This window comes from Crocuta crocuta, unplaced genomic scaffold (assembly GCF_008692635.1).
Source record: "Crocuta crocuta isolate KB4526 unplaced genomic scaffold, BGI_CrCroc_1.0 scaffold247, whole genome shotgun sequence".
NCBI classification, from domain to species: domain Eukaryota; kingdom Metazoa; phylum Chordata; class Mammalia; order Carnivora; family Hyaenidae; genus Crocuta; species Crocuta crocuta.
In genome coordinates, this window is record NW_027531910.1 from 2,803,947 (window position 1) to 2,876,035 (window position 72,089).

Genomic DNA, 72,089 nt, shown 5'->3' on the forward strand with positions numbered 1-72,089 from the left:
TCATGATTCCAGGGTCACATGGAACCTGCTTGAGATTTTCTTTCTCTCTCCCTGTCCATCTCACCCACATGTACTTTCCTTCTCTAAAATAAAAAATAAAAATAAATCTTATTCAGACTTCATTTATCCTAAGTTGTATTATTAAACTCAATATATACAAATTAGCAAGTGTAATAGCTGAATCCATGTAGGAACTTCAGATTTAGTCTCCATTTTTTAGTATAATATCTAACTTTGGTCTGTGACTTCTAAAAAGTAGCGTGCCAAGGGGCGCTGGGGTGGCTCAGTCATTAATAGTCAGACTCTAGATTTCAGCTTAGGTGATGATCTCACAGTTCTCACAGTTTCTGAGTTTGAGCTCCATGTCTGCCTCTGCACTGGCAGCGTGGAAGGTTCTCTCTGCCTATCCCTAGCTCTCACTCTCTCTCAAAATAAATAAACAAATAAACTTAAAAAAAAAAGTAGGCTTCCAAAATTAACAGTGACCATAAATTTGTAAAAAATGCTTTCAGTCTTTTGTTTTACTAAGATATTAGATAATTATGGTTGCATTTTGCATAACACCAGAAAGCAATTAAATGTTCTCTCAGCAAACTCAAGTGCCAAAGATTAAGTTATGAAACAGGAAGAATGATATGACTTACTGTTCTCACCTCCACCCACATGTTGAGTTTCTTTTAATGATTGCCTAACATGATTGTCACCAGATTTTTTTCTTTTTTGGCCTTCTAAAGTTTAGTGGGTCTGTTATAATTGACATCTATGTAACTGAAGGGAAAAGATTCCTTTCCTCAAGAGATTGTTTTTTTCTTCTATTTTTTTCAGCAGTTTTCTTACCCCAAGTCCTTTAAAATCTGGCAATCTAAAATAAGGAAATAAACAAACAGGCTTGTCAAATTATATACACACCAAAAAGGACAGAAGCTTAATAAAGAGGCATCATTTCTGGTATGTATTACAAGGTCTTTACAAACTAAATCTCTAATTATTCCCAGATACAATTAATAAACAGAATACAAGATAATATTTGAATTCCAATTTCTATTAACAGAATCTCTCTGGTCCATTCTACTATAAGTGCATTGTGTGAAAAGTAATTATTTCTTTTTGAATTTCTATTTATACGGAAAAATAACTAAACAAACTCCTCCTACAAATAAAAGGAAACAAATAACATTCATTTTAAAAGATTTTGACTAATTTTCATATGTATGTAATTTCAGTTCTAGGAATTAATAAGGATCACTCCTAATAATGCTTGTGTTTGATCACTAGAAAAGGAATAATTTACACTCAATTTGTCCTCCTCTGTTTGGCTTATTAACTATATTAAGTTAGCTTTAATTGCTGTTTCTAAAAGGTCAGTTACTACTGTGTAATCAAATATGCTATTCATTCTCAACGAATACAACATGAAACTATCTGTCGCTGGAAATGTGACTAGGTTCCAGTTGTTTTTCTGGATTTAAAATGTGCTTTACTGAAAATTTTACTTCAATAAAAATGAAACAAATGCCTAGAAATAAACATTAATTGCTAAGTTTTTTTTAAATTTAGCTGTGAGAAGAAAAACAGTGATATACAAGTATTTATTGTAATGATTTAAATCTAAGAAAATGACATTTTCTGTTACTGAAAATGAGAAGAAAATAAATATAATAAATAAAAAATAAAATAAATATTACTAAATAAATTAAAATAGTTTTAATTTTTAATTTTCAGCAAAAAGTAAATACTTCCATAATATGAATTTAAAGTTATTGATTTATTTACTACTTATGTAGGTATCCATGAATGAGTATGTGTGATTAACCTAAACTTATGTTTTAAGTTATAAAAAGATGGTGTGGTATCTACAGATTAAGGCATATGTGTTAAAATGCTTAAAAAGGAGTCAGCATTGCAATGTGATAAATGACATAAACTTTTGAGCAGAAAATCTCACTTCAAATTCCCCTTCACCACTAACCAGTGCTATGATCATTATCATTCATGTAACCTTGATGAAATTCAGTGTTTTTCATTATTAAAATAGGTATAACAATTATAATCTTGAAGAATGATAGGGTAAAAATATAAACTGCTTATAAAGTTTATATTTTAAACACCATATTTTTCTCATATTTGGAAATCAATTATGAATGGTAATAATCATTACAATTATTAATCCAAATGATGAAAAATAACACATGTAATAGAGAAATATAGATAGAGATTGTAGATAATTAACAGAGTCTGGGGTCTTCTCTTATTTAAATAGATTTAAGACATTCAGAAAATGAAGAGCCTGATGGCTTAGTAGATTAAACATCAGACTCTTGATTTTGTCTCAGGTCATGTTCTTGTGGTTGGTAAGTTTGAGCCCTGTGTCAAGCTACACGTTGATGTTGCAGAACCTACTTGGGATTCTCTCTCCCTCTCTCTCTCTACACCACCTGCTCTCTCTCTCTCACTCTTTCTCAAGATAAATAAATAAATAAATACTTAAGGAAAAAAGACATAAAGTAAAACAATTACAATGAGAACAGAAATAAAGGATAAAAGTTAACCATATTACTAAACTCAGTAATGAACTTTACTATCTGCAGTAAACAGAGAAGCAGTAAATAATAACGTCATGACTAATGTAAAGTTTATAAAACAATGTTACTAAAAAATGAAAGTGGAAGATCAAGATCAGACTCACTACTACTTCCAGAGCAAGGACTGGACTGCATAAGATACACACCAACCAATGTGAAGGTGCACATTTTCACCAAAGGCAACATATTTTCTGAAGTAACCAGGATGTGTTCCTTCTCTTCTCCTCTCAGTAAGAACCTTACTATGTCATTGTAAATATATATACATTCTATTTTTAGTCCCTTCTTTAAATGGAACAGAGAAGTTGTTTAACACCTAAATTCAGGGAAAAAAGTTTTAGCCATTCTTGGTATTGTTCTTATAATTTTCTTAAGGAGTGATATGGAAAGTAATCTCACAGATGAGGTGGGCAGTGATAGTTTCTGGTCTTGACTTTGCGTAAATTATGTGCTTGCTCTTGCCCACTCATTGAGCAATAAGAATAAGGCATTCAATCTGGTAGGCCCACCCAATTAGGATTTCAAAAAAATAACATCAACTCCAACTAAATCTCATAGCAAGAATTCTTTATAGTAAATAGAGGTTCTTTTGCCAGAAGAAGTAGCTGAAAGTTACTGAATAGATAAAAACTAGGTTTCACTATAAGAGTTAACGATTATCCATTATATATTTAGCAATGCAGAGGTTCCTGGTGACCCTACAGTTACTAGATTTGAGGAAATAAAGACATAATGGATAGTACAATAGAGACAAATTGACTGAGGAAAAATACCAGATACCAGCTAGAAGAAAAAAATGATGAGATTTTTCTAATAAACAAAAGTCACAAGCCAGTTTAAAAGATAACAAAAAAGATCTATTTGAGAATAAGTAGTTAAAGGATTAGATCTAAAGGAGAAACTGATCCCCAGTAGAAGAAGAGAGCTCCTCTTTTTCAGGAAGGGAGAACAGGATGGGTGCAGACATAGATAAGTTTGTATGTTGGTAGATCTAATGGCCTCTGTCTTCATTGAGAAGTATAAAGCAAGATGAGAGAAGATGCAAGGGGCTTCAGAAGTTTAAGGAAAATACAAATAGTTTGATGTGGTATAATAGATGGTAAATCTGTCAGTTATACAAGGAATCATAGTAAGATTGCTAAGGGTGAACTGAGACTGATAAGTGATACTACATAGGGTTACAGTATATACTACTTTGCTGTGTGACTGTCTTCAGTTGTGTCTGACTGTCCTTGATACAGGCTAAATAAAAACTAAAACAAGAGGGAGAATTACATTCATCCAGGCTTAGATCTTTGCCTGTTGAGGCAACAAAAGGAGAGTATCAATCAAGTCTGTATGTTACAGGAATGTTTCAATAATTAAGTAGGGTTTTAAGATGGAGGAGAAAGGAAAAAAAGAGAAAATGAATGGAAAGTATTCATAAAGTAATGAACTAGAGATCCCACTGTAGTATGATGACACTTGTATTAAAAATACCCAAAAAAAACACTGGAAAGAGGTAAAATCAGTTTCAGAAAAAAGTATTGCAAAATCTCAAATAGCAGTTCCATGTTATGAAATCTCTAAGTAGAAAGGGAATGCAGAGAATGAAGGCTTACTCTAATCCTCACCTTATATTATTAACACAGTCTATAATTCATGAAGTTAAATGAATATATGATTATAGAGAACATAAGGATAATCAGCAGCTAAGGGTGCAGCTAGAGTTGCATACCATTTTAATTGACGGAGGTTAAAAAACTGGAAAGATACTAGTCCAATTTGGCATAAGACCAGATATGAAAAAAATGAAATAAGCATAAAATCAAACTTGAAATAAAATGAGATACATTGATTAAGTTAAGTTAGACTATTTTAGCTATAATAATAAAGAGAAAAATTGAATAAAATAAACTAGAATGAAAAAGGAAAAGCCGAAATGCTCATGAAACATATTCAAAAATAGTTCAAATTTGTATATATCCAAATTAAATCAATGACATGCTATTTTTGCCCCATAAATTGGTAAAAGAGTGAAATATAATACCCACTGTTTGCAAATGAATACTTTATTTATTTATTTATTTATTTTTTTAGGAGAGGAGAGAGACACAGCGTGAGCAGGGGAGGGTCAGAGAGAGAGGGAGTCACAGACTGAAAAAGGCTCCAGGCTCTGAGCTGGCAGTCAGCACAGAGCCCGACGCGGGGCTCGAACCCACGAACCGCGAGATCATGACCTAAGCGAAAGCCGGACGCTTAACCGACTAAGCCACCCAAGCGCCCCTGCAAATGAATACTTTAAATGAGTCCTTTCATATATTTGAAGTGGAAATAAACTGCTACATTTCAAAAGAACATTTCACAATATGTTTAAGAACTTAGATATGATCTGACCTTGACCCAAATATCAAATATCTAAAGATATATACTGAAGATATGTGTTAGACTTTATTAATAAGGATATCAATCAAATTTTACTTATAAAATCCAATGTTGCCACATATTTTAGAAAATTATTCTATAAACTAGGAAAAAATGACAATAAGAAGCCACAAATTGTATATAAATGATAGTAATATTTATTATCATTCTTATAAGATTATTATTCTTTTTATATTTTTTCTTTGTTTTATTTTTTCCTTTTATATTTCAATATTGCTGATACATATTATAATATTATACTATAATATTATACTATAATATTCTGAGGGTCTGTGTCTCGCCTGTGTATTTTGTCCCATTTGTCTGTTTTCCTATAACATGTAATGATGTTCTCTGAGTATTATGACATGTTCATTTTACTCTTCTATATTTATGTATTAGTCTCTATTGAATCTTAAGTATTTTCATACATTATTTTGTGGATGCAGGCCATATATGTGTATATACACTTATGCATATACATATTCAATATTTATTACTTATAATACCAATATTATAAATTACCAACTTAATATTTTTAACAATTTACTTCGTTAAATTAATGAAGTAATGAATTAAATTGAGAATGTTTTACATATATATATTCTGTAATGAATGATCGTTTTGTTTACAGCTCATAACAAGTGCATATTATGCATTTGTCTTTCTGAAAAATCACCTAAAAAATTTGAGCAATTTAAATGTGTGATACCACCCAATGATTAGAATCAGATTATTTCTACTGTAAAGGAATGCTAAGTAAAGGAATCTGAAATCTCTTAGGATCGGAGATATGATAAAATGGGAATATTGCATTTGTGATAGTAATTCTGAAATCATTATTTAAGGAATGTTTTCACACCAGTTGCTAAATGGGTTATTGATTGTAAAATGACTTAAATGGTTTCAGAGCTAATCAATTGGTAATACATCCATATAATACTTAGACAAGGACCACTGTTTTCAGGCTTATGTTTTACTAATCTAAAGAGAAAGCAGGATCAAAGTTTCTGCTCAATAATTTTTTATAAGCATAAAGTGTATCAACTCCCACCCTATTAATATCATAGCCAATCGTTTATTAAATAAACTAAAGTACCTCTTTGACGCCAGAAAGTATGTTAGACGCTGAGTACACACTGTGAGCAAAAGAGCAAGTGCTGTGCCTGATGGAATTCAGTGTAAGAGAAATTTGGAACATAAAGGGGGATTATCCTGGGAACATCCTGGGCTCTAACTCTGGCTCTACATTGTGTTACATTGGCTCTCTCACTGTGCTACTTCAGGAAATTTATTTAACCTCTCTGTGTCTTTGTTTCCAGTAGGTAATCAAGATAAAATAATACTATTAACCAACTGACTTGTTATGAGGTTCAAAATACATAATACATAGAAATTACAGAATAGTGCATAGCATAAAGTGTGAGATAGTAATATGAGGTAGCCATTTTATTACATTGTTTTCATCATCATTTTTATCACAATGACTTGAATGGGATCTCATTTGGAAATGGGTCTTTGCAGATAGAGTAGACTTAAGATGAGTAAGATGAGGTCAGACTGTATTAAGTGATTGGGCCATAAATCCGATGACTGGTATCCTCATTGGATAGATTGGAGGAGAGAGAGATTGGAGAGACAGAGAGACACAAGTGAGAAGCCCATCTGACAATAGGGCAAAGATTAGGGTGATGTGACTAGAAGCCAAAGAATGCTAAAGGTTGAAGGCAGCCAGCAAAAGTATGGGAGAGGCGTGAGATAAAATATCTCCCACATCCTGGAGAGAGAGCACGGCCGTGCCTGCTGGACTGTGAAAGAATCCACTTTGTTGTTTTAAGCCAAGCAGGTAATCTGTTACAGCAGCCCTCTGAAACTAATGTCAGTGGCAGATATTGTTATTCCATTTAAAGACAGAGAATCCAAAGCCCAATGGATGGACTTAATGACTTGCTCAAAGTTACACAATTACAGTGATGAAGCCAGGCTTCTAGTCTCAGGCAATTTGACTTAAAAACATACATTTTAACTAATTTGTATTCTTGGTCTACTGATACATAGTCCTAATACTTTTTTGTAATCAATATTTACTGAAAAGCCATTATATGCCAAGCACCATTCTAAGCATTTGAAATCCAATAGTAAACAAAACAGAAAAACAATCTGCATTTTGATCTAAGGAGGGTAGTCAAAATAATTAAGAAACATATGTATGTATATACATATATGTTATTTTAGACATAAATGCTGTTAAAGAGAAAATTATACTGGTGAGGGATCAAATAGGGAGTTCTGGTTGGGTAACCAGGGAATATTTCTTCACATGACTTTTGAGAAAAGTATATGGCTTACCCCATATGTGGGGTAAGAGACCAAGAGAAAACCAAATGCAAATGTCCTAAGGTACACGTATACCTGAGTATTTGAAGAATTATAAGGAGGCCACTATAGGTGGAGTAGAATATAATGAATAATAGGAGTTGTGTTTAAGGAGGAATTAAAGGCAAACATTTAACTTGGATGAATATATAAGTAGATTGATACATGGGGGTTAATATGTAGACAGGGTATAAACCTGTGAGATTGGATATGTTTATGCAAGTAGAGGTTGACAAAAAGTAGAAGCCACCCACAGGCTGAGCTGTGAACTCCTCTAACGTCCAAAGGCCAGGCAGATGAGGAGGAACTAGCAAAGACTGGAAAGTAGGTGCCATTCAATAAGTAGAACATCTTTCATGTGCTGATCTGGAAGTCAAGTTTATTCTTTCACAGCAAGTCTTATATGTCAAGGGAAATGGCAACTCAACATATGTATGAATAATCTTTGTATAAAAATTTCTAGTTAGACTTTGTATTCATAACCTATGCATATAAAATTTTATTCAGAATTATTATAAGGAGAAAATGGCTGCTTCTTATAATACTTATTACTTCTGTTTTCAAAAACCTTTGGTTTATAAAATTATTGTATCATCTCCTTAAAAGATTCAAGAAAAATATTTAACATAGCTTTATAAAGATCACTCTATGTATGGTGAGAATCATAAGAATAAAATGAATAAGTTATTGTGTCATCTCTACCTTCTCACTATTCAACCCATCTTGTTGTAATTCTCTTACTTAGGTATGGTTGTCTATAATTAGACTGAATTGCTGGCCTTGGTTGTCTACATTTTGTCTTCATATTTAGTTTGTATCTTGATACTGGTAAGCATATCAACTTCTTATAATAGGCTATATCCTTTAAATAACAATCTGATATTTAATGTTCTTTGACATTCAATTTATCTTTCAAATGGTGACTATGTATGTCTTTGTGTCACTTGTGACAAAGGCCAGAAGTATCATTTCTGACTATGAAGTATAGGAAAGCCAACGGGTTGGTGTAAGATTAAAGTTATATAACCTTGGCATTCTTTACCTAATTGGCTACTACACAGACAGGTTTTCAATTAACACTGTATTATTAATACCTTCTATACAGAAGTCGTAAAGGCTATTTTATAGGTTCTGAGTTGAGTATTTTTATATATTTTATCAGTGACCTAGAAGAGTAAATGTGTATGTTGGCTAGCCCTTAAGAGGAGAAGATTATAATTCAAATTGACCTTGACAATTTGGAAGAGTAGTTGGAAATAATGAAAATCCTGAGGTCAAGATATAAAGCAGTAACTACTGGAAGGAAGAACATGATACATGCAAGACAGGGAATGACTAATTAGGCATACACATAGCAGAAAAGAACCTAGAGATCACAGGGGACATGAATTGAACATAATTCAGCTCAGCAGCATTATTTTAGAGCCTTGAACACATAACAGTAAAATGTACTATAAAAAACAGGGTTATTCTGATAAAAAAAATTATAAGATAAAACTTCATCTACATTTTACACTGATCAGTTGAAAGCTAAAACAGTATGTCAAACTTTGGACAGCTTAAATCTGGAGAATTTGTAGAAGGCCCAAAAGACAGAAGTAGATTAAGTGATTAGAAAATTGGAGTTTCAAAGAAGCAATGACATTATTTGAAATGTGTGATTGTAAAAGAAGCATGAGGAGTGATTTAATAACTGCCTTGAAGTATACAAGTGGTGATTTTATGAATTGCTGACCAAATGCTCTTGAGCTTCTTTGCAGTCAAATTCTTGTTAAAATTTCAACAGGGATGACATTAATTTGTTTAAACACACACACACACACACACACACACACACACACAGCCTGAAAAAAATATGATAATGTGGTATGGACTAGAAAGGCTTATTTTTAAATCTTACTCCATGGGAGTTGAGTGTGGATTTAGGCTTCTAGATAATCAAGTCTGAATAATATAACCCCATTTCGTCCTTTAACTCAACCATAGTTGAGTTTCAATTTCAACTGTATAGGAACATGTTTTGTTGGGTGTCAAGTAACTTTTTTACTCTGAGTTTTTACAGTAATAGTTGATAAGAGTAAACCGTATATTAAAAGTATTACTATTAGTTTACAAAAAATAACCAGTTGCGTGTGTGTGTGTGTGTGCATGCGCACACACACACACACACACACAAGATAAGTTGAAATTTATCTCCCAAATGTAAACTTTATTTTGATGTATGAGTTATCTGGTTACTACTTTTCATGTTCTCTTCCACTGCTCAATTCTGACCTCATGGGAAGGTCTAACTGTATGTGGAGATGGAATATATCATTTCATTGATATGATTTAAGTGACACCAAAAATGTACCTAAAAGTATCTCGGCTACATTACTCTACTGGCTTGCCCTTATGCTGAAATTCTTCACCATTAATAGCATACCTCTAGGCACTTATTTCTCAATAAGATTTTATATTTTAAGTGAGCCAGAGGAGGGGGTTATCTAAAGGGTTAAAGTATGTTGTTAGCTAGCTATGAGTTTGATATATGTCATTCTCTTCATCATTAAAAAATGCACCTTCCAAGGTTCCCTCTGGCACCTAACAGTCACAAGGTTCAATGTGAATGGTCTGATGGAGAGATAAGATCTGCAAAATAGGAGAGGAAAGAGACCTATCTTGAGAGGATTGCATACTGCCCATGTTAAGGGCACAGAGTCCTCAAAGCACAGGCAAACGGATCACAGCAAGGCAACAGGGATAGTGCACTGCAAGCAGAGGTATAACACCTCTGAAAAGATGAATCAGAAAACACTTAAGCTGTCATCCATTTTAATATTTTGCTAAGGGCCAGCCACATAGATATGGAATAAGCATATCATGGCTTATATATACAATGTTTTGTCTTATCAAAAGAGGCTCTTAGAAAATTAGCTTTCTCAAATATTAAAAAAATTCTATGCTTTGGGGATCTCCTGTTTGTCACCCCTCCTATGAATTCTAAGCAAAGAAGTGAGAAGGCAAGGTGAAAATATGGTTTTAACATGCTACTTTGTTCTGAAATTATGTTGGTCAAAGCCTAAAAATTACTGATGTTTTCTTCTTTTTTAAAATGTTTATTCATTTATTTTGAGAGAGAGAGAGAGAGAAAGAGAGAGAGAGAGAATCCCAAACACAGAGCTTGGGATCTGTACCACCAGCCCAGAGCTCCATGTGGGACTTAAACCCATGAACCATGAAATCATGACCTCAGTTGAAACCAAGAGTTGGACACAACTGACTGAGCCACCCAGGTGCCCTTGATGTTTTCTAAATAAGTTGTAGCTATACTAGTGTTGAGACTGAAAGCATTCTGCCTTTTCATTCCAAATAAATTATATTTCTTTGCTTTAAGACTTTTTAAAAGCGTAATCAAGTAAAATTAACCTTAGGGAAGTTTTGCCTAAATTACTATAAATAGCACTTTATGATAATTTCCAAGTCCTCTAAATAATCCTCAGGAATATCAGCATCTTGAGAACTGAATAAGTCAAAAACACCATATACTCAATTTGTCCTCACTGATGGTTAATTTTCCTTGTACTGGATTTATTGATCACTGATTCATTCTTCAAATACTTTACAGACCAAAAAAGCATGAGTGAGGAAGAAAATATTTTAAGTATTAAGGCAACAAAATTTAATGTAAGTCTGTGTGTGTATTCATTCTTAATTTTTGGCAAGTACTTTGCTGCCATTTAGGAGCTGAATGCCTATAGGAAAAATAGACGCATGAAGCAAAATAATTCTAGAGAATAGTAGATGTTTGTGGTAGAAAAGAAGAGTGGCATGAAATCAAACTGAATTCTCATGGAAAACTTCACAGTCGAGTGCTCACACACTAGCAACTGTGAAGCTGGTCATGCCATGCCATCCATTCCCATCATGACTTTGCTTCTGTTATCCCTTTTCCCTTAAAAGTTGTCCTTCTTTCCATTTACTTATTGGCTTATTTTCACCCAAATAACTGCTCTTTTTTCCATTAAAATCGAGTTCAAGTAGTGTTTCTATAATACTTCAGGTCCCAAATGTGCACATTTCTCTCACTACATGTCTACATCAAGTTTTAATTATGCGTTTAAATTTCTGCCTATTAGACTAGACCTTTTCATAACTCAAGATCTGTTTTACTCATTTTTATATCTATATAGAAAAATAGGCTCAGCATATTGATGCTCAGCAATTGAAATACCATAATTATTTTCCAATTATCTTTCTCAATTTCTAATAGATTAACAGCAAATCACTTCCTTATTATATAATTATCTAAGAAGGCCCAAAATAAACACATTACTGAAAAATAATGAAATGAAATGTTAATATCCTATTCCCCCCCCCCAGAATTTAGCTGAAAATATAGCTCTCAAGTAAGGCTGTGATGAACCTGAGAATATTTGGGGTGACTTGAGTTGCAGAAACCCCACTCACATGAGCCCAAACAAGAGTGCATGAGCCCAAACAAGAATGTAATGGTTCTTGAAACTGAAAGGCATAAAACTTACAGTCTATTTTTCTTTCAGCTTGATGGTTTCCTCTTCATTTAATGTGCCTTTCACCTTCCCCCCACCCAATTTCAGTCTATTCCACCTACCTCCAAAAAATAAGGTAGTGAAAGGAAGGAAATGGTGGGGTTCTAAGCCCCTTGGGCATTTAGAGAGGGACAAAAACCACAACAGTAACTGGATGAGACAGAGATTGACAATCAAGAGGTCTAAAGCAGAGTGTGAAAGGTGGTGAAGAGCAAGGGGAGAAAGGAAAAATCCTAGAGGCCAGGTGCCCCATTATTCCTCCTGTTAAGAAGGGCTTGAGGAGAGCCCCAGACATAAGGAAGCCCAGGGCCTGAAGAAGGGAGGTGATGGTGGGCCTGAAGAAGGTATGGGTCAGGGGAAGGGAGACCATCTCTCTCTCCGTCAAAGCTTAAATTATTGCTTAATCCAGGAGTAAAACTATATCACTCACATCCACTTTCTTTTTCACTACTTTCCTGCATTTTCTTTCCTCCCACCCCCACTCTCTCCCACCCTCTTCAAAATCTTTGCAAATATTGCAGTCAGAAGTTACAGGTGGGTTATTATGTGTCTCTCTAATGCTAGGATAAAAGTGGTAGGATGAACATTGTTTTAAAACGTTTTTGGTGTTTTTTTTAAATTTTTTTTTTTACTATACACTCATCCTTATAATTAGGGGCTTTGTCAATCTACCTAACTGGAAAACTATTAAAACTATTTTTTCAGAGGAAAATAGTAATTCTGTCACCAGATTTTTAAAAAACTTCTGGCTGTCAAAAAATAATTGTTAAATATGCTACATTTTTCTCTTCTTCATGCTCTATTCAGTTTATTAAGTCACAAAACAGGTAATTGTAGCTACCGAGATTCTGTTGCTATTGGCCAATGAGTTCCAATGTATAAGTAGATACATAAATAAATATAAACAAAACAAACAAAAACAAACAAACAGGCATTAACTTTGAGGTATAAATGGGCAAAAGGAAACAATTTAAAAAAGGAAACAATTTTTAAAATAAAATAGTTTTCAGTTGAAAGTTACCCAAAGACTTTGTGTTCTTCTTTTATTAAATTATTATTAAAACTTTGTTGGCCATTTTTTACATGCTACTGTGAGAAATTTAAGGCACCAAAAGTTAAGAGAAATGAAACTCACCTGTGGTAAAGGAAACAATTATTTTGTTAATGGATACACTAAGTTTGAGAGGAGTACTTATTGGCAAAATATTTATCCAATGGCTATTATGGGCCACATACCCTTATGGGTCAAGAAATGGACATGAATCAGTGAACAAGACAGTCAAAGTCCCCAGTTTCATAGAATTTACATTTTAATGGCATGAATAGACACTTAAGCTTATATTCCCAAAACAGTGAGGCATGGGAGTCTATGTCTTAGTGGAGATGTTAGTGCTGGAGCTATGTATTTGAGTTATTCTTATCCTTTACTCCCTTCTCAGTAAGAACTTATGAAGTGACACAATCCATTTCCAAATCCTACTACTTCCAATACCATGTCTCTGAGATGACCTCTTTAGGTTTCTATTTTTAGTTCTTCTAGCAGTTATTTCTGCAACTACATAGTATGGTTTTTCCTCTTTTCATGACTCTTCTACTCAAGATGGTATGTATTGATTCTCTAATACGAAAGATAAAAATTTCAACTCACTTGTATCATTTCCTCTTATGTATAATCACCTATTTCTACATTTAAAAAAGTAAAATCATTGTGTAATTAAAAAAAATTTTTTTTAGCATTTATTCAGTTGAGAGACAGAGAATGAGTGGGGAAGGGGCAGAGAGAGAGGGAGACACAGAATCTGAAACAGGTTCTGAGCCATCATCACAGAGCCTGATGTGGGGCTCGAACCCACAAACTGTGAGATCATGACCTGAGCTGAAGTCGGATGCTTAATCGCCTGAACCACCCAGGCGCCCCTGTGTAATTTTTTTAAAAAAGTAAACTCATTTTCAAAGATAGAAGGATCTAATTTTTACCCATTGCTCACTGAACTATGTAGAGACATGTGGTTTTGGGTTTTTAATAGCTAAGTCAATCTTTTTAGCTAAAATTCACCGCTTTTTCATGTAGGATATTTCTCTGGCCTAGAGTTTTGTTGCTGAACAAATGTTTCCACTGCTTTTCCTTTGTACATAGTATCCTCCTTTTATTAGCCTTCCCCTGTTGAGCTCCTTCACATTCTTCTGTTTGTACCTCATATGTTATTTCACACGTTATTTCCTTTGAGAAATCTAATTGTCAACTCTGCCTCTTTAGTCTCATAGACTTTCTTGAACTTCATTTATAACAGTATTATCTACTTTCATTCATAGTTATTTTGGAATTTATTTTTTTTCTTAAGTGTAAGCTTCTTGGAACCAGGGACCACATTATCTACATAATTTTATCACCTAAAGTATCTTGGTGCAATGTACCTCATATATTGTTAGGTTAATTAATACTCTTTTACTATCGAATGAAAGCATGTATGAATATTATGGCCTTCCTGACATTAAAAGATGTTCCCAATTATTTGACTACAACATGTCATGGTGCAGGATACCTAAAAAAATGAATATTGTCAGAAAAATGTTAGTGAGAAAGTAAGAATACTGGTAATATTTAATAAACAACAACGAATTAATTATCACTGTTTACATTTGATAGTTTCAAATAATAAAAAAAATTTATTAAATCTTGAATGTTTGGGACTCTAATCATCTGAATAGTTTCACTTCTGAGTGTCTTAAAAGAAAGATAGAAATTTTCAGAATAGCCCCATTTATGTCTTCACTCTAAGCTCCAGGGAGAGGCAAACTTTCTCATTTGGCTCATGAGCCTTATTACTAAACTAGATTTGTTTCACAGGAAGAAAAATAAAAAATGAGTATACATACATGTTTGTTCTTCTTGATAAGAAAATATAGAATGGCATGGCTCATATTATTCCTTCCTCTTAATTTTAGGAAATTATATATATAAGGTGCATGTTATAAAACACAAACTTTGGAAACCTTTAGAACTGTATTGATATTCAAAGGACACAGAATAAGCATAATGAGGGGCACCTGGGAGCCTCAGTTGGTGGAGTGTCTGACTCCTGATTTCAGCTCAGGTCATGATCTCACAGTTTGTGAGTTCAGGCCTTGCACTAGGCTCTGCACTGACAGTGTGGAGCCTACTTGGGATTCTGTCTCCTCCCTCTCTCTCCCCCTTGCTGGCTCTCTATCTCACTCTCTCTCAAAAATAAATAAATAAACACTTTTTAAAAAGATACCTTCTCTCTCCCTCTGCCTCCCTCTCCCCAATCTCTTTCTCTCTGTTTCTTAAAAAAAAAAAAAAAAAAAAAAAAGGAAGCATAAGGAAAGAGAAAGTTTAAAGGGAGAGAAAACCTGAATGGGGCACAGAGTCAATAGGAGGAGCATGGGTTGCTCTATGTCCTGGCCCTGGAATACATGTTTTCCTTCAAGTCTTCTGGAATGTTCCGACCATCTGAACATTAAGCTTTACAGGATACCTACCAAAAGGTTTCAAAGCTACAGGGAGTGCTGCAGGAAGGAGGATGGTGATATTTATAAAGAACCGTAGTGTATAAGTTTCAAAATTTCAAACATTTTCCAGATGAAAAATGTTTCATCAAACTTCATCAATGGATAAGTTATGTATGAAAGACCACTGGACAGTGTGCTAAACATCAGCGAAGCCTGCTACTTTCCCATAAAACCCAGCATTGACCAACTCTTTCAATCCAAAAGAGGAGTATGCTATTGTTATGCCCGAATCGCGAGACCCCACAGACCTCCAAGGAGCCGACAACAGCACCGATGCAAGAACAAAAGGGTCTTTATTACAAGCTCGAGCAGGGGCTCACCCATCTCCCAGCGCAGCGGCAGCAAGGTGAAGCCCCAAACAGTGGCAAGCAGGGTTTTTATGGGGGGAAAGGGCGGGGGTGTTACCGTGCACACGTTGTACGTTTTGCATCATTACATAAGTACCAATCATAATTATACAATACCCATAGTAACAGCATAGTAACAGTTTTGACCATTCAGTATCTGCAAGGAGTCCGTTACTTTTGGCGGGACCCAAGCATGACCTTTGAGAGTCTCTTAAAATGACCAATTATGAAGTGGGCTCAGAGAATCTACCTGGGGCTTCTGCAAGTGGTGATTGATTGGCAAGTTTGTACAAAGTAACTACCTGCAGTTCCCAGCCCTGACTGTCTCCAAGACTACAGGAATGTTACACATTTCTTTTGATTGGCAGATCCGAGGGCGGTCCGAGGGTGGCTTCAGCTGAGGCTTTTCCTGGACTGGGACTACGTGCAGCCTGAGGTTGTTTCTAACGGAGGACTTAATTTCAGGCTCCTCACTATCATGGTAAACTCACTCTTCTCCAGGGCGCCCTTTTGAAAGACAAGACATAAGGAAGCCAATTAGCTTATGAAGCTAGGCAGTGAGGGTTCTATCTCCTCATGCCACCACACATTGTTGTACAGCTTCAATTTAGCACAAATATTAAATTAGTTTAATATTAATATTATCCCTAATCTACCTATTTAGAAAACCAAAAACAGGGTACCTCTGTGGCGGCTAAGCGTCCAACTTCGGCTCAGGTCATAATTTCGCGGTTCGTGGGTTTGAGCCCCACGTCGGGCTCTGTGCTGACAGCTGGCTCAGACCCTGGAGCCTGTTTCAGTCTGTGACTCCCTCTCTCTCTGACTCTCCCCTGCTCATGCTGTCTCTCTCTCTCAGAAATAAATAAAACATTTAAAAAATTAAAAAAAAAACAAAACAAAACATTGTAATACCACATGTAGTAATTCCAAACTTTCTGAAGTGACTTTTCAAGTTAGGGCTATATGTTACAGCAGTCAAGAACAGGTTTAAAACACTAGGCCTTGAGGAAACCACTCTGCGACACATTGTTTTTATTGTTTAACTTAAAATGTGATTTGTTAATTTTACTCATAGGTTTTTATTTAAAAGGCTAAATCCAGTTTCTAAATCAGAGTATATAAGAACATGTTTTGTTTGTGTGTGTGTTTGTTTAATGTTTATTTTGGGAAACAGAGAGAGAGAGACAGAGCGTGAGGGAGGGGCAGAGAGAGGAGGACACAGAATCTGAAGCAGGCTCTAGGCTCTGAGATGTCAGCACAGAGCCCAATGTGGCGCTTGAACCCACAAACTGCAAGATCATGGCATGAGCCAAATTCAGGCACTTAACTGACTGAGCCACCAGGCGCCTCTCCCTTTTTTTAAAGGTTATAAGAACATGTTTTAAAGCAATTTTTAAAAATAACGAATTGCCACAAAATGTGACTTTGTTATACAAGATTTGTTCCAATCAATACCCACAGTCCATAGGATTGGTACTCTAAGGATATATAAAAAGAAATACGGTGTTAAATCACAAGCAAAATATCAATATTTTATTCAATTTGAATGAGTTAATGAATCGATGAATACTTCCTGTTTTATGTAGCATTTACTATCATTTTCTCCCAGATGATGCCTAATCATTTAACCCTGAAACATGGGGGTCTTTCTCAATTTATCTTTTTCTTTCAGCTTTCATACTAAACAAGCCTCAAGTTTTATTGTTCTCTTAATTTTTTAACTTTTTTTTTTATTTTTGAGAGAGCGAGAGAGAGAGATTGGAAGAGAGAGAGAGAGAGATTGAGAGAGAAAGAGTGGGGGAGGGGCAGAGAGAAAGGGAGTCAGAGAATCTGAAGACGGCTCTGTGATGTCAGCTCAAAGCCTGATGTGGGTCTCAAATTCAAGGAACAGAGATCATGACTTGAGCCTAAATTGGCCTCTCAACTGACTGAGGCATCCAGGTGCCCCAGTTCTACTGGTTTTCTTAATATCTCTGAGATTTGTATTTTTCCATCTCTATTGCTAGTGCTTACTCCAATCCCTGATGTTTTTAATCAAACTTATTACAGAAGTACATTTTTTGATCTTGCCATTTCTAATATCTGCCCACATCCATCCTGGACCAGTAATCAAACTGCTATGTCTGTACATGTGTGTATAGAACAAAATAAATAAAAATTTAAAAAACACTGGAATGATATACATCAAAGTACTATATAAATGATAGAATTCATGTTTATGTTATCTTCCTCTTTTTTTATACATTTCAAGTTTTCAAAAATAATTGCAAATTGTTTTGAGAAATGCACTACTATTACAAGTGAATTATCTATCACATACATTTCATCAGTCATTTGCTTGTCATGATCTGCTTGTCCATGATTATTTATACATGCAGTAAAAATTCCCTAAGACAAAGTGGAAGATACTTTTAGATCTGACTTCTTGTTATATTTTGATTACATTTTGGGAAGGTTAAACAGTATACTTCATTGTCCAAATTTAAACACTTCTAATAATAAAAATGAGGCCTATAATACGTGCACCTAAACAACTGGTCTAAACTCAAACAGTCTGGCCAAATAGATAAAAGATACTCCTTGCTTTTTGTGAGATTTTTCCCCTCTTTTTTGTGTATGTGAAATATGCAGGTAGTATTGTTGCTTTTGGTTTTTCTTCACCATATTTTGCCATAAATTCATTGTTTATAACTTGAAATAATCTGCTGCTTCCTCATTAGAGGGTCATTACTTTGAAATTCATAGTCTTCAAATCCTAACTATATGATATGAACAGGTATGAACTTATTTAGAGTTAATGGGTATAATTCTAATTTATTCTAGTGAAATATAAATTCCATTAGTGCAGAATTTTAGGCTTATTTTATTAATAGCTTTATTCATGGTACTTTGAAAATACTTGGAGTATAGCAATAACTCAATAGATTTTTGTTAAATGAGATAATTTATTTAAAGACTGTGGAGTTCCTTTCCATCTTTCTTTCTCTCTTTTTTCCTTTCTTTCTTCCTTCCTTCTTCCTTTCTTCCTTCTTTCCTTCCTTCCTTTCTTCTGAGAGAGCACATGCAAGGGGCAGAGAGAGAGAGAGAGAGGGAGAATCTTAAGCAGGCTCCACGTCCCAAGCATGGATCCCAACATGAGGCTAGGTCTTAGAACTTTGAGATAATGACCTGTGTCAAAATCAAGAGTGGGATGCTTAATCAACTGAGCCATACAGGCTCCCTGAGAGAGATATTTTGATTAAAGTTAAGTGTGTTGGCAAAAAGCTTCAATGAGGTCCTTTCTAATACTCCTACTTCTGAAAAACAAGCAAAGCTTTATCTATTGTGCTTATTGAGTAGTATATTATTGAATGTCTATTGTGTAGATTTGTCATAAGTAATATAATCCAATAATTTAGGATGAGGAAACAGATTGTAGTTTATAGTATTCAACCTGTCATTTTGAGATGGAGAATTTCAGGCCAGGAAGTGACCAAGGACACAAAACATTCTAGTAACTGAATACTAATCATAGCTCAGGCCTATAATCCGACAGGTTTCTCCACTCTCCATAAAACCTCCAATATTTATCCACTAGAAATAGCATTTGTATCTGAATACAACATGGATTTTGGGTATAATAATACTGTATGAATACTGGCTAGTGTATTTTAACACATCTACCATATTAATGTAAGATAAAAAATATAGGGGAAATTATACATTGGATAAGTGGGAACTCTATAGTATCTTTGTAACTTTTTGTAAATCTAAAACCATTTTAAAATATAGAGAATATTTTTTAAAATATCACTTATATTAAAAATAAACATAGATAAAATGGATCATTCACATAGTCTACAAATAATGTTCTTGTTAAAGAGATAAAAACAAAATTAACAGAATTAGTTGGAAACCAAATATATTATTTCCACTCCAGTCACTGAGATTCCTAAACAACTCTTCTATATATGTCTGCCGTGTGTAACATATTTTTCATAGGTATTTTTATATTCATGGGTTTCAACTGTGGCATTTACTTACTTTGTTTTAATTAATTATTAATATCTTCACTTCTAGAAGATTCTGGTTTCCATATTATGAACCAAATAACCATATAATAAACACCAACTACTGCCCCTTTAACTTGTGCTCCCATGAAATTCTACTTACCTCAAAGGGTAGTACTATTCTTGATATTAGAGATCACTCAAAATGAAGTTTTTCCCCTATTACCATCTTCAGACCATCAAAGTAGGCAAAGAAAATATATTAAAATATGTGTATTTTGATTTTAAGTTACTGATGGTAGTTTACGTGGATATTTGTGGAAACATTTTAAAAGTTATAATAAAGAAATTGAATAACGGCAACTTCTCACTCAGGTAATTAGCTTTCCCTTTGTAACTATTTTCATAGGATTTTACAGGGTAAAGTTTTGGAATGTGTCTCCTTATTTCGTAGCCTAACTCAACCAAATGTTTTTACAACTTCGTGTACAAGTCAAAGGTCCTCTGCGGGAATTCTGTGGGAAATATGCAGACTGACCTGCACATAAGGAACAAGGAAAACATCACAGCATGGGACGGTATGGAAGTTAAAATGAAATATTTGAAGCTCTGTGCATGGTTCTTTTAAAATCTTCCATAGGAGGTCTATGTTGTGCTGACAGAGGAGTCACATTTTCATGGTTATGATGCTATTTAGAATTAGACACTGTCTGAGTATGATTCTCTCCACAGATTTAGAATCCATTAAATATTGTGTGAAAAGAACAGTGGTAATTGAGACTTTGTCACTTAAATCAATTTACTTCTGCTGTAACACACCAAACTAGAGGTGGGAAGGGCAGACTGTCCCTTCCGATCTTTGTTAGCTGATGTCTTAGTAATAAATGGAAGCTAAAATGTGCTGTCAGAGGTCGATGTCAAATCTTCACTATTATGCTATTAACTGCCAACATTATCACTGATTGTTGCCTTTAACAACAAAAAGAATGTTGATGTGAAGCTATGGGCAGTTCTATTTGCTTAAGTTCTCTGAGATCTATTAAAAAGTTCTACCCTTTAGAAAATCCTAGTATAGTTTTGAAAATGTACTTATTTTTTAAATAATTGAATGATTTCTGATGATTAGGAAGAAAACTCATGATGTCGATGAGAATATTTTTTAAAGTCTTCCTGTGAGATCACTGTTGTGGTATGTTCATTGGTTTTTGTCTGACATAATGACTTCCAATAATTTTGTTTCTGTTATCAGTTTCACTAATGTCTTGAGAATGTATTTCAAAAGAATAGGAGACATGAATGAAGCAAAATGAAGGGGCAAAAAGTCAACACTGCCATTTCAAAATTAAAGAGAAATGTTAAGAACACAAAACTACCTTAGTATTAATAGAACTTCTTGATTTTTTTCCCTCTGTTAACAATAGGTGTGTGTTTATTATTAATATTAGGCGACAACAACCAGATCACAGGTTGGCATTTTATGTTGGAGTTGCACTGAATGATGTGAATTAAGCATAAGCATGGCTCATTTGTCAACATAACAGAGAATCTTGCAAATGCACATTCTAAGACTTATCAGTCCACGGAATGAACACAGAGAAATGAAATTATCTGTTGCTAAGTTTTTCAATTTATCATAAGATTACGATTACATCCTCCAAGTTTTGAAGTTTTCTCTGAAATAGCTGTAATTATGGTTCCTCTTATTCCAAGCATCTTAACTAAATGATTAATACATGTAAAATCTGTAAATTATAAGGTGCTTTCAAAATTAGGGCAGATTTTTTTTTTTTTAGTTTTTTGGTTTGATAAGCATCTCCTGACCAGTAGGAATATTTCCTCAAAGTATTTGACATGGGATAATAAAGTTTACTAATAAGTTGATAGTATCATTAACTTTCTGAATATGAATAAGTTATCAGAAAAAGGAGAAATGGATAGACAAAGCAAATCAAAGCAAAAAGTTTGGGAAATGACAGTATTCACAAAAAGAAACTGTATTCCTTGCTCTTATACCCCGGTGATACTGTGATACCTTGTAATTCACACTCCCGTCTCTCTGTTCCCATTTCCCCCATTTCACTTTCTTGTTGTATTGAGCACTACTTTCTCCTAAGCTATTAGGTGTATTCTGTTCTTTCTCAAAATTCATGCTTGAGAATAATTTTAACCCTACAAAGATTCAAACTGACCATTTCGGAAGATATTTTAAACACTCAAACAATTTAATAATTATAGACTATAGTCTTTAGTACAGCAGAAATAGTTATTCTAAAGATCAACTATCTCAAAAAAGTTAACAAGAGTTAGAGAACTGTAGTTAAGGTACTAGGAAGCTTCAATTATCTTTTTCACACAAAGATTCATGGAATACTCTACTATGATATAATGCTGAATTAAGGTTTTAAGGTAGAATAAGGGTGCTTCCTTAAACAGATTTATTTAGACCCACAAAGCAAGCCAGGACATTGAATTTGACGTTAAGTAAAGAGCAAAAATGACTACAGCAAATTTAGTTTTAAAAAAATTTGAAACAACTAAAGCCAACATTCAGAAGAATAAATGACAATTAAAAAACACACACACGTATGCTTACCAGTTTTTGAAAAGAGAAACTACAGTAAATTACAAGCAATAAGAAAATATTAAATATAGTGTTATTTTTTAATGAAAACTATTGGGTATATTATTTTAAGAAACATTTTTTAGTATGTTATTTGTTCCAAAAGGTAAAATGTTGAAACAGAAAATCCACTGTTTATAGATCACACTGTCAACTATCAAGATAAATTGTCATTATTTTTAAGTCATACTTTTTATTTATTTTTAATTAAAAAAGTTTTTAATGTTTATTTTTGACACATAGAGAGACAGAGCACAAGTGAGGGAGGGGTAAAGAGAGAGACACACACACACACAAAATCTGAAGCAGGCTCCATGGTCTGACCTGTAAGCCCAGAGCCTGACGTGGGGCTCGAACTCATCAACAGTAAAATCGTGACCTGAGCCGAAGTTGGACGCCCAACCAACTGAGCCGCCCAGGTGTCCCTAAAGTCATACCTTTTATAAAGTGGGAAAGTGAATACAATAAGATAATAAGCTGTCATGGGCTAAATGCTATACAAAATTGAGGAAATATATTGGCAAAAGGCAAATAACTGCTTTAATATAGCCATTCAAGTTCTAAAGCAAGCTTTTTAAATTGTTTTTTAAAAATATTAATTGGGACCACTTGTTGAACTTTGTGCAAAATGAATGATATGATATAAGAACAAAACCCAATAAATTAATTTCGTTCATCAGATCTTTTGGTGATTTCCTTTTGGTAATTCTTTTGAAAATGGCAATAAATGACAAAAGATAATAAACTCATGTAAAAGTTTATGCTATTCCATTACTCTTAATAGGGAAACTAAATATCAACATAACAGATATAAATAAATCAAGACCAGGATACTTTGAGAAATATCAATATAAAGTTTCAAAAAGTTGTATAGAATTTGGAATTTTCTGAAACCGCCATTATACTTGAAGAATGACAGCTTGTCAACATGTTTCTTAAAACTACAAGAAATGCTTCCGGAATTTTTCTAGGCAGGTAATTTTCTAGACCTGCACTGTTTAAGTGATACACATTAGTCACATGTGGTTGTTTAAATTTAAATTATGTAATTAATTAAATAAATAAAATTAAAGATTAGTTCTTCAGTTGTACCAGTCACATTTCAAATGATCAATAGCTATATGTGGTGGCCATTGCCACCTTCAAAGTCATTTGTATAAGATGACATATTCAGAGTAATTTAACCAATCTGAAAAGATGATGAGTTCTGAAGTATTAAACACTTACTTGAAGCTTTGTATTCCCTGAAGGTAGAGGTTTAATATTCCTCCACAGAACCCAGAAGGATAACTAGTATCAGACTCCTTCAATGACAATAATGAGATCAAAATCTGAAAAGTACCTTAACAAATAAGGGGTGTTTCTGCAACTCATACATAGCCTGAAAAGTCATAAAAGCCATAGCCCCTCCTGCAGTTCTCTTTTGCTTGGGGCTGGGGAAATCAAAATTCCTTTGATTCTGCAATACACTTTTATCTGGGATACTGAAAGTGGAGGTGTAATTAAGGCTTTGATACATTCTTCTCCTAATCACTTCCCCCCAAGTATAAATAGATAATTTTGCAGAAATGTGCCAGGGCTCAGAACACCAGAAAGCCATTCTCAGGATTCCCTCACATTCCATGATTGAGAAGTTAATAAGCACAATTTTAAAAGATATTCCAGAAACTTATAATGTTTGTATCTTTAAGAAGGAAATGGCATTTTTTAGCATCAGTCTAGAAACAGCTTAGATCTGCCTTTCATTTGTTTATTTTCTGGATGTAGTGGAGTCCATGGTTTTTTTTGTTTGTTTGTTTTTGTTTTGTTTTTTTCGCAGTGGTCTTCTGTGTTTAAGTCAAATGTTAAATAGGAATCATATCCTAAAATATAAATTCAATATTTTTATTAGTATATGTTGATTTTAAGTTAAAATTTACTCCATTTATTTATTATTAACTTGATCCATGATAATGTCTTAATGAGGCAAAAATTCCATAATTGAAATGTTTAGATCCTCACTATATCAAATAGCAATATTTTATTTTTAAACATCTTTCTTATAATCTAAGATATCCAAAATATATAAAGAATACCTTGTACCATAAAGAAAAGATAAAGAATCCAGTAGGGTCTGGACAAAACACTTAAGCGTTTCACCAAATAGCCTAATTTTACATGGCCAATAAATATATAAAATGATGTTCAATATTAGCAGAAAAATGTCAATTAAAACTAAAATGAATCATTTTTATGTACCCATTAAAATAGCAACATTAAAAACTTAGAAAATTCCAAAAAGTGAAGAAGATGTAGAGTAATGGAAAATCTCAGACACTACTGGTTGGAATATAAATTGATATAATCCTTTGGAGAACTTTTGGCATTGGCTGCTAAAGCTTTTACTTTTACCCGATGATCTATTAAGTCTACACATAGGAATACATCCAAAAGAATAATGTAATCATGTGCATGAAAGGATATGAATATGAATACTTAGAGCAGCAATTTTCATGTTAATCAATATTAGCGAATAACTTAAATGTCCAAAATACTAGAATGAGCACTTAAATGATGAAATATTCACACAATGGATAAGTAATCAACAAATCCCGCAAACAAGAATAAATGCCACATAAAACAATTCATGAAAGAAGCTAAATAAAAATACATGCCGTGTGTTTCCTTTGAAATAAAGTTTAAAAATCTGGGAAACTTAATTCTAATACAGAAGAATGCGTAATTACATAGCAATACCATAAGAGTATCAGACAAGGATCATCATTAAACCAAGGTATTTGTTGTCTTTGGAAGAATGTACAATGGGACGAAGACCAAAAAGGAGCTTCAAGGCTGCCAGGAGCCTCTAGACCTTCATCTTAGTGAGTAAATTTGTTCACTTTACAATAGCTCATAAGCTTACATTTTTTGTTTTGTGTACTTTTCTGTATGCGTGTTGCATTTCTACAGTAAAATGGGTTTTAAAACACAACAGGATTTAGGTCATTCTGCAAAGGGTGCCCACTCTGTGTCCATCTGGGCCATTTACCAAGGGAGTTGCAGCCCAGAGATCTGGCAGTGGTTACCTAGAAGGTCAAACTTTTAATCACATTGTAGCTTTTGTTTGTTTATAAGACTAAATGAATAAATGAAACTTATACCCTAGGGTGTGTATCAAAGATCAAAGCTAAGGAAGACAAATTCAGTCATTGAGACAAACACAACATTAGAGAAGCTAAAGATGGAAAGAAACAGAAAGTGAGAGTTAATGCTGAAAGTAACTCAATGTGTATTTTTACTAATCACTGATCAACCATACTGTTTGAGGACTGGCCAGCCTAGCTTAGAGACATAGAGTAAAAAATAACAAACAATAAACCAAATGCTCTATCATATGGACTCTATTAAATATTGGACCATGGATTTTCATAAGTCATATAAAAACATAGTCTTGTTCGATTACTGTCAAGTCCTTTTTAAGGTCCCCCAAAGAAATACATATTCAGAGTTCAAGTCAAAATCTACACATCTTTCTTACTATTATACTTTGTCACCAAAGCCCGATTTGATTCTTTTTTTGAGCTAAACTTTTTTTTGAGCTAGCACAAAAGGTGCTCTTTTGTCTAGGTGAAAGACAAAATCAAGGACCCTCTTTCCACTTTTTTGTAGTCTATGTCTATCCTAAAACTTTGATTGTAGGAGAAAGTTAATCCGAAACAACAACAGCAACAACAACATAACCACATGTACGAGAACAGAAGAGCTTTCCCTAATAGTTAGTAAAATGTTGGTCTTTCTAAGCCTAGTCATCTTCCAACTAATCAGTTACTCTATATTCTTAAGTAGAGGAGATAGAAATAGTCCCAGAAATGGATTTCCAGGAATAGAGAGCATTCATCTAAGATCTTGGCCTTGGCTCTTACATCAGCATTTCTCCTTGGGAGCCAAGTAAAAGATGAACAGAAGAAAAACAAAATACAATATTGCATGCCCCCGAGGGCAGGTGATACAGCTTTGTCCTTGATTAGTTCTTTTTTTTTTTTNGAATGGCAGGAAAGGGTGTCAGCATTTAGATTCTAGTCAAGAAAGTTGCTTGGTAGTGGTAGAAAAGGCTGTGAGTGGACAGCTGGATTCCTAGGAAGATGTGGAAGGCATAAAGCCAAATGTGAGTTTAGCCAGACTAAAGATTTTAGTCGTCCAAAAAGACTGAAGATTATGAATACAGCAGAGTGGCTGTCACTTGAATTTAGATCTTTGAAATGAAAATCACTGTAAGGAAAAAAAATGGGAAGCACATTTTGTAAAATCTTGGATCACAAGCAGCACAGCTTTGGGATCCTCTAGTGAAATGTGATATTAAGGGGAAAAAAGCTTTCTTCTTTTCCTTGCTACACTCTCTTTGATACAGTTGTCATACTATTTTGGTACCACGAGTACATGGCAGCAGGGTCAAGTGAGAGACAGAATCAAGGGCACGGGACACAGATGGATTTACCTGGAGGAGCAGTGAAAGTACCCGTGCACCTGGTGAAGAAGTCCCAGCTGTTTGGTGAAGAAGCTGATCTTCCTGGCTGTGCATCAGGGATTTCCAAATGCTTGTGAATACCCTGGAGAGCAGAAAACAGCAGGCATGATCAAGGCAACCCTGAAGACCATAAAAAAGCAGTAGAAACTGCCACCTCCATGGAATAAAAGTGGTCTCAGGAAGAAAAATAAATCACTTAAATCAAAAGCAACCGTGGTAAAACCACGACGATCCCAATGTAGATGGCTAGATTGGTGACTATCGACCAACACACACAAATATCACCTCTTAGAAAATGGCTTCAGCAGAGAAGTTGCAATCCCAAGAAAAGTGGGCTTGGTTGTAAGCTGGTGTACAAACTAGAGGACTCCAAACTTCTTGAAACCTTGGCAGTGGGTTGTGTAATGGTGTGGTCAGCAGAAACTGAGTTACTACATTTGTAGGGAGCAGCACAACCCAAGAGATTTTGAGTTATGTTAATATCAGCACTTTACATGCACAGGCTGGTAGGAACTAGGGAATATAGACATATCAACATTTAAACAACCAAAAACATAATCACTTAAAGTTTTCTATCAATTTCATTGATTAAAAAGTGCAACCCATCTTTCTAGTAAAACTCCAAATTAAAATAGACTAAGATTATTTTGCATTGCACTTGATTTTTTAAAATTTTAGGGGAAAACTGCATGAAAATCAAGATGATAGTACTAGTTTTTAAACATATCATTATAAGAACTGGGTAATAGTGAATGAATATTCTACAGTATCTACATATTCCTAATTGTTAGATATCAAACTTATTTCCAAATTTTTACATTAATAGTAATGCCTCACTAAACATATATTTGCTTAATGTTTTCCCATCCTGCCCCAGGATAATTTCTTTACACTAGAACCCAAGAAATGGAATTATGGATTTCCTTAACAAATACTATAAAATTATTTTTAAGATTGTTTATACAAATCACACTTCCAACACCAAAGAATATAAACATTTTACTTCTCTTTTATCAACCTAAAGTGTTTTTTAATATTTCCTAAATTGAAAGGAAAAATACATGTTTCACTGATGGTTTAGTTAGTTTTCTTTACTTGCTAATACGTGTTATGATTTTTCAAGTTAGTTATTTGTTAGTTATGATGACTTTATATTTTTCCCCACTTACATTTTGAGGTTTTGGATCTGACTATAGATTTTATTGATTTATTTTTAATTATCAACTTCATTTTTTACCAAAAACTTTCATATATATTAGTTTATTGCATATTAAATATACAAATGTTTTCTATTGCAAGGTGCTTAAATTTATCGATCTTTGTTTTATGTTTTTTCCACATTATTTCTGAACTTAGAACATCTGCTTCCCACTACTTCTACCCAGACTTAATATATGTTCATCTTTATTTTCCCCTAGTTTTATAAATAAGTAAATATTCAATATACTGGAAGTTTGCTTTGAGGTAAGGTGTGAATAATGGGTGTATTGATTTTTCTTTATAATTTCCAAAGCCGTCATTTGATTGTGATTTATCGAATAATAGATTCTTTCCCTGTGACCTGTTAGTAGGTCTCAATACATTTAGTTTTAACAGTTATTACTGATTAAACTGGATAAGATTATAATCCAATATATTTTTTGATTAATTACTGCCTATGAAATAAATAGTAAAAGGTAGGCTTTGCTCACTATCACTGAGAACAAACATAGACTTTATTTGCCCTACAGTTTTCTTATATTAATTTTTTATCTTTATTTGAGGCCTATATCTGTGGAACAGTAGGAGAGCCAATGTATAATTCCATATTATCTGATATACCAACCATTATATACTGCATGGTTTTCAAAATTCTTTCTAATTCTAACAAAACTTAATGTTTTGGGACACAAAAGAATGTGTTCCTAATTTACCTTATAGGGTAGGGAATGGCATTTATTATTTTGTGCCACAGTGTATAGATAATTAGGTGATTATAGGATTAGGTAAAAAGAAATTATAATTTGGAATCAATTTGGATTTAAATTCTAGCCTGAGAAATTTATTAGGTTTTAAGAAATTATTTAACCCAAGATCCAATTATGAATTTTGTTTTATGTCTTTGAAAATAATGCTACATTTTTTAATGAAAAATAACTGCCTAACATTGGTCATGGCATATAGTAGGCTCAAAGTTATATGTTTTATGGTTTCTGGTAATTGAATTCATTTTTAATATTTTCATACCATACTTTAATCACCTAGCAACTACATGTAGTAAAAAATTCAAAACTGAGACTAGCATTTTCTTCAGAAGAAAGGTTAGATTGGTTATCAGCTGTACTAGACCATTCTAATTATGGCTGTGCAAAGCTAAGGGATAGAAATGATGTTATATCTTATAAGATATCCTGTATCTTATTCCAAAAAGAGAACTGCATAAAAGTAGTTAAGAAAAGCTGGTCGAATACAAACTTTAAAGGAAGGTTTGAGTAGAAAGCTCAACTAGATTCAAGGCAGATTCCATTTCACTAAATCAATAGTAAATCCTTAAGTTCCCAAGTTCAAATGGAAGCATCCTGCAGTCTCTGCTAATTTCTCTGGGAAATTTTGATTAAGATGAGCATTTCTCAAGGCACATAAGACTTAAGCATACACATGAACATACTAGTGAAAACTTACAAAATATGTGTATGTGTGTGTGGGGGGGTGCAATTCCCACCAAAACAGAGGAGCCATCATTTATCAAGAAAAATTCCAGTGGAACAAAACACAAACATAAGAATAAGAATTTGAATAAGTTCCCAAACCTCTGATGTGTAGAATTCATCCTGTATAGATAGGAATATAACAACAGGTGACATCAAAGACCAGAGGAGAAATGGAGGCACGTTATGATAAATGGTTTTAGGGCAATTTTTCAATCTTATAACAAATACCAAATAATTCAATATAAACTCATTAATTTTATATAAAATTTAAACAAAAATCAGATGTAAATAGAAATGTATATTTATAAAATATCTAGATAAATAAAGACCTCCGAGGTTGAAATCTATGGAATATGTCACATTGAAAATGTTTCATAGATAATCACTATGTAGCAAGAAGTCAAAAATAAAGTGGAAGAAGTTTTCAAAACAAATAGGTCAGAGAAACGTTATTAGAGTCAGTGCCATCTTTCATTTATTCAAACTAATAACAAGCATTTATTGAGTGCCTAGAAGTGTCAGATGCTGGCCTAGAAATACTGAATATATAGAGTGAAAAAAAAATGCACTCCTGAACTCATGGATCCTAGAATTTTTCAGGATTTTCTTAAATATTTTTCAGACACAAGGTAAATAAATATTACACAAGGAGTTATAGAAGTTAAATTTTGATGAAGTTAAATAGAAGTTAAATTCTGCTAAGCAGAAGTACAAGAAAGAGTCTACGAATACACAAGAGGAAAGATTTTAGTGAACAAGTGACATGTTTCAGGTAAGACCTTGAGAATATTAACAAAGTCTTATTAACAAAGGGACAAAGGGAGACACTCCAGACAGAAGGAGCAAATTATGAGATGTCCAGAGAGTGTAAGGGAGTTTCAAATATCTGAATTAGTGGAAGAAGACCAAGTGGAAAAGATGAGGCTGAACAGATATATGAACCAGATCACAAGGGCCTATGTTAAGGAATTTACTAAGAGCAAGCCAACATCATTGAAATGTTTTAAAAAGAGCAGTAGCAAGACCATATTTCAATTTTGAAAAACTCCTGACTCCTGTGTGAAAATGACATTGGCGGGGGCAAGAGCATCTCTGCCAAGCCAAGAGTACCATAGAGGGAGAGGCAGTGCAAAGGATGGCTCCCAAGTGTCTGTCATAAGCAACAGAATGAACGGGCAGTGTCACTCATGTGATGGGAAGAACCAGGAGTGGGTTGGGTTTAAAAGATAAGTGATACATTGATTTTTTTTAATGTCCTGTTTGAGGTACATGAAAATAGTTAAGTGTATGTTAAATGAAAAAAGAAATACAAGTGGTAATATATACTAGGATTTCAACTTAGTTAAAAAAAAAATGCGTGGATAAAATGTTGTAAGAAATCACACCAAAGTAGAAATGTCACCAGTTCTAAGTTGTGAGATTTGGGATAATTGTTACACATAAAAAACTTTTGTTGTAAATTTAAAACATATTTTACAGAGAGTGATTTGTTTTGAATCTTAAAGACCCTTCATATTTAGTGCTTTAAAATTTCTTCATATGTATTAGGCCTTTTACCTAATGTAAGGACAGATCAGAAATTTTTCTCTGTATAAGTTCATAAGACAAATATGCTAATGCTGGTATTGTTGCATACATTAAGTAGGACATACTGGATCACTATGATGAACTAAATTTCATGGAGATTAGTTAGCCTCTTTCTGAGTCATCATTCAACATCTTTTTTGCCGTTGCCCGCATTAATCATGTCAGACTCAACAGAACATGTATGCCATGCTATTTAAAATAATAAACTGCACAATGTTAAATACATTTCTAGTCTATTTTAAGAGTAAAGCCTCATGTGCCTGGATGGCTTAGATGGTTATGTGTATGACTTCTGCTTAGGTCATGATCTCATGGTTTTTGAGTTCAAGCCTTGCGTCAAGTCTGTGCTGACAGCTCAGAGCCTGAAACCTGCTTCGAATTCTGTGTATCCTTGCTCTCTGCCCTTCCCCCATTTGCATTCTGTCTCTCTCTCCCTCTCAAAATTAAATAAACATTACAAAATTTAAAAAAGAAGAGTGAAGCCTCATGAAATAATTCACTGTCTTTCTCAGTGGGCTTGATAAAATTTTGGGAGTACTTTGTAACTAATTCTATTTGAATTTCAAGTATACTTTCTTAATGTTCCATTGTTTTCTTAAGGCTAGGCTTTATACTTTTTTATTTTTAAACAAAGCAGTTCACCAAAAAGATCCTATCATATACCAAGCTTTTGTTTTTTCCCTAAGAGAAATTTTCTAAATAACTCAACTAGGTTTGTGGGTTTTGAGTTATGGGCCCTTCACACTTATGATAAAAAGCAAAGCATTCAGACTTATTCAGTGAAGTATATTAACAGTATATTCAACTTGACGTTATGACCAATACGGCCCTCAGGAGTTTGCCTGTAAATTCAGGAGTTGTCAAAGAGCTAAAGGCTTTGTTTCTTACAGGCTATATATAGTAGCCAGATCTTTATCCTCTTACTGGTTATGTTTCAAATGCAAACCCTGAATATACATTTATTGTATACATATAGCTTAAAGTCAAAGTGCTCAATAGTAGCCTAGTTCCTGCCTTTGAGGATCTTATATATTAATTGTAAAATAAGGCATACAGAAAATGACTGTAACATATGATTCTACATGTTTTACATGCTAAGGAAATAATACAGAAAGTTTCAGAAGGCATTTGTTACCAAATTATCATATGACTTCATACAAAGAAAATAAAACAATATAGTTATACATATATATATTAGAGAGAGTGCGGAGGGGGGAAAAGAAGATAGAAAGAATCTCAAGCAGGCTCCACACTGTCAGCCGAGAGCCCGATGTGGGGCTGGAACTCACAAATCGTGAGAGCATGATTTGAGCTAAAACAAACTGTCAGACCCTTAACTGACTAAGTCCGCCAGGCTCCTCTTTTTTTTTTTTTTTTTTATTCATAAACATGAAACATGAGAGTCCAGAATCCTGGAAGAATTAAACAAGGATTGATTGCCTGAACAAAATCCCTGAAGGAAGTTTTCAAACTACATTAAACCTAGAAATCTGTGTCTGTAATGTCTTTGCTCTCTGCTGCTTTCCCACTGTAGTGAGCCTGGGCAAATGTGAACCAGTGAGAGACTCTCAGCACTGACTGCCATGGTTCTGGTCCCTCAGTGACAAGAACCAGAGCATGAACCTTTTCCCGGTCTTGATCCCCTGAAATTTCTTTCTTGACATGTTACTAGTGTCAAGAAATAGAACATGAGATTACTTGAATATGTAACTGCATTTACTTGACCAGATTCAGTAGGATGAAACCAAGTTCTGTTGTATCCAAAAGTACTCTCAAAGTTGCACACTAAATTCAACCCTCTAAGCATTACTCAGGTTCTATTCTTTTTAACTTATGCTTTGATCATCTCACAGAGTCACATTCTTTCACCTTCCTACCATCAGAGTAGAACTTGCTGGACCAGCTATAACTTAGCATCTAGCTTCTGCTTACTTCATTTGCATGTGATGTTTGTCATTATAGGGTGGATAACCCATTCACAGGGTCTTTGGATGTTATCAAATACTCCTGGTTAAACTCCTATTATGTTCTTGTCTCTTCTGAAATTATTTGGTTACAAAAATGTAAATATTGATCTTTTACTCCCTTGATATTGCGTATATTTGGTCAACAGTTTAACTCCCCAATATCATATCCTTAACTTTAAGCATCTGACCTTACTTTGTTCTATTTCTAACATCTTAGCATCACCTTGTTTCATAAAATAAATTTTCCCCATTTAATTCCTCTGTTGTTAATGGAGTCCATTTAATATTCCTTCACTTTTCTATGTTTACCTAAATTTTTGTTTCCCTATAAAAAGATCCCTACATTTTATCCTGCCCTTTTAGCAATTTTTTTTTTTAATTGAGGTATTGTGGTAGGGTCCCCTCCCTAAGGAAAAAAGAAACAAACAAACAAAAAACCCTCAAGGCAATCTGGCTATATGTGTATGTGACAACATCCCTCATACCTTGTAACATGAGACCACTTAATCAGACTGCATGTTTGTGTTACCATATATGGGGGACAAAGAAATAGAAAGTGTATAAAAGACTACGCCACGTGGCATTTGGGGCTCAGTTCTTTAGGTAGAATCCAAGTGAGTAGGGCCGGCAACTAATAAAGTTGCTTCCTGGAAAGAAAAGCCTCGATGTCATGACGCTGTGTGCGATAATCCTGCTACAACACAATGTTATATAGGAACCAGGTATACAACATAGTGATTCCACAACTTTATGCATTATGCACTGCTCATCATACATGTGATTAACTGTCACCATACAATGCTATTAAAAACATTGACATTCCATATGCTGTAATTTTTATCCCTGTGAGTTATGCATTGCATAGCTGGAAGACTGAATCTCCCACTCCTCTTCACCTATGTGGCCCATCCCCCCAACATCCCTCCTAAATGTGTGTGTGTGTGTGTGTGTGTGTGTGTGTATAACTATATATCATCTTTATCCATTCAAGTACTCATGGACGCTTGAGTTGCTTCCACGACTCAAGTTGCACATAGAGAATGCTACAATAAACATAGAGGTGTGTAAATCTTTTCAAATTAATGTTTTCGTTTTCTTTGGATAAATACCCAATAGTAGAATTACTGGATCATATGATATTTCTATTTTTTTAAAGCCTCCATACTGTTGTTCACAGTGGCTCCAATAATTTATATTCCCATCAGTGGTGCATAAGAGTTTCCTTTAAAATTTTTTTTAATTTTATATTTTATTTATTTCTGAGAGACAAAGAAAGAGTGCATGAGCAAGCAGGGGAGGGTCAGAGAGAGAGAGGGAGACACAGAATCTGAAACAGGCTCCAGGCTGGCTGTCAGGACAGAGCCCGACGCAGGGCTCGAACCCACAAACTGTGAGATCATGACCTGAGCCGAAGCCAGATGCTTATCCAACTGAGCCACCCAGGTGCCCCTAAAATTTTTTAATGTTTACTTTTGAGAGGGGTGCAGAGAAAGAGGAGGAAGAAAATCTGGAGCAGGCTCTGTACTGACAGCAGAAAGTCTGATGCCGGGCTTGAACTCAAGAACCGTGAGACCATGACCTGGGCCAAAGTCCGACTCTTAATCGACTGAGCCACGCAGGCACCCCGAGAGTTCCCTTTTTTCACATCCTCAGCAACGCTTGTTATTTCTTGTCTTTTTGATTCTAGCAATTCAGACAGGTGTAGGGTGATATCTCATTGGGGTTTAGATGTGCATTTCCCTAATGATGGATGAGTGATGTTGAGCATGTTTTCATGTGTTTGTTGACCATCTGTGTGCTTCCTTTGAAAATGTCTATTCAGATCCTTTGCCCATTTTTTTATGTTTTTAATTTATTTTTGAGAGTCAGAGAGAGACAGCTTGAGCAGGGGAGGGTCAGAGAGAGAAAGAGAGAGAGAGAGAGAGAGAGAGATACAGAATCCTAAGACAGTCTCCAGGTTCTGAGCTAGCTGTCAGCACAGAACCTGATATGGGGCTCAAACCCATGAACTGTGAGATCATGACCTGAGCCAAAGGTGGATGCTTAGCCGACTGAGCCACCCAGGTGCCCCTCGTTTGCCCATTTTTAAATGGATTATTTGGGGAGGGGGTTGAGTTGTATAAGCTCTTCATAAATTTGGGATCTTAACCTCTTATTGGATGTATAATTTGCAGATATCGTCTCCCAATCATAGATTACCTTTTTATATGTTGGTAGTTTGCTTTGTTGTGCAAGAGTCTTTAATTTGGTGTAGTCCCAAAAGTTAATTTTTGCTTCTGTTTCTCTTGTCTGAGTAGACACATTTAGAAAAATCTTGCTAAGGCTGATGTCGAAGAAATCACTGCCTTGTTTTCTTCTAGGAGTTTTATGGTTTCAGGTATCACATTTAGCTCTTCAATCCATTTTGAGTAAATTTTTGTGTATCATGTAAGGAAATTGTCCAGTTTTATTCTTTTTCATGTAGCTGACCAGTTTTCACAGCAACATTTATTGAAGAGACTGCATTTTCCCCATTATATATTCTTGCCTCCTTTTTCATATAGATTAATTGACCATATAAGTATGGGTTTATTTTTAGACTCTCTATTCTGTTGTGTTGATTTTTGTGTGTATTTTTGTGCCAGTACTATACCATTTGATTACTACCAATTTATAGCATACCTTGAAATGTGGCATTAGGACATCTCCAGCTTTGTTCTTCTTTCTCAAGATTACTTTGACTATTAGGGGTCTTTTATAGTTTCACACATATTTTAGTATTATTCATTCTAGTTCTGTGAAAACGCTGTTGGTATTTTGCTAAGGATTGTATTAAAATGTAGATTGCTTCGGATGGTATGGACATTTTAAAAGTATGAATTCTTCTAATCCATGGGCATAGAATATCTTTCCATTCGTTTATGTCATTTTTAATTTCTTTCATCTGTGGCTTATAGTTTTGAGAATACGAGTCTTACCTTCTTAATTTATTTTAGGTATTTTATTCTTTTTGGTGTCCTTTTTACTATTTTTCTACAATTTTGCCTCCACAATAAAATTATTTAAAAAAATATACTTACCATTATTAAATCCCATAAAATAACAAAAGTATTATCTTTTCTTCTGAGATTATTATTCAGTCAGTCGTGCATCTGGAAGCGTAGTTCAACAATTGCAGGTGGCTTTCACTTCTTCCTTGTTCCATTGTGTAAAAATGGCCACACTTTTCTACCATGTCTTCATGTTGTAGATTATTGACACCTGTATTTATAATTTTATGCTTTTCTTATATTATGCACCAATAAACTAACTAGTTATCAACTTACTATAAACACTGTTATTTCCATCAACTTTCACTCTACTTTCCTAATGCACAAATGAGGAACCTGTCCATCTCAAAGGACACTTTCTAGGCACTTCACTACACAAGAGCATCCATATTACATGTTGCATGTGTGCACATCATGGCTCTCTCTATCAGAATCACTACTCCAAGTATGAAGACCCAGCTAACTGGGTCTGATAACTGCCATCAAAACTGAGTTGCATTTTGCCCATATCCATTATAAGCCTATATGTCTATATAACACTGAACAGTACCTGACAACTTGACATATTAGCTACAGTACTTTTATTCTAGACAGAATTTCCCTAAATTGGATACTTGGGTAACTGAAAAATAAGTTGCAAAAGTAATTTACCATATAGACCTACCAGCAGTTTGGTAGTGCAGTTAAAGAAAACATGTCAAATATCAAGTACACTACTCAACATCATCACCTTGTACTTCTACTTCAAAGCTAGCAAAACCTGAAGCTTTAATTAACTGAAGATGAGTTCTTTGTTTGCATTTCCATTATCATCACAAAAAATTAGCAATATACATTTACTAAGTGATCTAATAAGAAGAAAATACTTCACTAATCCATACTGTTGATATTAAGGGATCATAACTATCATAGGAGAAGAGATATTCAGTTACTTACCTCATAAGGTATCAAATCGGGGCACAGAATTATAATTCATTCTACCAGCAGGCTTCCTGCTGGAGTGCATTGGGTTTATCTGATAACAAAGTGCATGACGGACATGAAAGAAAGAAGTAGTATACAACATACAATATTCAATACAATATGTTGCACATTATAATATAATTATAATATAAAGTATGCAAAATACCATCTAGGTTTCTGCAAAATATAATCCTAGTAAAGTGGACAAAGAGCAAAGAAAGATGACTTCTGAAACTTAAGCTATTTAAATAAGCAACAGAATTAGAAATCACCTAATAAAATTTGTTTGCACACACACACAAATATATAATATATCATCACCGGTTGACTTCCCTAGAAAGAAGATGAGGCAGATTTTAGCTTGTAAAATTGATTAGTGAGTGCTCACAGACAAATACAAAAGGAAGAAAAGGGAAGGAAGATTAGGCAGAGGAAAGTGGATTATGTGGTGCCTCTCCATGGATTCCCCCTTCAGAACCAGGAATTAATTCCCACAGCTGCCTAGAGTACTGGCTGCCAACAGTTTAGAGTAATTTTCTGAGAATCATCCTTGGTTTAAGAGAGATTTTTCACTCCTTAGCCAAACCCACCAGTAACTCTTGAGCTGGGATGGTTTTTCAGAGCTGCTTTTAACTTCACTTTAATATGCCATTGGATGCAGTCTGCCCCTGAAGGAGGCATGGCCTTGGGGTAAGGCAGTTTTTATCATCCAAGGAAATCCATGAAGATGGCTGAAAGCTAAAGATAATCTTAGAACAATGCTCCTGAGAACTTGGAAAATAGTCCTTACATTCCTGTAAGACAATCTAAAAATGTATTGCAGCATCACCCACAAATGTGTAAAACGTGATAGTGAGTTACCCTTAATTAATGGCACCATTTCCAGGTGACTTTTCATAAATTCTTATTTGATATGTATCAAATGTCTCCCTAAGTGACTTTTTATATGAAATAAGTTTTCATATAAGAAATTGAAAAATTGACAGTTGAAATGAAGATTTGGTTAGTATATGGAAAATGCTGGTGCTGATGCACCCATCAGAGTCATCAGCTCACCCCAGAGGGGACCTGGAACTGAAATGGCTCCTCAGAAATGTCACCAATTAAAGCAGGGGAGCAAGCCTTTGTCCATCATTGTATGTGGACCGTCCTTTGGGAGGGGAAAGACTTCAGGTGAGGCAATTCCCTTCAGCCAAAGGTAATGCTCAGCAATCAGTGAGGTGATTTCTGTTAGCAACAAGCATTCCAGGCAGCTGTAGGAATGAGTTCCTTGGTTCCTAAAGGAGATTCTGCACATCATCCACAATAATAAATTTAATTAAGGGTATTATTTGAAAATATTTTCAAAAACACTCACCAGATTTCTTTCGTGGAAAACTAATAATACACTCTTACATATGGCACTGTTATTTACCTTAACTTTTTTACTTATATAGATTATTGCTTCTTCTTTTCTTTTCCTATTTTAATTTAAATTCTAGTTAGTTAACATACAGTGCAGTATTGGTTTCAGGAATAGAATTTAGTGATTCATCACTTACATACAACACCCAGTGTTCATCATACATAACAAGTGCTCTCCTTAATACTCATCACCTGTCTAGCCCATTCCCCAATCACCTACCTCCATCAACCCTCAGTTTAGTCTATCTTTAAGAGTCTCTTATATTTTGTTTCCCTCTTTTCTCTTTTTTCTCCCCCCCAACCCATATGTTCATATGTTTTGTTTCTTAATTCCACATATGGGTGAAATCATATTGTATTTGCATTCTCTGATTGACTTATTTCACTTAGCATAATACATTCTAACTCCATCCACATCATTGCAAATGGCAAGATTTCATTATTTTGATGGCTGAGTAATATTCCTGTGTGTGTGTGTGTGTGTGTGTGTGTGTGTGTGTGTGTGTTTTGTCTATGCTTTATTCATTCATTGGCCAATGGACATTTGGATTCTCTCCATATTTTGACTAATGCTGCTATGAACATTGGGTGCATGTGTCCTTTCAAATCCGCATTTTTGTATCCTTTGGGTAAATATCTAGTAATTCAATTGTTGGATTGTAGGGTAGTTCTATTTTTAAGTTTTTGAGAAAACTCCATACTGTTTTCTAGAGTGCCGCACCAGTTTGCATTCTCACCAACAGTACAAGAGGGTTTCTTTTTCTCCGAATCCTTGACAACACCAGCAGTTCTTGTGTTTTTAATTTCAGCCATTCTTATAGGTGTGAGGTGGTATCTCATCATGGATTTGATTTGTATTTCCCTGATGGTCAGTGATATTGATCATCTTTTAATGTGTCTGTTAGCCACCTCGATGTCTTCTTTGGAAAAGTGTCTATTCATATCTTCTGCCTATTTCTTAACAAAATTATTTGGGACTTTATTAAGATAAAAACTTCTGTGCAAAGAAGGAAATAATCAACAAACCTAAATGGAAGTCTACAGAATGGAAGAAGATATTTGCAAATGACATACCTGATAAAGCATTAGTATCCAAAATATATTAAGGACTTATTAAACTCAACCAAAAAACAAATAATCCAGTTAAATAATTAAGAAATGCTTATTCTTTTTATACATTATGATTATATATGCACATACTATACAATGTGATAATATGTATGTAATATACGTATATGGAGGAATAAGAAAAACAATTATCAAAACAATTAGCTGCAAAAACACAGTCTCAAAAAATGTCCTTCCCAATAAGAATTATCATATAACTGAGAATTTTAATGTACAAATATGTTCATCTTATTTTTCAGTTATGTGAAAGTAGGATTGGGAAAGATAGAGGAAGATGGTGGTAAAAAATCATATCTCAGGACAGTTGATATTGAAATACTAATGAAAATTTCTAGTTGTGAAGCTTTACATTTCTGTTCTATGCCCAATAATGAAATTAGCATCTTTGATTAAGTATGCAATGGGTAATATTTATAGTTTTCATGATGTAAAAGTTATTCTGACATAAATGAGTAATTTTTATATTGTGCTTCTGCATTGGTCACCTTGGCCACCATGACAAAATAACACAGACTGGGTGAATCAAACAGCAGAAAAGTATTTTCTCACAGTTGTGGAGGTTAGAAGTCTGAGATCAGGATGCCTGGAGGGTCAGGTTATGGCAAGAGTTATCTTCCTGACTGGCAGATGCCCGTCTTCTCACTGTGTTCTCAGGTGGCCTTTCCTCCGTGCTTATGCAGGGAGAGAGAGTTCTCTCTCCAGTCCTCTTCTCTGAAGGTTATCAATCTTATTTCATTAGGACTGCAGCATCAGGACTTGATTTAACCTTTATTACCTCCTAAAAGCCCTATACGGTCAGATTGTGGTTTAGGGCTTTAACGTATGAATTTGGGGAGCATACAATTTAATCCTTAGAGTCTTCTATTTGAGGTTACCTTTCTCCTTTTTTAAAAAAATTTTTTGATGTGTACTTCCAAGTGTTTAGTTCTAAAGGTATTATATTGTAGCATAGCCCTCTCCCTAAGTATCTGTAAGGCATAATTCTCAATTAACATCAAACTATTAGAAAGAGTGTAGGGATTTTAAATACTATATATAGTGCAGAGTAAATTAAGATAAAACTGATCTTACCTCTATAGCAAATCTTATGGCACTTTAGACCAAAAGATGAAAAATTATGACTTATTTTATGGTTTATGATTTCTGACCCAACATATTGAATAAATTTATTTTACATGTTCATGCTTTTAGTTACAATTTTAGAACATGTATTTTTCTATCTGACTTCAGTTAAGTTTGACTCTATCTGGTATCTGGTTCTGTTGTTATGATTATTTTCTTTGTAGCTATAATGATGTTTTATGGTTTAAATACCTCAACTGCTATCTGCTGCTAACCTTACAAACATACAATTTTGTACTTAAAAACACTTCAGACATAATTTGTTTCATGACTACTTCATAACTCAGACATAATATTAACCTTACTTTTAGAGATATTGAAGTTGCCAACTACCTAAGCAAAAATCATGATGTGAAATCATAGTGTGAACTTTCTTCCTATCATTTAAGAATTTTAAATCTATCACTACTGTTTCTAGTACTAACAAATATGTACGTATACGCATTTGAAAAGCATGAAGATTAATAAAAGTTCATCTTTTTTATTCCAAGTATTCTAAAATTAGGTCATAAAAATGGTTATGAATTATGCCTCTGAAATGGAAGAAATCACTCGAGTATGTTAAGGTAATTACCACCTGTAACTCAGGGTAGTGTTTCCTGAATGCACTGTGCATGTCTTTTACTGCTTCTGAGCATAACTAAGTCATTTTAAACATAAAATTTAATAAATCACATCATTGAGAATGTACTAAAAACTCTGTAACATGGAAACAATTACACATGATTAATGGGTGAAGTAAATCTTCCAACTAGAAAGAAGTTTGCGCTGCTTGAAAAGACATCTGGGTGAGAGGAAAGTCTAAAGGTTGTCTTCTACTAGAGCTCAGGGAGGGTTTTGGAAATGGTAAATAGCTCCTCTGATAAGATTTGTAAGAGAGCTGTGGGGTTTCCAGGTCATTCACTAAGAGACAAATTAAATGCAATAATCCTGTGAAGAATTTGGTAAACTAGAGATAGGGGAGGGTTATAATGTTATAATTAGTGGATTCCATTGTGTGTAAGACTTCTCAGTGACAGGGTAGTCATGGTTACAACTGACCATGGTTTCACACCGCACAGATCAGGACACTGCTTTCACCAAGAATTTTGAATATCGCCTAATGATAAAGAAAACGGTACATAGTATGGCACCGGTAACTGAATACAAGCATCCTTTCTACACAATCTTTGCCAGATTAGCATAGGTCCAATTTAGCTGTCAGTAAAATTTCTTATCCTTCCTGTGGTCATGGGCCAGTCTCTGTCTTATGCTAATTACTTAGCGATGGTCACTGCATCTCAAATGTACACAAACATTTTCTTCACACCTCTCTTTCTTTTGTTGGATGGCAGACTGCAGCAATGACCTACTGTCTTCTCACATAGTTTAGCAGGGAAGGGAGTCGCGATGCTGTCTGGAGTTAGTGGCTACACAAAGGACGGATGCATTAGACTCACAAACACATTGCAGCTCATAGCTCCACCAGGACCTAAATGAGTCCTTTATTTTTTTCAAGACAAAAAGAAGCTCAGGCCCCGCAGCTGCTCCATAAAATATGGTAAAAAAAAGATCACTGGAATTTAAATAAAAAGGATATGAAACAGACTGAGTCATTCATGGTCCAATTTAGGGATGTGCTATGTGGTTTGGGTTAAAAGTGATTTGAGAGCAGTTAATCTACCGCCTGAAATTATCAAAAAGTTTTTTGTTTATGGAAAGTGCATATAGAATTTTTAATTATACTGAATGTACCTGTGTGTCTATGGTAATTGTATTGCATATAAGTGGGCATTGATATGTAGCTTTGCTAAAGCTTGCATATAAATACCTTCCATACATAAGAAGTTTAAAGAAACACCCTGTGGTAACTGAGTACACCTATGGGCATTCATTTTTTTTAAAGGCAGTACATGTAAATCTGGAATAAAAATGTCAGTAGTCTAAGTCTTTAACTTAGATTCTTATGTGATATTGATCTAGTACATATAGTAAATGCATAATTATGTAATTTTTGCTAACTCAAAATTGTAAAAGTATACATCTCTGGACTTGTACTGAATTTTAGAAGCATTTCCATCACCCCCACAAAGGCTTCTGTAATGTTAGATTCAAGCAATTGAACACATACAAACTTTGGTAAAACTTTAGCATGAAAATAGTCTAAAGACATTTTCTTCAGTTTAAGGATCACAAGAAATAAGCTTAAAAAAAGAAAGAGGGACTTCTGAACATTTAAAATGGTTCTGCTAATGATGTTAGAAAACCAGGTGTCTCACAAATGTCATATTATTATTTCTGAAATATAGGAGCCAGGCAGAGAGACAGACTGCCTAGGTTATAGTATTCTCAATTCCTCAGACAAAATTCTTAAATCACTAAAAAGATATCCCGACACAAACAACAAATATTGTCCTCTTAATTTCTTATTTTTTAATGTTTATTTATTTGTTTTGAGAGAGAGAGAGAGAGCAAGGGGGGACAGAGAGAGAGGGAGACAGAATCCCTAGCAGGCTCTGCACTGTCAGCACAGAGCCCAATGTGGGGCTCAAACTCCTGAACCGTGAGATCATGACCTTAGCTGAAATCAAGAGCCAGATGCTTAACCAACTGAGTCATCCAGGTACCCCTGTCCCCTTAATTTCTATCAGCATTTTGCAACTCTGGATTAAGCAAGCCAAAGAGTAATTCTTAGTGAGAATGTCCTGTAGCACATTCATGAGGTTCTGGTGCCATAGAGTAATAACATATATAAAATATGGTAATACAATAATAAGACTATATTAAACAAGAAAGAACTTATTCATCCAATTAAATTCTGTCTTTAAGAGTAAGCCCATATAAGCTTTACAGAAATTCCCATATGTTTCCATTAGTTAAAATATTTGGAAGCTCTGTCCTTTTCCCTTCCTTCTTTCCTCTCTCTCTCTCTCTCTTTCTTTTTTCCTTGTATTTTTTTTTTTTGAGAGAGAGAGCGAGAGAGCATGTGAGAAAACATGAGAGGGGGAGAGAGAATCTCAAGCAGGCTCCATGCCCAGTGTGGAGCCTAACATGGGCTGAATCTCGTAACCCTGAGATCATGACCTGAGCCAAAATCAGCAGTCTGACGTTTAACAGAATAAATCACGCAGGCGCCCCTGAAAACTCTTCTAATAATGTCTACATAACCATTAGATATGCCAGAGAAGAAAAACAGACTCTTTTTGCTGAAATTTAATATTTAAAAAAACCCTTTTATTCAAAATTGATGACTCAAAAATGTTAGAAGTTTCTAACACTGGCCATCAAAAACAGAGTTGTCAGCACTCTGGTCATTTCAAAACTTCATCTTAGACTGAAATCTAAAAACATCATATGTACTCTTTCTCACACCACTCCCCATTAAATTCATCTCCAAATCTTGCAAACAATAATGCCTCAATTTGCTCAGAATCTGTCTTCTCCTTTTCCATTGCTGCCTCGATTCCAGTCTCATATTACTACACTCTCGTCGCTGGATAATCTCCCTTCAGGGGGGCTCTGCTTCTTGGATGGCTTAGAAAAGTTTTATAGTTTTAAACACCACACCAATACCAAACTGTTTACAATTCTCTGGACACACAAGATTGTTTTGCGATTCCCTACCACATAAACTCTTACTGAAATTCAAAATCTAATGAAAACATTACTCATTCTTAGGAAGCTTTGACTGTTTCCACCATCCGTACCATTTCTTAATGTATATTTATTACTGTTTACATTCCTTCAACAATCACTTACTGGATACTTAATGTGCTGTCAGTGCTGATGTTGGCTCTGGACAATCCCTACACCGTATACATTTCAGCTCCATGAGAATCAAGATTGCGTGCAAATTCTCAGATATGGCCGATTGTCAAAATGTCTGTGCTAAAATACTGAGAGGATGCTGTGCTGTGGTGCTTATTTGTGTATTCTATCTCTCCCACTAGACTATATACACTCTGAGGGCAAGAATTATGTCTTACTTATTTTCTACCTCCAGCACCAAGAATAATATCTTGTATACAGTGTGTGCCAAGTATTCAATGTGAGCTGAATATTTTTGTTTGGTAGGCTTTTAAAGCAGTTCAAAGAAAAGCTTGCAAATAAGTTGTGAGCAATGATGACATCAGTGGAACAGAGAAAAGGCTTCCAAAGCAGTTACTACAAACATTCCTCTTTTTTTTTTTAACACATTGAGTTTTAATAATTTATACAGACAATAATTATAATAGCTAACATGTATTAGGCATGCACAATATTTCAGGCACTGTTATAAATATTTTATACATATTAACTTATTGACTTTTTTAATGCTCGCAAGTCCTCTGTGAGCTGAATACTATCATCATCATCATCATCTTGATTTTACAAGTGTGGAAACTGAGGCACAGTGAGTTCAATCATTTATCCAAATTCCTAAAGCTAGTTAGTAGCAGTAGAGCCAAGTGATCTGATGTCTTTCTCACTTCTTTTGGTGGTTTCTGTGTCAAGGCCACTGGCACTGGTGCCAGATTCTTCTGAGGAATGCTATTACTTAGTACCTAGGCCAAAATTGACATGCAATATGTTTAAGAGTATGTGAGCTTTCTCTCAGAATATCCTGTCACAACTATACCTTTAAGTTTATACTAGCAAATTTAAGGTTTAACATGATTTTCAATATGTTTTCTTTAATTTTCCTCTCGAAAAAGCATTATGAAACAGGTTTTACTATATTAATTGAATTAATATCAGTTTGGACAGGTGGCTGATACATTAAGTGTTGTAAATCTTTAAAACTTAACTTTTAATAAATTGACTTTGGTTTACAAAAATGAGTATATCTGATTTGTTACCTTAGAGAAATATTCTACATTTTAATCCTGTATTGTATTGTCACATACAGTTCCATATTGATTCTCTTTTCATCTTAGTGTCATGGCTTTTTTTTTAAAGCTCAAAATAATTTTTAGGTCTTGTGAGTGTAGGGATGTAAGCTTGAGAGCTATGAAGAGCTTACCCTGGTAAGCAGTGGGTTGCAAAGCTTGCCTTTTTAGTTCTTTTATCTCAATGTAAAAACCACAGTGGGATTATTGAGCTGTTGAAAATTGGTGGCAATAAAAAAATTAAGCATGAAAATACAGTTGCAGTAAAATAAAGCCTTCATTTTAGATATGCAATAATATTTAAGTGAACAGTTTTTAGTTTAGCTATAATACATAACAAATAGTTGAGCCAGATTTCAAAGGAAAAAAAAAGCAGGAAGAGCACTTGGTCTACTGAAGAACCATGGTTTTAATAAGCTCACATTCTGATACTGTAATGTACTTCATTAAGCCATGGTAGCAAAATTAAAATGATAGGGGTCGTATACTGAGATTTCCTGCTAAAATATGCTGTAGGTGCTATAAAAACTAGAAGTAATGTTCAGATACTATCTTCTTTCTGGTTCTCTATTATTTTGTTATATCATTTTTCTTCTCCCTCTTATTAGATCTATACCTCTCCTCTCATCTTTAAAGAAGTGAAATACATATATAATTTTTAAGAAAAAAGAGTCATTATGATTTTCAAAGGAAATAAACCAATAAGTAAGCATTGCAAGGTAGCTTTCAGAAAAATGGAGAAATTGGCTGTGCTGATAGTTATGTCCTATTTGCTATGTGTTCCCCTGCCATCCACACTTTTGCACTGCCTCCTGATACCCAAGGGAGCACCTCTCACCTAAGGCTAATACACACAAATACAAATAAAGAGGAAATCTACTGGGGACTTTTTTTTAAGTAATATGCCACACTTAGATATTTTTGGCACCCTGTGTTCTAAACACTGCTTGTGTCCCCTGTCATAGCTTTTCTCTTTATTAAGGGCTATTTAGAAAATCTAACATACAGAAGTATGGGTGCCACAGTTTCTTTACTACACTACAACAATGTAATGTGGAACTTCAGCACTTTTAGATAGGAGATATTAATGAAAAAGTGGACCTTACAGATTGACCTCAACTCTCTGGGATCTTACAAGTTACATCTTTCTGCTATTTTCTTTCTCTGTATGGGAACTTCTTTAAATTCATCATTATTAACAGATATTTAGTTTAGCCTATTCTGTGAAATCACTGTGTTAAAAATTGTAAAGCAGGTAAGATGTTGATCATACTAAAAGCTTATAATGCATGAAAAATACAGAACTAGAAACCAATTGTGACAGGAAGATGTTGAAGATTTCCCGGTATTGCTATAGCTTCCGCCCCATGTGCATGACAATGATATATCAAATAGGAAAACAAAACAAAATAAAAACTGCTCTTAAAGAAAGACATAATATTGTAGAGCACAAAGGGAAACTGGAAGTGCAATACTGCAGGTTGTAGCTTCCTGGTGCCCAGGAGTTTAACTGCTGTGGGTAAAGAGACTAAGTGTGTTTAAGGCAAGACAGTGGGCTCAGAGTCTATAGCTTACTGCTAGAATTCAGATACTGGGAATATATTCATGGGTGGAAGATTTTTGTAAAAAATGCAATAGTGGTACTGGTAATATGACTGATGATATAGCTGCTGGCCTACTATGGCTCTACCTTGCAGGAAGACCTCTGGATAACCTCGATACCAGGATGAAATCAGACCTCTCATTGGCCTGAAGACTGGATATGCAATATCACTGCAGGAAAAAAGCTGCAGACTGAATGTAGGACCATGAGGGAGGGGGTAAGTGGAGGTAACTGAGATCAAGGCAACTGCTAAGTAGAAATGAGGCCATTGGGGTGAGTCCTAATTCAGCCTCACTGGTGCCTTTATCAAAGGAGGACAATTGCACACAAAGAGACACTAGGGCTATGTCTGCACAGAGGAAAAGGCCCGTGAGAGGGCGATGAGAAGGCAGGTATCCTAAATCACAGAGAGATGCCTCAGGAGAAATCAGACCTCCCAATTCCTTGATCACGTACTTACAGCCCACACAACTCTGAGAAAATTAATTATTGCTGTTTAAGTCACCAAGACTATGACATTTGTTAAGGACACTTTAGCAAACTCATACAGTGGCCATGCCAATGGATCTGAGGTGATATCTTCTTGAGGTTTTGATTTACATTTCTCTAATGACAATGTTGAACATACTTCATATTCTTGATATCCTGATCATTTTTGTATGGTCTTTGGAGAAAAGCCTATTCAAGTCCTTCACCCACTTAAGAAAAATAAGGTTACTTGCTTTGTGTTGCTGTTGAGTAATAAGAGTTCTTTATGTATTCTAGATATTAATCTTTTATCAGATACATTATTTGCAAATATTTTCTCCCATTCTGCATTCTATGATCTTTGATATTTTCTCTCTCCAAGCCTCTGACTGAACAGGCAAGCCATGTGCCACTGCCCAAGAGACTATATGTAAATTTAACCTTGGGCCAAGTTTTATCTTACACCTGAGTAGATGACCAATGGTTGGAACAGCAGAATAGTAGCAGTCCATTTTCTGTTTATACCCACCGACATGACCCATTCATTATCCAGGTTTGCCTTTTTGCTTTCAGTCAGTTGGACAGAAGAAACTCCTTCATGTGGGCTTAGATGTAAGCTAAAGGAGATGTATTGGCCTACCTGCTTTAAAAGCTTATATGTGCCCCTGCTTGTGCCTGATCCTACAATTGTTACTTCCATCATATGATTAATTGTTCCTTCATCTGCCTACACTTGTAACTTATTGTAGTCTAGATTCAGAGTCGTTTATGGTCCATGGCAAGAGCCTCAATCTCTACCAGAGTTTACTTGCATGTTAGAGACTATTTTTAAATGATATATGATTTTCTTCCTTAGAGAGTTTTGCTTTTGCTTTGCTCCTGAAACCATGTCTACAATGGGATTCTCCTACCAGGGCGTGTGATACACTCCACATGGCATCTTTTTCCACAGAGACTCTTCCATAGGATAGTCCAAAGCTTTCATCCCAAGAGTTGGTACTGCTTCCAGTGAGAGCTGGGCCTGCTACAGAGTTCTTTCTTGTTCTTGACCTTGTGCAAACATGACAGCTATCTAAATTACCCAATAAAAGACGTGGACAAGCATTCCAAGTATGGAATATGCTGTCCCAGATCACAGACAGGCCTACCTCTTGTTCAGGTGACAGCACTTAGAAGACAACATAATTTATCCCTTACTTTGTGTGAGATATCTGGGGTATCCTGTCATTTCACAGAACACAAGACGCTTAAAAATGTGACTGATATAATGGATCTCTGAATATTCATAGGGATTATCAAAGCTGAGTTCCAAGTAGAACAAAATATTAATAATGTTTTAAAAACTAGGCCCATAAGTGCAAACACCAAAGTGATATTAAATACTCCCAAAGGGAAAAGACATATGGCTTAAGAATTAAGTGGCCTACAGGAGCAAAATAATCTTAAAAAAGAAGAGTAAAGGGCTGCCTGGGTGTCTCAGTCAGTTAACTGACTGACGTTTGATTTTGGCTGTCATGATCCCGGAGTCGTGGGATTGAGCCCTGCATCAGGCTCCTCGCTGAGCATGAAGCCTGCTTAAGAGTCTCTCCCTCTGTCTCCCCCGCTTCTGTCCCTTCTCCCTGTGCTCATCTTCCCTCCCTCCCTTCCTCTCTCTCGCTCTCTCTCTCTCAAAAACAAAACAAAACAAAACAAAAAAGAAGAGCAAAATTAAAAAGCTTATACCATCTAATTGCAAGACTTATAAAAGTACAAAAATCAAGACAGTGTGGAGATGGTGTATAGATTAATGGAAAAGAATAGAGTTCAGAAATACATCCACACATGTGGCACCTGGGTGGCTTAGTCGGTTAAGCGTCCGACTTTTGCTTAGGTCATGATCTCCCAGTTCGTGGATTCGAGCCCCACGTCGGGCTCTGTGCTGACTGCCAGCTCAGAGCCTGGAGCCTGTTTCAGAGTCTGTGACTCCCTCTCTCTCTGACCCTCCCCTGCTCACACTGTCTCTCTCTCTCCTAGAAATAAATAAAACATTAAAAAAAAATTTAAAAAAAAAAAAAGAAAGAAATATATCCACACATGTACAATGGATTTTGGACCATGGCATTAGGCTATTCAGTAGGAAAATATAGTGTTTTCAATAAATATTGGTGGAACAACCCTATATCATTATAAAAAAATATTTATTTATTTTATTTATTTTAATTTAATTTTTTTTGAGAGAGAGACACGGAGACACAAAGAGAAACAGAGAGAGAAAGAGATTGGAAGGAGCAGAGAGACGGAGACAGAGGATCCACAGTGGCTCTATGTTGACAGCAGAAAGCCAAATGTGGGGCTCAAACTCACGCATGGTGAGATCATGACCTGTGCCAAAGTTGAATGCTTAACCTACTGAGCCACCCAGGTGCCCTATGAAAAAAAAAAAAATTAAACCTTAATCTTTACATCACACTGTACTCAAAAATAATTATTTTTAAAAGTATATAAGAGAATAGCTTTTCTAACACAAATACAGAGAGAAAGGAACATACTTTACATACTTGAAGTATAGTGAAAAAGCAAATTTGATTAGAATACACAGAACATGATGGAGAGCAGATTACATCAAGTATGTAGAAAGGAACCTGATTGTGTAGTTTTATAAACTACATTAAGAACATTGGTTTTTATTACATATGTAATTGGTAGCCACCGGTGTAATTTAAGCAGAAGACTGATGTGAGCTGATTTGGGTTTTAAAGGGGTCATGGTCCTGTGTTGGAGATGAACTTGTAGATAAGCATAAGTAGACATAAAGATACCCATGAGATCATTGCATGAGACTGGAAAAGAGATATAGGAATTTGGACTGGAGTTTTGATAATGAAAATAGTGCAAAGTGGTTAGATTCATGTAATTTTAAAGGGAGTGCTCACAAAAATTGCTAATGAATTAGAAATGAGATGTATAAAAATGAGAAAAATTGGAGATTACTCATAAGAAAAAATTTCAGAGGAAAGCCGATTTGGTGAGGGCATGTGATGATCATTTATTTAACTTTGGACATGGAAAGGTTATGATTTTCTGTAAAGAATCAAGTCTGCAACCAAGTGAGAGTTCTTGTCTGAAAATATACAGTGGAGACTAGTTTGTGCCTAGATGTTGTTTGAAATTTAAGAAAGGGATCTTGGAGGAGTGGGGAGCAATAAAAAAAGATTAACAAGAAATTCCCCAACGAATTAGGAGAGAAAACAATGAAGACATTAAAGTATTTTAAGAATGGGGCACCTGGGTGGCTCAGTTGGTTGAGTGTCAGACTTCAGCTCAGGTCATGATCTCATGGTTCGTGGGTTCAAGCCCCATGTCCGGCTCTGTGCTGATAGCTCAGAGCCTGGAGCCTGCTTCGGATTCTGTGTCTCCCTCTCTCTCTGACCTTTCCCTGCTCACACTCTGTCTCTCTCTCCCTCAATATAAATAAACATTTAAAAGATAAAGTATTTCAAGAATAAAGGAATGGCTAATTTTTTTCATATTTGTAGAAAGTTTGATTGAACTGATGACTGGTTTCAGAAAGGCGTACATTTCTGTGAGTAACTTTGAGAACAGATGTTAAAACGTTGCAAGTGTGTAAGTGCTAATGAATGAAGAGAACTTTTTTTTTTTTTTTTTTTTTTTTTGCTGAGCAGTTTAGGACAGAAGGTAAAACAAATTAAAAAAATATCTTGTATTTTCTAAACTTTGTTCCATAGACAATATAGCACCCATATTTGTTTTAGAGTAGGGACATAATCAAAAGAATATTTTAGCCATCTGAACTACATCTGCGTGAAGGACATTGAATGAAATCACCATGCCAATCCTAGTCAACATACAGAGCTGTGAGAGATAATCATAAATTTAGTCTTAAGCCACTAAATTTGGAGTGATTTATTCTATAGCAAAATGATAACTGAAGCAATGCTTAACATTCACAACAGAAAACAAAAGCCAGAAAAACATACCAAAAAACCCACATCCCTGGTCAAATTTTTGTATGTCATAAAATATCCCTTCATCCTTGACATCTAGGAGTTTTTTGTGCTTTCAAATTTCCCTTTCCTGGGGGTCTTTCAAAGCTCAGAATTTCCACATTGCCTTTTTCTTCAAGATTTCTTATTGTTCTCTCCTCTGCCAAAAACTCTATTATCCTTTTCCCCCCAGGCTGTACTACAGGCTTTCTACACAACAAAATACTTTATAAATGAAGACAAAATTAAATAATTTTGTAAGAAAATTAAAAAGTGTGCTTTTTTTTCTGACTGTTGCATTACCATGTTAAACTTCCAGGAGAAAAATATAATTCACAATTAGATGATGCATATATTTGTTTATATAATTGGATATACATTAAGCTCTTATTAGTACATAAATTCTATTATTTCCTCTTTTCTATAGGAAGATATATGTAAACATAATGAACTTAAAACCACTTAAATCATTAAAATATTTTATGTCTAAATAACTGCGTAAGTATAAGATTTTTATTGTTTCATTTAAAAATTCTTCAACAACAGGATCATCTCATAGGTTTAAGACTTTTTAAGCATTAGTTTTTGTCTGCATGCTGTTAATTTTTTAAAATTAATATAGTCTCATGGATTAAAATCTGTTAAATATAGAGCATCACTATGATTATTTTAAAATATCACTCTAAGTAGAAAAAAAAAAAAGAGGGAGGGCTCCTGGGTGGCTCAGTTGGTTAACTGTCCTACTTGGGCTCAGGTCATGATCTTGCGGTTTTTGATTTCAAGCCGCCCATCGGGCTCTGTGCTGACGTCTCAGAACCTGGAGTCTGCTTCATTCTCTGTCTCCCTCTCTCTCTGCCCCTCCCTGGTTCATACTCTGTCTCTCTCAAAAATAAATAAGCATCAGAATAACACTTGTAAAAAAAAGAGAGAGATAAAACTATTTTTGCAAAAAGATCTTCAAGTATTTTCAAAACTTTAGAAAACCTTCCCCCCGCCCCCCAGTATCACTAAAGTATGCTTATATTTATATGATGATAGTATTTTGATCAGCTTTTTTGGGGTATCATTTTAATTTTTGCAGTTTTCTTTGGAGTGTGCCACCTCCTGGTGTAGCTGCTGCTTTGTGAGATCTGTGATGGGCACTCTGAATTCTATGGTGTTATTCCAAACATCATTGCCTTCTTTTGAAGTGTGTGGTTCACATTTCACACAGATCCTTTAGAATAATTTCCTTGCATAGTGGGAAGTTTTTGACGTGTTGGTTTTCTGGAGTCCCTTGGCTTTATACTTGGCTCAGAGCAGATGGTACTGCTAGAGAGCTCAGCAACACGGCTCTGGGCTTGGAAATGCAACACACACATGATGCCTTCTCCCCTCAGGTCTGGTGTGATTGACGGGACTTTGGAACTGAAAGCTGAGAAAAATAGATTCTTCACAATTGGCTATTTGCTGACAAAAAAAAAAAAATAGAAAGGTCTCAAAGAAGAATGGGACATAGTTCATTGTTTCAGTGCCAGATAATAGTCCCTTGCCATCTAGAGTGACTTGCCTCTAAAAATAAAGCTTTAAAACTGCTGAGTTTAAGGAAGCCTATAATAATAAATGTAAGGAAAATGAAATAGTTGTTTTTGTTCTAAAATGCCTTTTAGCATTCTTATTGTACAGAACGGAAACTAAATGGCACTTAAGCCCCTGCTCTAAGAATAAAAATAAAGGAAAAAATGAAACATAAAGCTTCAGTGCTGTGTTTTGATACTAAATAGTATCTGAAGAAAATGTTAAAATGGCAATTGACGGTAAATAATTAGAAACAATACCCTTACTGAAAGGATGACATATACGTGAGAGATGGGTGTGTGGGGAGAAAAGAGAAAGAGAAATTCAGGTAAATTCTTCACTATAGTTCATAATAATTTCCCATAAGCCATGGAAAATGGAATTTTCCATTCTATTGAATGGAATAGAGACTGTGCAGGAAATTATATGGAACCACGAAAGGGGGTAAAATAAAAATCCTAGCAAATCATTTGCTATCCAATAATGTATCTACTAGGACATGAATACACATACACATGTATGTTTTCATCTTTACAATGTGGCTAAATATTTCCTTTTATTGGTTTGTTCAGAAAACCTTTACCTTGACGTCTAACAACTTAACTCTATTAGATAGTTTAAGGAAGATCCTTACTTATGTAAATATAAGGTAAAGTAACACCTTGTAGCAGAGACTGCCCCCATTTTCTAAAATATAGATTCTGGGGCACCTGTATGGCTCATTCAGTTAAACATCAGACTTTAGCTAAGGTCATGATCTCATGTTTTGTGAGTTCGAGCCCTACATCGGGCTCTATGCTAACAGCTTGGAATCTGGAGCCTGCTTTGGATTCTGTGTCTCCCTCTATCTCTGCTGTTCCCCCACTCATGCTCTGTCTCTGTCTCTCAAAAATAGATAAACAGTAATAAAAGATTTTTTAAAAAGTAAAATATAGAATCATTGGGATCCTAAGGCACTAAGTAAGGATGGGTTAAGATGATAGACAAGGAAGACCCCACTGAAGGTCCAGTGGAAGGAAAGTTATAGTGTAACCTAGTGACCAATGGGCATAGTAAGTACAGTGTGGGAGAGAGTGGAAGTTCCTTAAGATGCAATAATGCTTTTAACAAATTTTTACTATTTGCTGCATACTAAGTACTCTATGATCATTAGCTCCTGGAGGCCTCCCAGAAAACACATGAAGCTTGTGTAATTATCCCCATTTTAGAGATGAGAATACTGAGGCTTGGTCATGTAAAATATCTTGCTCAAGTAAGAAACTTACTAAGTAAAATTACAACTCAGGACATCAGATACAAAAGTCTTAATTCCCTACATAAGCAAAAATTTTATGTGACACTAATCAGTGAAATTAGAGATTTTTGTCTTACTACTATACTATTATCTCGAACAGGACTGGTAAAGACAACATGAATAATTGTTGAATAGAAGGTAAAATACATACATAAAGTAAAAAACTACTTTTACAATAATGGCACAAAGATTTTAAAATTATTATATTAATTATATGTTATATTAATTAAAATGTGATGCAAAAAGTTAAAAGTGTGAAAATGCATTCTTTTGCAACATAAAAAACAGTCAATGTTTCATACTATGTAAAATATAAATATACAAAAGAATTTTGCACACAAAAAGTTAAAACTTCTAGGGGAAGCTGGCTGGCTGTAGAATATACAGCTCTTGATATCAGGGTCATGAGTTCAGTTTCCACATTGGGTGTGGAGTCTACTTGAAAAAAAGTAGTCTCAAAAATTAAAACTTCTTCCTACGATAGATTCTTAGTACCCTAAGTCACAAAACTTAGGCTAAGATGTATCCTTCCCCAGGAAGAATTTCAGAGTCCCTTCCATGAAGCTAGGGTTGTCTTATCTAGGTAACTGGAAATATATGCCCCAAAAGAGGTTCACCTTTGTTAAGTAGTAATTAATTATTATTTAGTATTGAAATTATTTCAGATTTTGACAATTTTTATAATAGAAATTTATCAGTACCTACTTATAACCAAATATTTGCTGAATCCAGGTTAGTCTAGACCACTTTGAGAAGATAAAAAGAGAATGTGTAGCTTACACTTGTCAGAACGAATAGAATCAGAAAGACAAGAAATAATGTGTTGACAAAGATGTGAATAAAGGGAACTCTTCTGTACTTTGAGTGGAAATGGAACAGCCACTGTGGAAAGTAGTATGGAAGTTCTTAAAAAAGTTAAAAATAGAAATACCATATCATCCAATTGTTCCACAAATGGGTATTTACCTAGAAAACACTAAAACACTAATTCAAAAAGATGTATCCACCCCTGTGTTTATTGCAGCATTATTTACAGTAGCTAAGATGTAGACGCAATCTATCTATAATGTCCATCTATAGATGAACAGATAAATAAGGTGTAATACAGAAACATACACACACACACACACACACACACACACACACACACGATATATTATGCAGCCACAATCAAGGACAGGATCTTGCTATTTGTGACCACATGAATGGATCTATGGGGTACTACACTAAATGCAATAAGTCCAGCTGACAAAGATAAATACCATATAATTTCACTCATATTAAAAACAAAACTAATTCATAAGCAAACAAAAAGCAGAATCAGACCTATAAAAAAAGAGAACAAACTGATGGTTGTCCAAGGGCAAGGGGTTTGGGGAGGATGGGTAAAATGGGTAAAGTGGAATAAAGGCACAGGCTTCCAATTATGGAATAAATAGGAAGGTATAGCATAGAGAATACATTCTCTTCTATCTTCAATTGTGGAATGAATAAAAGGTACAGCATAGAGAATATATTCAGTAATATTGTAATAGAATTGTATGGTGACAGATGGTAGCTATCCTTGTGAGCATAGCATAATGTACAAAGATGGTTAATCACTATCTTGTGTACCTGAAACTAATATAACATTGTGCATTTATCATATTCAAAATTTTATTTTTAATTTTTAAAAAGTTAAAAAAGAGGCATTGATAAGAACTTGCTGTAGGTACATAGATCTGAAGAGTTCAGTGATACTCAGGTAATAAATACCATCTGTTTCCACAATGTTTTTGTTTTGTTTTGTTTTGTTTTTCTGGTTAATTGTTCATTTCATCTAAAATAAGTCAGTTCTTAGTATGTTCTTTCCTTCTCTTAGCCAGTTATTTCTCTATGGCTTCACTTTTTTTTTTTTTTAACTTAAATAGAATTTCAGCAATGAGCTATTCGTGGCATTGTTTTTAACTTTGAGATTCTTTTTCTAAACCACAGAAGAATGTCAGAGCTAGTGATTTTCAGAAAGAAATATTATGGCAATGAGTATGGAATTAACCAGCTAACATAAATAGAGGAATTGGTATATTCTTTTCTCCAAAGATATTCTGATATATATGAGAATACCATGGAATAGTGACAAAAAGAAAAAACTAACATCATCATATTTCAAGCTATTTAAACATTGGATGTAGTCTATAATTTTGTCCACAGTGTTTTGTAATAAAAATATTTTGTTTCAGAATAAGTGCTTAATATCTAAAGTGTTCTTTGGTCTCACAATGTTAATAAAATAATAAAGTATTACCGATTAACTTTTTGCTTGGCATAGCAGAGAATTACTGATATAAGCGTTTCCATATATTAAGAATTATCTTTTTATCTGCAAACTTTTCAAATGTCTTTATTTGTCTTGATTAAGCTTTTAAACTTTGACTTTTTTGTTCTATTTTATGAATACTGGTGTTTCAAGATGGCTATTTCACACTTTGTTTAATTCACTGCATCTCTGTGCTATATGAGGGAAATTCTTTCTCTGTTTCATGGATCCTATGAACATGGGCAAACTGCAACACAATGTACTCATGAATTTTGCTAGGTTGGTACATTTGTATAACCACTACTACACAATGAAAATGCAGAAGATTACCATCATCCCAAAATGTTCCTTTAAAACCCTTTCTGGTCCATTCTAACCACACTATGGTAACTACCAAACTTTCGTTTGTCATAATGATTCTATTGGTCTCCGCTAGATTTTAAAATAAATGAAATCATGCAGTGTGCAGTCATTTGTGCCAGGCTTTTTTCGCTCAGGATAATGTTGCTAAGATTTATCCATGCTGTTGCGTGTCATCAATAGCTCATTCTTTCAACTGCTGAACGCTATTCCATTTATGAACATACCATTATTTTTTTTTATCCGTACAACTGTTATATTTATGTTGTTTCCAGTTTGGACTTCTTAGGAATAAGCTGTAGTAAACATTCATGTTCAAATGTTTCTATGGAAAAAAAAATGTTTTCATTTTAACTAGAAGTAGAGTGACTGGGTCTCATGGTAAGTATATGTTTAACTTCATAAAAAATTGCCAAACTGTTTTCCAAAATGCTTGTATAATTTTGCAATCCCAATAGCAATGTAAAAGAGTTTCAGTTGCTCTGAAATCTTGCCAGCATTTGGGTTTTGCCAGTCAATTTATTTTAGACATTGTAAAATGTGTATAGAAATTTTTAATTCTGGTGTTAAATGGTACCTTCCCTGATGAATGACATTGGACATCTTTCATGTGCTTTTTGACCCCTCTCATACCTCATTTTGCAAAGTGTCTGTTAAAATATTTTGTTCATTTTTACTGGGTTGATGATAATGGGGTTTTAATGATACTTACATATTCTGTATGTAGTCATTAATTAGATACATTTATTGCAAATATTTTCTTCCATTGGTGGTTTGTCCTCTTATTTTTTGAATGTGTCTCTTCTAGAACAGAATTATCGAATTTTTATGGAGACTAATCATTTTATTCTTTTTTAATCTACAAGATATTTGCGTATCCTAAGGAAATGAAGACTTTTCTCCTATGTTCCCCTATGGTTCCTATAATGTTTTATACTTTATCCTTTGTGTTGGACTATGATCTATTTACCGTTAAAATTTGTGTATGGCATAATGTAAGAGTCAATGTTCTTTTCTTTTGCTTATGAATGTACATTTCTTTAAACATTGTTTTAAACTATTCTTTCTCTAATAAATTCCATTAAATTTCTCTACTAAATTTCTCATGGAAATATTAGTAAAAATCATTCATTTGTCTATGCACATGTCTATTTTCTTCTGTTGAGTTGACCTAGCTTGTCTTTAAGCCAAAACCACAGTATCTTTCTTACTGTACTTAATAGTAATTCTTCAAATCATATAATGTAAATTCTTTTAACCTTGACCGTTTATTTTAAAATTGTTTTTGCCATTTTAGGTCCTTTGTACTTTAATATAAACTTTAGGATCAGTTTGTTAATTTCCATAAAAAAATCTTTCTGGAATTTTGTTTGTGGTGTATAAACATATAGAGCATAATTGGGAGAATTTACAGCTTCACTAACTACATTCTCCAAGTCATCAACATCATATATCTTTCTTTTAATTAAATTTTATTTTTCCCTTAGCAATGATTTTAGTTTTTATTGTATGGTTCCTGAATGTTTTGTTGAATTCAAATCAAAATGTTATATTGTTGATACTATTCTAAATTACATATTTTCATTTTTCGGTTGGAACTACTTATTGCTAGTATGTTAAAAAGATTTTGTTTTCACATATTGTCTTTTAATGTGCAACACTGATAAACTCATTTATTATTTCTTATAGCCTTAGTATATACTTTTTAGGGCTTTTTTTTTTTTTAGTGTTTTATTTATTTCTGAGAGAGAGACACACACACTGTGAGCAGGGGAGGGTCAGAGAGAGGGAGACACAAAATCTGAAACAAGCTCCAGACTCTGAGCTGTCAACGCAGAGCCCGATGTGGGGCTTGAACCACGAACCGTGTGATCATGACCTGAGCCGAAGTCAGATGCTTAACTGACTGAGCCACCTAGGAGCCCCTTCGGGCTTTCTACATGCCCAAATGAATCATGTCCACATAGACAGCTTTCTGCCTTTTATAAACTCCCTTCCTTTTATTTCTTTTTCTTGCCTTGTTAAACCGACTAGGACTTCTAGTATAACATTGAAGAGGCATGGCAAAATGGGCAATTTAACTCTATTCCCCATCTTATGTAAAACATGTAATATTTTATCTTGAAGAATCCTACCTCATGTTTATGGTAAGAAGTTTAAAACATACATTATATTTCCCACATTCAGCCCTTTGTGCTATTGATGGCATATATATTTTCTTCTATTTATGCTATAAACTCCATAAAACATTGATATTATTCCATTTTCAATTATTGTTGATATTTATAAATGATTTGGTATAAAGAAAAAAGAATTTTAAAACATATATTTATCCACATATTTCTTGTTTGAGGTGCTCTGGTTTCTTTGTGCAGACCCAAGTACCCTTCTGCCTATTTTAATAACTTTCCTTAACACTTCTTTGATTGTCTATAAAAGGATAAGGTAGATATGCTTTGATTGTCCATGAAAAGCTTCAGTTTATCTATATTTTGAATGGTAATTTTGTAGGTGTAGCACTCCAAATTGATGGCTTTGTTTTTTATTGAAAATAGAGGAGTTTTTATTGTAGTTATTATTATTGAAATCTAAAGAATTTACTCCATTTTCTTCAATAAACATTCTTTTTGTGACCCAGTCACTTGTCATACATATCAATTTTTAATATGTATAATTTGTCTCTTCTCTCCCATCCCACCCCTTTAGCCTCTTTTAAGGCTTATTCTTTATCAGCTTTTAGAAATTTGATTTGATTATGCTTTGGTTTGATTTTTTTCATAATTATTTCTGTTTGAATTTCATTGAAATTCTTAATGTTGTGAGTTTATAGATTTCACAAAATTAGAACATTTCTGGCCAATAGTTCTTACCTCCTGCCCCCTTTTGTACGTTACTAAATGGTTACTGAGTCTCAGTTCATATTTTATGTTTTTATTTCTCTGTGTGCTTTCTTTTGCTATGTTTTTTCATTCACTAATATTTTCTTCTGAAACATCTAATTCTCTATTAAATTTATCCAAAATGTATTTATTTGGTGTATATTTTTCATCCCTAGAAATATGATTTATTTTGTTATACCTTCCATTTCTCTCATCATGTTTATGTTTCATCTTCTTGGAAGTATGAAATTTATTTATAACAATGTTTTAAATGTTTTAATTTCCTAATTCTATAATCTATATCGTTATATTTATATCATCTGTACTATAGGTCTATTTATGCTGATTATTTTTACTAGTTATGGGACAAATATCCCCCTTTTTACTCAGTACTAAACACTTAGAATTTTATGCTGTTAAAGGCTCCATTCCCTTACATCTTACATACATACATTTTAGATACATAACAGTAACAAATTATGTTAATTTGGATCATTTTGATCCTCCGTGACTTGTTTTAAATTTGGTAGCTGTGTTCAGGGCAGTCTTTAGTCTAAGTCACAGTCTAATTAGTTGCCCCATAACTGAGGCAATCAGTTTTTGAGAATCCTACATGATGCCAGTATTAAAAGGACATTTAACTTTAACTAGGAGAAACAAAAATTACTTCCAGCAGTGTGTGAGTTTAAGGGATTATTTTGTTCACTTTTATTAAAGTATTCTTTCATCAACCCCTTCCTTAGTACTTTCCTCACATGTTCAGATAAGGATTCTGTCAAAAATTTGAGGAACCCCTTCACAGCTCTCTCTCTCTTTTTGCAGCTCTTTTTACTCTGACATTTTGCTCTGCAAATTCTAGCTTCTTGACCTCTCTAAATGCCAAAGTGTATATTCTCTACACAGTGAGAGTGTTGTGCTTTGTTTGGCTCCCTCATCTTATACTGGAACTTGGAAACTCCCCAGACACTAAGGTAAGACTCTCACAGAGCTCAATTTATTTATTCTCCTTTTCTCATGGATCATTCTTTGCAATGCCAATTAATTAACAACACACTACCATTGTGTCATAAATTTATCTAAGTTTCCTGAAACTTAAGATGTAGGGTAAGTCTGGTGTTTGTTACTCCATAGCCAGTCTCAGTTTAGCATGTTGATAGGTTATTGTGTTTCACTTCTCATCTCACTTATGAAGCAATTTTTATGTCTCAAATATTTTTCTTCTTTTCACATAAGTGCATTTCATTTGTAGTTATATCTTTGTATTTTATGATCTTTGAAGCTGCCTTAAATTTCTTTCTGTATGAGACAGAGTATAAATACATTCATAAATATATACATAAATATGCCTAAAACTGTAAACATAGTTTAGAAAGAAAATATTTTCTAAGAGATGTTAAACACAGAAAGAAAAAAGCTTTCCAAATATGTACATTAAAATTTTTATCATGACTAAGATATTTTTTATCAGAATGGAGATAATAAGTTTCATTTATTTAAATTAATAATATTAAAATAGTAATTAAAATGTGAACTTTAAAAAGAAGTGATTTAATAAAAAGTATCAATTGTAGATGGATATATAACATAAGTTTCATTGAGTTAACTAATAAGCCATTGCAGGGAATAAGATGTTATTACTACCTCAATCTACATTACAAAAAATAAATATATATTAAATTACTGAAAGTAAAATATAATAATTTAATGTCCATGTTATACTTATCAAGATATGCAAAATATTTTTATGTGCATAATTTTAGGATGGAGAGTCTTTCTAAGGTATCAGAAACTCAGGAAAAAAAAGAAAGTATGATAGATTTGATAAAGTGGATTGAAAACTCTGCATGTCAGATCATTCATAAAGAATTTGAAAACAAGCAATGGACTAAAAACAATTATTTAAGATGAATGAAACAAAAATAGCTTAATTATTTATAATAAAAGGAGACCCTTACATATCTACCAAAAAACAGTGCAATAGAGAAATAAGTAAAGTATGTGACCAGGCAATTTGAAGAAGAAATGAACAGAATGTCAAACTGATATGGAGACTAAGGTGCAATCAGGGAAATACACCTTAAAGCAACAATGTGATTTTTTTCACCTAAATAATAAGCCAAATCCAAAGAAATCACATATTTTAAATTATTTAGTCTTTGAAATATATGAGGAAACTACTTGAGCATGAATTAAATATTGGCCATATTTGTAAAATGAAACTTACAGAAATTCAATGATCTAGTAATTCTAAGAATATACAGTAGTACAGCAGTATAATTATAAAAGTATATATTATATTCAAATACTTAATACATGCTAACAAAACTGATAAATAATTTAAATGTCCATAAAAAAGACATATGATTTAAAAGAAGTGTGTATTTGTGTGTGTACATATATGCATATATATGTGTATATGCTTATGAGTATATATACAAGCATGTGTAGGTAAATAGATAGATACAGAGATAGATAGATAGTTTAGGTTTGAATATTTGTTTTACCAGCTGTATAAGCTTGGTAGATCAGTCAACATATTGATTCTCAATTGTGTTCAGTGTTTTTCTTTATAAGTTTCAATATATTTGCACTGAATTAAAATTTTAATATAAATAAAACTGAATTTTTACCAGATACATAAGCATCAATATTTCGCATGAATATGTAATTTGAAAAATAAAATATTAGCCCTATTCCAAAATACTTTTTGCAGTATCATGTTTTATTCATAAGCTTGTCATCAATATAGCTTTAACTATTCAAAAAAAGTTGTAGGGGTGCCTGGGTGGTTCAGTCAATTAAGTGTCCAACTTTTGATTTTGGCTAAGGACATGATCTCATAGTTTGTAAGATCGAGCCCCATGTGAGTCTCCACAATGACCGTGAGGAGGCTGCTTTGGATTCTCTCTCTTTCTCTCTCTGTTCCTCCCCCTACTTGCTCTAAATAAATAAACAAGCAAACAAACTTATACACACACACACACACACACAAAGAAAATTGTAGAAAAGACATTTAAATCACAATTACTAAACCTACAAGGAATTTTCTAGAATCTACATATGATTTTTTTCCTTTGTATACTATATCAAAATATGTAAATGTTACATTTGTATCTTTAAGATTAACATTTGTATTATTTCTTCAAAATATTTGTAACACTTTATGACAGAAAATAATTAAAATTTTCAAGTACTTAGAACATGCCTAAGAAATTTAAAACTAAATACAAGGAATGATCCCAATACTGGTAATGGTGAAGTTACTTCTATTGAATTGAGCCTCCTGCTAATAACAACTATAAAGTCAGAACACAACTTTAAAACACACATACACACATATTTGAAGGTACTGATATACAACAATTACAGGTAGAAACTGAAGATGCATGAACTTTGAAAGTGTGGAATGAAACTTAGTGATATGCACATTAATATAGCTTTTCATCTAAAAGAAGAGCTCCTATTACACTGTGTATGCTATCTGGAATTTAAGGAGAAATCTTGTTTCACAGAGTTAGGTGATAAAAGTTGAAGTATCAGACCATTAATACAGATGGAAGTTAAGGAAGAAAATCATAGAAAGAAGCCAAAAGAGAGAGAACCCTAAATCTATGTAAAACTGCCATTAAATCCTTAACCTACTGTTGATTTGAAGATTTCAAGTGGTCCAGGAAAAAGCTACAAGTTTGAAAAGCCTGGGCAGAGATTGCCAGCTGATGCCTACTACAAAGAAGATAGAGTTGGAATTTGAGTTCCACTAACCCTTCTAAGAGTTTAATAATATCTTGCAATTTCCAATTAAACTGCCATAAAGTTCTTGACTTAGAAATAGAATTATATAGAGAGACTATAAAGATAGAGCTAGGAGTAAAGGTAAAACTTAGAGATCACCCTATAACCTAAACCTACACAAATTCAAAGTGATCGACCAGAAATAACTTTCTGGAACAACAACAAAAAATCAATGCTACTTAAGGAAGGAAATTAAGAATTTTTTAAAAATGTTTATTTTATTTAGTAATCTCTACTTCCAGTGTGGGACTCAAACTTACAACATGAGATCAAGAGTCATATGCTCTTTGGACTGAGCCAGCCAGCTGCCCCCAAAAATCTAAATCCAGAGTTGCCACAGCACAATATTTACAATGTCCAGTATAGAGTAAAAAGTTTCTAGGCAATTCTTAATTTTTTCTTTTTCATATACTTCCTTTTCTTTTATTTCTCTCGCAAAAAAAAAAAAAAAAATACTCAGAAGTTATTAGGTATAACCAGGCAAACAATACATACATATTTGGGAGAGTGATGAAGGGGAATTCACAGTTACATAAAGCACAGAGTTGGAGCCTGAGCAGGATGAAAGATTAATCCATGTAGAAGGGCTCTCGGTGTGAGATGTAAAAGTTGAGTGTGAAAAAGACTGCCATGTGGAAGGAGAAGTTTGATGTAAGTAGTCCAAGCCCAAACATAGTGAGAATGACTTTCAAGCAGAAGGATGACCTAGTGTCTGTACAGAAAGCCAGCCTGGAGTATAATGTGAAAGTCGAAATGTAGTGATAACAGCATCCACACATGGATGCAAAAATATAGTATAAGAATATGAGGATTGGAAGCTATGGAAAGGTAGCCCACTATAATGAAAGAAGAAGCCTGCCAGTAGGGACGATACCTATAATAGAGAGTTGGAACAAAAATGGTAATAACAAGACATCCACATGAAGATGCAATCTGAAAAGGTTGAAGGGAAACAATAGGGTGAGTTGGCCTGGTGGCAGTTGTTGAAGCCTGAGGTGAGACTTCACCTTGACTGGATGACTGAACATGGGGTTCCGGAATTTGAGCACAGTGAAGAGATGGTCACTATGGTAAGGCCGCCTTAACAAAATACCAAAGACCAGGTGGCTAAGCCATCAAAAATTTATTTTCCTAGAATTCAGGAGGCTGAAAGTTCAGGATCAAAGTGTTCGTAGGTTTGGTTTTTCCAGAGACCTCTCCCCTTGGCTTGCTGATGCCACCTCCTCACTGTTTTCTCATGTGGCATTTTCTTTGTTCATGTGCATCCATGGAGTCTCTTCTAATAAGCATTATAAGTCATATTGGATTAAGATCTCATTTTATGAATTTTTCTAACCTTACCTCCTAATAGGCTTCATCTTCAAATACATTTATATTGAGGTTTAATTCTTTGAGTTATTAAATTAGGGGACACAATGTGATTCATAATAGCAACCTAGATAGGATAGGAAACAGAAGTTGGAAGCTTGGCAAAGAAACAAGGCATCTAAAAAGAGGAGGAGATGTGATGGGACAGGGCAGGGTGTTAGATCTTGAGTAGGATTTCAAGGACATCTACCTGAACGGTGATAGAGTGCAGTGTTGGTAGTAACAAGAAGTTGGTTACTCATTAAGAGGTTGATCAAACAAGTTAAGTATACTAAAAATATTAGAAATTGGATTTATCACTGCCAGAGAATTGAGTCATAAATATGAAAAGGGAGCATGATAAGGAGAGACACGTGTAGTAGTGGTCTTGTGGGCATGTGCATACGTCAACATTCATCAATTGTACACTTTACTTATGCACACATTTTTGGATATCAATTACACTTAAACACAGTTTAAAAATAATCCTGCCCACAAATGAACTTCACTCTCAGATGGCTTTGCTGCTGAATTTTATCAAACATTTTAGGGAATAAAAACAATCAATTATATATTGATTGTTTAAAAAGTAGAAGAGTTAGAAACATTTCAAAGTTTATTCTATGAGTCTAGCATTACCCTGTTACTAAAATCTAACAGACACTACACACCAATATATCAAATAATAATTAACAACACAAAAAATATTATATTATGACCAATATTATCTCAGTAATATAGGTTGATTTTACATTTGATAATCACTCTCATTTTATTAATGAAGTAGGATGCTAAAAGACTTGCTTACCTCCATTAGATGCAAAAACTCTTTGCACAAAATTTAATACATATGCATGATAAAAATTCTAGGCAAACTAAAGTATAAAAATATGTTCTATATATGAAAGCAGACATTCATGAAAACCCATAGCTAACATCATATTTAAAGGTAAAATATTAAATATGTTTTAAAAAAATTGTTTGTCAGGCAAGGATTTCTATTCTTATCCCTTCTATGAAGTATTTATTGGAAATCTAGCTATTATAAAGGCAAAAGAAAAGAGAAACAAATGGCATAAAGATTGGAAAGATAGAGTATAACTCTCTTTATTACCAAGTGATAATGATTTACCAAAAAACTATAATTAATTGCAGATATTATCAAAATCTCACATAAAAGGTGTTTTACAAAAATCTATTACAATTCTCTACATTATCACAATAAATTAGAAAAATGGAGAATCCATTTAGAGAACATAAATGACAACATAAACTACTTAGAATTAAAGACTTAAATAAATGGAAATATACACCATATTTATAAAAGAGAATACTCAATATTTTTAAGATGTCAATTCTGTTCAAACTGATCTATAGATTAAGTGCCATCCCAATCATAATTGAAACAGGTATTTTTTGCACAAATAAAGTTTATTATAAAATTTACAAAATTAAATGCAGAGTCCAGAATAGTATGGAAAGAATTGAAAAGGAAAACTAAAAGGGAGAATGCAATATATGAAAACTGACTCATTATAAAGCTACAATTAAGACAATGTTGGACTGCTGTAAAAATAGACATTTGGATCATTGAAAGAGAAAATGAATGGGGTGCTTGGGTGGCTCAGTAGATTAAGTGCCCAACTCTTTATTTTGCTCAGATAATGATCTCATGATTCATGAGATTGAGCCTTACATCAGGCTTAGCACTAACAGCATGGAGCCCACTTGGGATTCTCTCTTTCCTTGCCTCTCTTCCCCTCCCATGCTCTCTCTCTCTCAAAATAAGTAAATGAAATTAAAATAAAAAAAGAGAAAGTGAAAGTGTAGAAATGTACCTACACATGTATAGTCAACTGATTTTCTACAAAGCCATGAAGCTAATTCAATAGGGAAAGAAAAATTTTTACAAGTGGTATAAGAGTTTTTGGATATCTATATGGAGATAAAGAATCTCAACCCCCTACCTCACACCATATAGAAAAATAATTTTAGATGGATCATATCTTCAGTATCAAAGATTAAACTATAAGAATTCTTGAAGAAGATATAGGAATTTATCTATATAATCTTGGAATGTGAGAAAATGCTTAGATAAAACAAAAAAAGTAGTAAAAATAAAAAATTACACTGTTAAATTTGACTTTCAATGTTAAAATCTTCTGCTTGTCAAAATGCTCTATTAAGAGAATAAAAAACAAACTATAGACCAAGAGAAAATATTTTCCATTTGTAATTCTGATGAATGGCTTGTGTCCGAAATATATAAAGAATATCTATAAATAATAGGTAAACAATCCAATTTTTAAAATTGCTTAATATAATCTTCATGTGAGTATAACCATCATAGTATGATGGATTCATAATCATGGATCTTCACATTTCTAGCACTTAAAAACTCTTGATTCCCCATCAGTGAAAATCTTGATTTTTACACCCCAGTGTACTATTCAGTAAACATTTTCATTGGCACATGTTTCTGGATTGAAAGCAAATAAATTTACTATTTTTTAAAATTCCGGTGGTTTTGTCCAATTTTTTAACAATAGAGAAAACTTTTGAGTGTATGTATCAAGCAGGAAAACAGCAATTTTGTGTTATAAATCCAACAACTCATATACTGACAACTTTAACCTTCTTGTCTTTTTAATAACTTTGATTTAGAAGACATTTTTTGTACATTACGAAGCATATCTTTCTTTTTACAGAAATTTTTATGACTTTTCATATTATAAAACTAGTATCTGGCTTTACAAGACACTTCCATAATTTTATGATAAGCCTGGTGGTAGCTCAGATAATGGGCCCAAGAGCCAAACTGGCTGTTTGGAAGTCTGACTCTGTCATTTAAAAATTTTGATCTTAGACATGTTCTATCAACTCTTTTTTCTCTTCTGAGGATAATAGTAGTGCCTACCTCAAAAGGCTGTTCTGAGGATTGAGTCAATTCATATAAAGCCCTTAGAATATTTCCTGGCAGAGTAAGTACTCAATAAATATTATTTGTTACAATTATTAACAGCAAGGAAATTCACTTTCTAACATTAAGACATGTTTCTCTAACCATGATGACCTCACCTTCCCTCACATTTCTCATCATTATTACTTTATGTCACTAAACTACACAGTAATCTATTTGAACAACTACCCACCCTTTATTATAAATATGGGTTCTATTTCTTCTCCTAAAAGATAAAGCAAAAACAATAACAAATAGTAATCTCAGATTGAAATCTGGAATTTCAGGATTGCAATAAAACCAATTTGTCCTCTATAGATATGAATCACCATTGTTAGTTTTTGACCCTGCCACACATAATCAATTCGGTTTCTTATTACTGCATACTTGCTTTAATTGATTGTCTCAGAAACCATCTAGGGAAACTCCTATCTTGTTTACAAGTTACATAAAGGTGACTAATATTGCATACGCAACATAAATCCATTAATGACTCTAAATTTCAATACCTTTTCTAAAAATGAACTGAGAGAGGAAAGAGCTAACTAGCAGCAAGTAAGAGTACTCTAGGCTTGCTTTGTCCCTCAAACACAGCTAGATAACTATGGAATCATTCTGAATACCCAAGAAATCATCCTCAGGAATGATAGAACAAACTGCACCACTAGAAGGAGAGAAGAGGCCACATCAAGGAAGGTAGGAAGTGTGGAGACGTGGTTTGGAGGAGAAACAGATCACAGTTGCTGGAGGGGAGGGAGTTCTGATGGTGGAGGAGGCAAAAGAAAGAGAGAAAAAAGAAAACAGGGATATGCCCAAGGAGAAAACTCCCAAAAGCAATGGCTGGCAAAGGAAGAGGGCTGATTTTCATGAGTTCTTGTAACCAGTAAGACTGTAAAACCATAGCTTTAGAGGTCAGCAGGCTTGGCTAGGATAAAGACCTGAGGCACTGCCCTACCCCTGGAGAGAAGTCAGGCAAGCAACTGGGGACAGACAGTACAATCTCAGGATCCTTTAAGACACATAGTGGAGGGAGACTGTTCACTCTTTTTAGAGTGCATGTATGTGAGGTGGTGTTTACAGAAGCACCTCTCTGGGAACAAAAGTGTTGGTGGGCACCATTTTCCTCCCCTGTCCCTCAGCATAAAGCAACTTCAATAAACAGCAAAGAGTGTCCAACAGTGGCTGCCTAACCTGCTTACACCATGCTCTGCTCCACCTGTGCTCTGCTGGTACTGCTTTTCTAGGGCAAGAGTGCCTAAAACCAGTGCAGCAGGCCCCTTCCCCCAAAGATAAGCATATAACACTGTATGTCTACTGACCATAGATTTTTGCAGAACTTTAATTATAGCATCAGGTCTCTTTTACCAAGCAGACCATAAGACACCTAGTTAAAACTCACTACACCTTGGTTGAGGTCCAAAGACTGCCAACTGTAGGCAAGGAGAGCCTCTGCAGATGACCGACCTAAGTGATAAAGCAGCCAAAACACAGTAGTAGAGTGCATGCAGCATACAACACAGACACTCCCTGAAGCACCAGGGGTCATGGGCACAAATGACCTCTTCTTCATAAAGCCATTATTCTCAGCAGCAGGAAATACAACAGGCTTTCCTAACATACAGAGATGTTGTTAGAAGAAGACACAGATCTAAACAAAATGCAAGAATTTATCCCAAAAGAAATAACAAGAAAAGGTCATATCCCAAATGAAAGAACAAGAAAAGGTCATAGTCAGAGATCTAATTGAAACAGATATAACTGACATGACTTATGGAGAATGTAAAGCAACAATTAGAAGGATACTCACTGGGCTTGAGAAAAGCAGAGAAGACATCAGAGAGACTCTTGCCATAGATATAAAAGAGTTAAAAAACAAGAAGTCAGAAATAAAAAATACAATACTAATATTCAAAACCTACTGATGTAATAACCACAAAGATGGAAGATCCAGAGGATTGAATAGTGACATAGAATATAGAATAATGAAAATAATAAAGCTGAACAAAAGGGAGAAAGAAAAAGTATGGATGATGAAAGTAGACTTCGGGAACACAGTGATTCCATCAAATGTAATGAAATTTGTAACATAGGAGTCCTAGAAGAAGAGAGACAAAAATGAGTGGAAAGTTTATCTGAGGAAATAATAGTTGAAAATTTTACTAATCTGCAGAAGGAAACAGACATCCAATCCAGGAGGCAAAGAAAACTCCTTAGAAAATCAACAAAAGCAGGCCAACACTAAGACATATTCTAGTTAAATTTGCAAAATATAGAGATAAAGAAAAAAATAAAAGCAGCAAGACATAAGAAGTCTCTAACTTATAAGGGAAGATCCATAACACTAGCTGCATATCTCTCCAAAGAAACTTGGCATGCCAGAGGGAATAGCATGAAATAGTCAATGTGCTGAATAGGAAAACTCTGCCGCCAAGAATACCCTATCTAGCAAGGCTATCATTCAGAATAGAAGGAGAGATAAAGAGTTTCCCAGACCACTAAACTAGTACTGCAAGAAATATTAAAGGAGATTCTTTGAGTGGAAAGGAAGGACCAAAAGTGACAAAGTGACAAAGACTAGAAAGGAACAGAGAAAATCTCCAGAAACAATGACAAACAAGTAACAAAATGGCCCTAAATACATATCTATCAACAATTACTCTGAATGTAAATGGACTAAAGAATGCAATCAAAGTACATGGGATATCAGAATGTATTAAAAAAACAACAAAAAACAAGACCCAACTCTATGCTGCCTACAAAAACTCATTTCAGATGTAAAGACACACGCAGATTGAAGGTGAGGAGATGGAGAACCATTTAACATGCAAATGGAGGAAAGTCAGAGTAGAAATACTTATATAAGATTTTACACCAGACTGTAAGAAAAGATGAAGAAGGACACTATATCAGAATAAAGGGAAATATAAAACAAGAAGATGTAACAATTATAAATATTTATGCATCTACCATGGGACTACTCAAATATATAAAACAATAACATACGTGAAAGAACTCACTGATAATAATAAAATAATATTAGGGGATTTTAACACCTCACTTACATCAATGGATGATTATCTAAGCAGAAAGTCAACAAGGAAACAATGGCTTAAAATGACACACTGGACCAGATGGGCTTAAAAGATATATTCAGAACATTTCATCCTAAATCAGGAGACCCTTTTCAAGTGCACATGGGTCATTCTCCATAATAGATCACATACTAGGGCACAAATCAGGCCTCAACAAATACAAAAAGATTGAGAAAATACCATGCATATTTTCTGACCACATTGCTATGAAACTTGAAGTCAATCATAAAAAATTTGCAAAGACTACAAATACATGGAGGTTTAACAACATGCTACTAAAGTATGAATCGATCAACCAGGAGAGCAAAGAAGAAATAAAAGAAATACATGGAAACATGTGAAAATGAAAACATGATGGTGCAAAACCTTTGGGATGCAGCAAAAGTGGTCCTAAGAGGGAAGTATATAAATAAATCCTATAGCCAAGAAGAGAAGGAAAATAATTAAGATTAGAGCAGAAATAAATGATATAGAAACTAAAAAAAACCCCAAAAAACAAAAAACAATAAAAACAAAAAAAATCCCTAACCAAACCAACAAATAAGCAAACAAACAAACAAACAAACAAAAAAACAATAAAACTAGGAACTGGTTCTTTGAAAAAAAAAAATACATTTGATAAACCCCTAACCAGACTTATCAAAAGGAAAGGACAAAAATAATATCACAAATTAGAGAAGAGAAATAATAACCAACCCCACAGAAATACAAAGAATTAAAATAAATTATTATAAAAAATTATATGCCAAAAATTGAACAACCTGGAAGAAATGGATAAATTTCTAGAAACATGTAAACTACTAAAACTGAAATGGGGAGG